A 72,089-nucleotide genomic window follows, 5' to 3' on the forward strand; every position below is an offset into this window, starting at 1 on the left:
CAGAGAGATGGATATTGGTAGGTGAGATGCAGAACCCATTTGAATAGGTTTTGTAAATGTAGTAGATTTAATGACTGAGAGGTAAGATGGCAGTGGAAGAATTAGTCACGTCACCATTTTCTATGTATCCCTTTATGTCTTGTGTTTACATGTTTGGTATTTAAATATGGCTATTTTTACATAGTTATATTGGTCCTGCTTGGACCAATGTAACTATGCATATACCATACCTGTGGGATACTTGTGGAAGCTGGACATCACTGTATAAGACAGTACAGTGATCTCCATCAGCTTCCAGGTCCCCTGTTAGTTGGCCCAACTGCTTACTGAACAATAAGCACCATCCAGAGAACTCTCTGAATTTATTTCAAGGAATGCAAATTGTTCTCTGATTAGTCTAGTTGTAGATTTTGAGAAAATGCAAAGTGTTCCCTGAATGGTACCTGTGACCAGCAGACAACCTCCTGGGTTCATAATGCAGCAGGGCAGCCTCTTGGCAGGGAACCTGGAGGCAAGTGGAGATCACTGGAGTAGTGGTTTCCAGCTTCCAGGGGAATCCCACAAGTATAGTAAATGCATAGTAAAATTGGTCCAAGCTGGAATTCATCTCTAAAGTATATGTATAACCATTTTTGTTTAGATAGAGTAGGGAGCTCCTCAACTCTATACTATGCGGGAACAGGTGCTAGGGAACCGAACTCTGCAGCACAATTACATTATAGAAAACACAACTCCACTGATTAGGCCCTTTAGACCAGGCAGAAACATAGAAACATAGGTCCAAGTTCCTGTGTTTCAAGAAACATGGGTCCAAAAAGTGATAAGAACTCAAAATTTTCTTGGGTCTTTGATGATATATGTTGCCAAGGCTACAGCGCAAACGGGATAGCCAGGCTTCAAACATGAGCAAACATTCTCTAAGAAAATAATCTTCTTTGTTACATCTTATCTTCTTTTTTGTCTAAAGAAAACAGTGAAGTGAAATGAACAAGGTCATATTTAGACACACTGCACTTTGTGTAGCTATTCATCTCTCTTATCCTGATCATTTTAACACCAAGCACAGACATTGCACTACGTAAAGGACCATTGAGACACTGAGTTACTAATCATACCTACTGACAAGAAAGTTTTGTATGCTGATACTTTTTTCCGTTTCTGTTCTGTGTGACTTGTGACTTATGTAATAAAATCTTACATAGCAAACTCGTGTTTTGTATATTTATTGTTCTTTTGGGGCAAACAAAACCCTTTTTTGGCCAGTTGTATTTGACAATTTTTTTAACATGTACAAGTACTGTACATAAACTTATTTTTCACATTTTTTTTATTTTTTATTTTATAAATGAATACAAGTCACATATTTGACACTTAAAGGGCTTATTAGGCTCTCTAATAAGGAATGAATGCCTAATGCTTATCTGTCTAACTGAAAATCCAAACCAAGAGAGAGGGAGAGAGTGTTTCTTAACCACCCAGCCCAGACTTGAAGCCCAGCATGCATAGGTGTGCGCAGCCTATTGCATTAGGGTGTGCAACCCAAAGCTCAAACACACATGAGCGCCACCTGCTGTCACAGGGAGGAGGCTCTGATGGTGGGAGACAGTTGATTCGGAGCATATTACCTTACATCCTAAGTATAGGTGTAATGTGTTCCTAGTTGAACCTAGCCTTTAATATAATGGGGGCATTTACACTGGCCACCGGCACCCCAACCACCCACCTGGTGCCACCCCTGGATAATGCTAATGCACATGGGGTGATTAGGGTGTGCCCAGGCACACCCAGCACACCCTGTGCGCACGCCTATGCCAGCATGTTAAACCTGTTGTAATATGTTGGTAGATTTATGTGGGATTTTATATTATTATATATATATATATATATGTACACATACAGTTTAAGATTGACCAGGCCAGGAAGGGGTGAGTGAAACAGGCCACGTTATGTATAACCACAGTATCTGTTAATTTAATTGCACATATCAAAGGAGACTTGTTGATATTAATATGCAAATTAGGGCAGTTTATGACAGCAGCTGTTCACGGCTAGGGGTCATTGTCTGTCTGAAAGGCAGAAGCATATCAAAGGCCTAAATGGAAACGGCCAGTCAAATTGCTCAGCCATTCAGTGTCTAGTGAATATAACATGGCGTTCAGTCTATAGTTTTGTCTTTGGTCTGTCTGTGACTATGAAGGCGCAGATCTAGGAAAAATTTACTCTGTTGGATTTTTGTAATCTGTGGACTTTGGACTTTGTGCTGTGTTGGAAGTCAATAAATGCATCTCTCTGGAAGAATTGGATTGCTGCAGGAAGAGTACTTACATCATCATTATAATAACTATAAATTATTTATCTACCCACTACATGTCATATCACTACATTACGATAATAATATATCAGTACAAAACCCCCTTCCTATCCTGGCCATTTTTAAGTTTTCAGCATTGTGATACTTTGACTGACAATTATTCAGTCATGCACAAGTGTACCCAAATGAATTTCATATGTAGTTTAGACAGACAGAGCTTTTTTTAGCAGTATTTATTAACCACTTGCCGCCCGCCCATCGTCAAATGACGGAGGGGTAGTGCGGCTCTCGTTCTGGGTGGACGTCATATGATGGCGCACCCGAACAGCCACTCCCACGCTCCCGCAGGGGCATGCATCGCCCTCAATGCTAGGACATGGCGCGACCCCGATCTCTGTAAAGAGACATGGCCGCGGCTCTTTAACCATGTGATTGGCTGTGTCCAATCACAGCCGATCACATGTAAACACGGAAATGCCAGTAATCGGCTCTCCTTGCCTCACACTGACAGAGTGGGTGTGGCAAGGAGAGCCGACCAGCGGCATTTCCTCGCAGGGGACATCCAGACATGTAATAAGGGCACTGATCATCAGTGCCCTGATTACAATACAGTGCCGCCAATGCCAGCAATCAGTGCCCACCAGTGCCAGCAATCAGTGCCCACAAGTGCCACCAATCAGTGCCCATTAGTCAGTGCTGGCTATCAGTGCCGCCTATCAGTGCTGGCCATCAATGCCTATCATTGCTGCCCATTAATGCCCATCAGTGCCACCCATCAATACCCATCAGTGCCACCCATCAGTGCCCATCAGTAGTGCCCATCAGTGCCACCTATCAGTGCCCATCAGTGCCACCCATCAGTGCCACCTATCTGTGCCGTCTATCAGTGCCCATTAGTGCCGCCTATCCGTGCTCATCAGTGCCACATATCAGTGCCCATAAGTGTGGCATATTAGTGCCTCCTCATCAGTGCCACCTAATCAGTGCCCATAGGTTCTGCCTTATCAGTGCCCATAAGTGCCACCTGATCTGTGCTCATCAGTGCAGCCTATCAGTGCCCATCAGTGCCACCTCATCAGCGCACATCAGTGAAGGAGAAAAATTACCTATTTACAAAATTTACTGACAGAAAAACTTTATTTTTTTCTAAATTTTCTGTCTTTTTTTGTAAAAAAAAAAAAAGTAGTGATTAAATACAACCAAAAGAAAGCTCTATTTGTGTGAAGAAAATGATAAAAACATTCACATGGTTACAGTGTAGCATGACCGCGCAATTGTCATTTAAAGTGTGACAGCGCTGAAATCTGAAAATTGGCCTGGGCAGGAAGGGGGGTCAAAGTGCCCTGTAGGCAAGTGGTTGAGCACTGAGATTTTTCATTTATTATTATATAAAGGAAAACAGAATTTTTTTTTGAAAAGAACAATTCTACTTTATATTACAAAACATTAAAACCTTAAAGCTACTGCTGATGCACGACATGCGCTGCGTTTTCTGAAAGGCCCAGTGGCGGGGATAGAAGAGAGGGTACGAACTTCTGACTTACCTCGTCGCAGTGAGATCCGACGGAAGTGGGGATGGGTACCTGTCAAAAACAGCTACCAGCTCCCTCCTCCCCCCGAAAGGTTCCAAATGTGGCACCGGAGGGGGGGAGGAGACAGACAAGTGGAGCTTCCACTTTTGGGTGGAACTCCACTTTAAATGCAGAGCTTGGTAATGGTGCAGTAGATATACACCATATGCAGGTAAGAGGTTAATATACAAGTCAGATCAGGACAGAATGGAGCTGTCAGTGTTTCTGGTAATGGTTATATTTGTATTATTTTGTACTGTGTGAGGACAGGCAGATGAATGAATGGTCTGCTTCCATCCATTTATAGATTGCGTTTCATCCACGGAAGCTCTAGTACAGCTTGTAAGAATTCAAGAGGGCAGAAAGCGCGGATATAGTTGCCATTCTTGGCAAGTGCATATGACAGGTCCCTTGTCCCATAATAACTCCCTGTGGCACCGGAAGATTACGACTTTGAGGGTGGGGAGGGAGAAATCCCTCCCTTCAGAGAACTGAAGATTTCGACTAAAACCTCAGCCAGCAGCACAGGGGACACTAAGGGGTTGATTTACTAAAACTGGAGAGTGCAGAATCTGGTGCAGTTGTGCATGTCAGCTTCTAACTTCAGCTTGTTCAATTAAGCCTTGACAAATAAAAAAAAACTGGAAGCTGATTGGTTTCTATGCAGAGTTGCACCAGATTTTGCACTCTCCAGTTTTAGTAAATCAACCCCTATAACTAACATCGCACTGACCGGTACTGATTTTTTGTAAAAAACTTAGGATTTAAATTAAACAAAGAGAAGAAACAAATTGTCACTATGGCATTTTATGAGTTTACTACATCTTTGTAATTTAACTACAAAAATACAGAAAATAAATATTGAACATAAATTAAGAATTTTTTTTTTTCCGGATAGTTATATCTACACATATTACACCTGTAATGGCCCAAAAAAGTTTATAGGTATTCTTTTTTTAATGTGCTAGTCTGCCCATCATTCCAGTGTAGATTTGGATTTTTGGCAGTGCAAAGGGGAGACGTAAAAGGTATTGTTTCGGGGTGGGACCCTCTACCATATAGCAACCTCAAAAGCATAAAGTATGAGACATTCCTACAGCAGAACCTAAAGGAGAAGTATGGGGATCATAAAAAACATATCTGCATACTCACCTCCATGCTGCAGCATTGGTGTGATGCTACAGCTGCCCCACGTTAGCTGTAAGACCAAGAACTGATAGATCATATGACCTCTGATCGATCAGTTTTTGGTTTACTCAGAGCAGAGAGCGATGACCAGGGACGTTTTTAAGGCAGGGCAAAAGGGGCAGCTGCCCTGGGCCCTATCATTGTTGTGGGGCCCAAAGCAGCTGCCTCATACTTGGCAACTATCCTGGTTTAAATTCCAATGTTCCTTGAAGTTTTAGTCCTGTGCTGTGTCCCAATATCTCAGTGTGAAGTGCTGCTACTAATGATGTCCAGCTCTGCCCTATTGTGTACGGATGACTCACCTACAGACCCTGTGTTTACATGTAAATTACTGGCATTAATATGTAAATAGTGGCAGCATTCATATGTATATCATGCCCCCCCCCCCAGGTCAAATCCACCATCACTTCTGCTGAATACTGCCCACTGGGGAGGTGAAGGGGCATGCTTGAAAGTCCTGCCTATAACTGTGGTCATTAAGCTTAACACCTGCCTGTTCTGCAAAGGCAAGAAAATTCGTGGGGGGAGGGTAATGTGGGGTGTGCAGAGATAGGCAGAGAAGGAATTACAGTTTGGAGCGCACAGGTGAGCAAGGAGGGGATGTATGGAGGTAAGGAAGGTGGGTCCAAAGATGAGCAGAGGCGGCAGGTAGAGTTAAAGGGGAGGGCGATTGGAGTGGAGAAGATGGGGGAGGTTTGGGATGCAGAGGTTAGCAGGGGTTTTAGGATGCAAAGGTGTACTGACAGGGTGGATAAAGATGTAGGTCACGTGTAGGGCAGCCCAATCATTTCAATGGGATGCTCTATGCGCTACAAATGCGGAAGAAAGTCCCTAACACTTTTTCAAAATCACACGGTGCCAAAGCACATGTCAGCAGATGTGTGAGGGTGTCATTAACAATTAATGGAATTGCTGTGTATCTGCTAAAGGGCAGCGCGTTTCTGTGGTGTCAGAAAAGTGATTTTGCATGCGTTCCTGACACACACAAATGGGAACGCAGGCTAAATGTCTAAGTTACATTGGTGGTCAGTGTAAATCTTCTCATTACATTGGGGCTTGGTGTACAATCCTTTCATTCACACTAGTGGCCAGTGTGAATGTTCCCCTTACATTGGTGGTCAGTCTAAGTCCCTTCTTACATTGGTGGTTACTGTGAATGCTTCTATTACATTAGTGGTCAGTGTAAACCCCTATTACATTGGTGGCCAGTGCTGAAACTCCTCTTTATATTGGTAGTCGGTAAAAAAAATCAGCATTGCCATTGATCACTTCCTCCCCTCCCCCCAGCACTGCCACTGATCCCAGGAGTTCTAGGATCCCTAGGAGTTTTCTGTCTATTGATGGGTCCGCTTACCTCCCCAGTTCATGGTGTGCAGGCAGTGAGGAGATGATGTGCTGCAACCTCTAGCAACCAATCAGTGAGCAGTATTACTGTACAGTAATATCTAACAACCAATCAACAAGCAGAAATCATGTGCTGCAACCTCTAGCAACTAATCAGTGAGCCGTAATGTGTGCTGTAACCTCTAGCAACCAGTCAGTAAGTGGTAACGATATGCTGTAACCTCTGGCAACCAACCGCAATCGCTGCCTGATCTGATACAGCAAACTGATTTTGAGTCTAACTGTTATTTATTGTATGTCTCAGAGCAGGTGGAGAGTGAAATTGCATGGGGGCAGGGGGGTTGGTGGGGGCGCCAAGAACATTTTTGCCCAGGGCCCAATCGATATTAAAGATGGCCCTGGCGATGACTGAGAGTCACCGCTTTCCACCACTCTGATCCTCCAGCGCTCACTGGAGTGCTGGGCCAGGGAGGGGGTGGGTGTAGCTGGCTCCAGTTCTCAGCCACAGGCTAAAAGGTGAAGACAGTTGTCAATCAGGCAGCTGGGTGGACCCTGGCAATATTGAATATTGTCAGGATCCTTCCAGAGCCTGGAGAGTCTCTGCCACATCAGCTGGCATTGGGCTATAGCTCACTGTCAGTTGACTCTGGATCACAGAAGTGTAAAAATAAGTGCACTCCTGTAGCTCACAGGAGAAGTATGGCCCAAAAAACTTTGGCCATACTCCTCATTTAAAGCCTGGTACACACAGACCGAATATTGGCCGGTATCAGCCAGTTCAACAGAAACCAGACAACATTAGGCCCGTGTGTACACCAGCCTGTTCCGAAAGAAGCTGCTTGAATGGCCGGCTTCTGTCGAACGGACATGCTGGAAAACCAGCATCCAATCGACATCCGGTCAGCGCTGGCAGCCAATGGCAGGGGAGGTTTATTTTTCCCCTTTTACTGTATTTTCACATTTATAAAACAGGGAAAACAGCGGCCTTGGCTGGGAAACCAGGAAATCGCTGTACTAACATCGGATAGTTAGTACAGAGAGCTTCTCAGTTTTTTTCCATCTTGAATGGATGGGGTGGAGCTATTAACCACTTCAGCCCTGGAAGATTTTCTCCCTTAATGACCAGGCCACGTTTTTCGATATGGCACTGCGGCGCTTTAACTGACAATTGCGCGGTCATACGACACTATACCCAAACAAAATTGACGTCCTTTTTTCCCGACAAATATCTTTCTTTTGGTGGTATTTTATTATCACCTCTGCGGTTTTTATTTTTTGAGCTATTAATAAGAAAAAAAGGACAATTTTGAAAAAAAATATTCTTTTTTACTTTTTGCTATAATAATTATCCCAAATTAAAAGAAAAATGTCTTCGTCAGTTTGGGCCAATATGTATTCTTCTACATATTTTTGGTAAAAAATCACAATAAGCGTATTGATTGGTTTTGCGCAAAAGTTATAGCATCTACAAAATAGGTGATAGATTTATGGCCTTTTTATTTTTTTTTCTTTTACTAGTAATGGCAGCGATCAGTGATTTTTAGCAGGATTGTGGCAGACAGATTGGACACTTTTGACACTTTTTTGGGACCATTGACATTTATACAGCGATCAGAGCTAAAAATAGCCACTAATTACTGTATAAATGTCACTGTCAGGGAAGGGGTTAACACTAGGGGGCCATCAAGGGGTTAAATGGGTTCCATCATGAGTGTTTCTAACTGTGGGGGGATGGGACTGACTGGAGTAGGAGACATATCAGTGTTCCTAATTACTAGGAACAGCAGAACGGGGATTGGTGCGTTTACATACAAAAATTGCTGTTCTGGCTCTCGTGCTCGCGATCGTGGGTGGTTGGCGGACATCGCAGCCGCTGGCCATGCTCATCAGGTCCCCCGCCGTGCTATGGCTCTTAAAGGAGCCGAAACTGAATTATGTCTTCAATAAACATTGTAGTTTGGTGAACAGGGTGGGCAAAGTCAGACTCTCTTGATAAAAGCCTGTGACAGCCCCTTTGTTGTATTAATTTGCACTGGATGAATAGAGGTGAGGACAAGTATTGAGTATTAGTGCAAGGAAGCTAGCTGTTAGATAATTTGGACAGGGTATAATCCCTAATCCTCATTAAATTAGTAGGAACGATGCCCGGTGGGTGTGGAGATGCGACTCGATGTACATCTTGCTGCATGTATGTGTTCCTTCATCATCCAATCGAGGACGAATACTGCTGTGCAAAATGTAAGCACATTGTTTCCCTGGAAGCCCAGGTTATGAATCTGGGGAAGCAACTGTCAGCACTGAGAAGTCCCTCCATGCTAAAGGAGAGCCAGGAATGTACAAGCAGGTGCCGACAGGGGCCAGCACAAAGGCGGGTGGACACAAAGAGGTGCAGGCACTAGGAAAGAGTAGATGGGTGACAGTCAGGAAGGGTAGAGGGGGAAGTGCCCAGGGAGGCCGATCCAGGGCTGCAGCATCCCAATAAGTATGCTCCATTGAGTGACATTGGTAAAACCAGTCAGGGACCACCACTGCTGGAGCTGAGGGACTCTCCTAGCTGCAGGGGGAAGAACTCCTCCAGTGAGAGTGGGGGGGGGAAGCAAAGGGAAAGGAAAGACAGATTCTGGTGGTAGGGAACTCAATTCTTAGAAGGACAGAGAGGGCAATCTGTAACAAAGACCTGAAGCACCAAACTGTATGTTGTCTACCGGGTGCTCGGGTTCAGCACATCATGGATCTGGTGGACAGATTACTGGGAGGGGCTGGGGAAGACCCGGCTGTCATGGTGCATGTTGGCACCAATGACAAAGTCAGAGGCAGATGAAGTGTCCTAAAGAACGATTTTAGGGACTTAGGAGCTAAATTGAGGAAAAGGACCTCCAAGGTAGTATACTCAGGAATACTACTGGTACATCGAGCCACACCAGAAAGGCAGAGGGAGATTAGGGAAGTGGCTGAGGAGCTGGTGTAGTAAGGAGGGGTTTGGGTTCCTGGAGGACTGGGCCGACTTCTCAGTTGATCACTAGTACTATAGAAGGGACGGACTGCACCTAAATGAGGAGGGTGCAGATCAGCTGGGAGTAAAGATGGCCAAAAAGTTAGAGGGGTTTTTACACTAGGCGATGGGGTGGAGGGCCCAGAGGTAGATATAGTCAGCGTGGAACATATTCCAGAGGGTAGTATTGGGGGCATTAGTGGTAGGTTGATTAAAGCACATAAACCCAAGGTAAGTATAGTAACAAGTTCTAGTTGCAATCTCGGAACACCCAATAAGAGGATAGTATGCGACCGGTCTAAACTACATAGCTTGCTCACCAATGCCAGGAGCCTGGCAGACAAGATGGGTAAACTAGAGATACTGTTATACAAGGAGGATTTGGATTTTGTGGGAATTTCAGACACCTGGTTCAACAGCTCTCATGATTGGCTGGCAATCATTCAAGGGTATACCCTTTATCGCAGGGATAGAGAGGGTAAAAAAGGGGGAGGGGTATGCCTATATATCAAGAATAATGTACAAGTGAATGTGAGAGATGACATCACTAAGGGAGTTAGGGAGGAGGTGGAATCCTTATACCTCCAAAGTGATGACGCTAAAGGGAAAATATTACTGGGAGTATGCTATAGGCCCCCTAACCCGAGGGAGGAGTGGGAGATGGATCTCCTATCACAAGTTGGATTAGCAGCAAGGATGGGAAGTGTTATCATAATGGGGAATTTTATTTATCCAGACATAGACTGGGCAGGGGGAACCATGCATTTGTCTCAGGCTCGCCAGTTTCTAAATGTCTTGCAGGACAATTTCATGGTTCAAATGGTAGACACACCAATACCAACACAACAATACAGACCTGATCATGGATGTGGAATTACGGGGCAAATTAGGAAACTGTGATCCCAGGTCAATTGGCTTCAGTATAAATCACACAATTAGGAAACATAAGGGGAATACAAAGACACTGAATTTCAAAAGAGCCAACTTCCCTAAACTACGAATCTTGTTAGAAGGCATGAATTGGGATAAAATCTTAGGTACAAAGAACATGGAGGAGAGATGTGTTTGCTTTAAGAGCATATTAAATAAGGGCATTAGCCAATGCATCCCATTGGGTAATAAAAGAGTGAACAAAAGTCCCAGATGGCTTATCTCCAATGTAAAAATGAATATAAAAGCAAAGGAGAAGGCCTTCAAAAAATACAAGGTTGAGGGATCATCATCAGCATTCAGACTTTATAAAGAATGCAACAAGAAATGTAAGGGTGCAATTAGGGCGGCTAAGATAGAACACGAATGACACATAACAGAGGAGAGCAAAACAAATCCCAAGAAATTCTTTAAGTATGTAAACAGTAAAAAAGGGAGGACAGACCATATTGGCCCCATAAAGAATGAGGAAGGACATCTGGTTACAAAGGATGGGGAGATGGCAAAGGTATTGATTTTATTCTTCTCCTCAGTCTTCACGAGGGAATCGGGTGGGCTTCAGTAACCAAAACTGCAGTGTTTATCCTTATGACAAATCACAGGAAGCACCTCCGTGGTTAACAGAGGACAGAATTAATCTTAGACTTGGGAAACTTAACATTAATAAATCACCGGGACCAGATGGCTTGCATCCGAGGGTACTTAGGGAACTCATAAGTAATCGCCAGACAATTGTTTCTTATTTTTACTGACAGTCTACCGACTGGAATGGTACCAGGTGATTGGAGAAAAGCCAATGTAGCACCAATATTTAACCACTTGACCACTGGGCACTTAAACCCCCTTAATAACCAGACCAATTTTCAGCTTTCGGTGCTCTCACATTTTGAATGACAATTACTCAGTCATGCAACACTGTACCTATATGAAATTTTTGTCCTTTTTTCACACAAATAGACCTTTCTTTTGGTGGTATTTAATCACTGCTGGGTTTTTTATTTTTTGCGCTTGTTTCGGTTATAAAATGTAACAAATTAGTAATTTTTCTTCATAAATTTTGGCCAAAATTTATACTGCTACATATCTTTGGTAAAAATAAGTACAAATTGGTGTATATTATTTGGTCTTTGTGAAAGTTATAGAGTCCAAAAGCTATGGTGCCAATATCTGAAAATTACCTGAATTACTGACGGCCTATCTAATTTCTTGAGACCCTAACATGCCAGAAAAGTACAAATACCCCCCAAATGACCCCTTTTTGGAAAGAAGACATTTCAAGGTATTTAGAAAGATGCATGATGAGTTTTTTGAAGTTGTCATTTTTTCCCGCAATTCTTTGCAAAATCAAGATTTTTTTTTTCTTTTTTTTTTTTTCACAAAATTGTCATATTAGCAAGTTATTTCTCACACACCGCATATGAATACCACAAATTACACCCCAAAACACATTCTGCTATTACTCCTGAGTATGGCGATACCACATGTGTGAGACTTTTACACAGCGTGGCCACATACAGAGACCCAACATGCAGGGAGCAGCTTCAGGCGTATTGTGGGGTATTGCAGGGCATTGCAGAGTATTGCAGGGTATTGGGGGTATTGCAGGGTATTGCAGAGTATTTCAGGGTATTGCAGGGTATTGCTGGGTATTGCTGGTTATTGCAGAGTATTGCAGGGTATTGCAGGGTATTGCACAGTATTGTACAGGGTATTGCAGAGTATTGCACATGGTATTGCACAGGGTATTGCAGAGTATTGCACAGAGTATTGCAGGCTATTGAAGAGTATTGCATAGAGTATTGCAGGCTATTGCAGAGTATTGCAGGGTATTGCAGGGTATTGCAGAGTATTGCACAGGGTATTGCAGAGTATTGCACAGGGAATTGCAGAGTATTGCACAGGGTATTGCAGAGTATTGCACAGGGAATTGCAGAGTATTGCACAGGGTATTGCAGAGTTTTGCACAGGGTATTTCTGATACATGGATGGATGGATGGCTGGATGTGACTGCACATGTCACAGAGCAGCGCTGTGGGCACTACACATCCGGCCCACAGCGCTGCTGCCATCCGATCCCACCCCCTCTGTACACAGAGGGGAGGGAGGAACCGGCGTCATGACATGACGCCGGTTTGTTTACATGTGATCGCTCCGTCATTTGACGGAGCGATCGCATGGTAAACGCCCCAAGATCAGCGGCTGTTTACCGTGATCTGTGATGCGTTGGGTCCTTTGTACCCGGCGGTCACAGATGTTCTCGGGTGCGCGCCCCAGGGGGCTCACGAGAGCGGAATTCTGGGAGGACGTCACTGTACGCCCTCCCAGGGTTAAGAAACCGCCCTGTAGCCATCATTCGGCTATGGACCGGTTTTTAAATGGTTAAAAAGGGCCCAAAATACATTCCTGAGAATTACAGACCAGTTAGCCTAACATCAATAGTATGCAGGCCCCTCGAGGGGATGTTAAGGGACTATATACAATATATTTTAGTAATGAGAACAGTATCATTAGCAGTAATCAGCATGGATTCATGAAGAATCGTTCCAAACCAATCTATTAACTTTTTATGAGGAGGTGAGTTGCCTAGATAAAGGAAAGCCCGTAGACGTGGTGTATCTGGATTTTGAAAAAGCATTTGACACAGTTCCCCATAAACATTTACTGTATAAAATAGGGTCTGTTGGCATGGACCATAGGGTGCGTACATGGATTGAAAACTGGCTACAAGGGTGAGTTCAGAGGGTGGTGACAAACGGGAGTACTCGGAATAGTCAGAAGTGGGTAGTGAGGTCCCCCCGGTTTCTGTTTATTTTATTCATAAACGACCTGGAGGATGGGGTAAAGTTCGATCTCTGTATTTGCGGATGATACTAAGCTAAGCAGGGCAATAACTTCTCCGCAGGATGTGGAAACCCTGCAAAAAGAACTGAACAAATGAATGGAGTGGGCAACTACATGGCAAATGAGGTTCAATGTAGAAAAATGTAAAATAATGCATTTGGGTGGCAAAAATATGAATGCAATTTATACACCGGAGGGAGAGCATCTGGGGAAATCTAGGATGGAAAAGGACCTGATGGTCCTAGTAGATGACAGGCTCAGCAATGGCATGCAATGTCAAGCTGCTGCTAACAAAGCAAACAGAATATTTGCATGCATTAAAAAGAGGATCAACTCCAGAGATAAAACAATAATTCTCCCACTCTACAAGACTCTGGTCTGGCCGCACCTAGAGTATGCTGTCCAGTTCTGGGCACCAGTCCTCAGGAAGGATGTACTGGAAATGGAGCGAGTACAAAGAAGGGCAACTAAGCTAATAAAGGGTTTTGGAGGATATTAGTTATGAGGAAAGGTTGCAAGCACTGAACTTATTCTCTCTGCAGAAGGGGCGCTTGAGAGGCGATATGATTTCAATTTATAAATACCGTACTGATGACCCCACAATAGGGATAAAACTTTTTTGCGGAAGGGAGTTTAAGAAGACACGTGGCCACTCATTAAAATTAGAAGAAAAGAGGTTTAACCTTAAACTACGCAGAGGGTTCTTTACTGTAAGAGCGGCAAGGATGTGGAATTCCCTTCCACAGGCGGTGGTCTCAGCAGGGAGCATCGATAGTTTAAAAAAAATATTAGATAAGCATCTGAACGACCGCAAAATACAGGGATTTACAATGTAATACTGACATATAATTACACACACATAGGTTGGACTTGATGGACTTGTGTCTTTTTTCAACCTCGCCTACTATATAACTATGACAAAGGAAAAAGAGACATATACTACTGACTGTACACTATATCCCTTGTGCTGATTTTCTGTTTTTGCTTTTGGCTACACCTTTACGGATTATGGATGTCTACACAAGGGAGGTGTTCTGTGCTGCTGCTTGTAGGTAGCCTGTCCAAATAAATGACAGCTGTCCACCTTCATGAACCTGCACAGATCTCCAAGCACATCCCAGACTGAACATGTGTGTGGATCCAATGCACAGATCTGAGCACAGACAGATTCCATGTGGCTCTTCTGAAGACCTAATTAAACTCATGTTAGTTCCTGACTAACAGGGTCCCCCTCTAATTGAAAACAAACAGGCAGCTCTTGTACTTTTATAGTGTTGTGTAAGCAGTTGGTATTTGCATCCGGTAGCAGGCTCCCACAGCAGAGGGAGTGAGACAGAGAGCATCACTCAGCATCACTCAGCTCACACATATAAAAGTCTGTGCACAGCTGAGGCTAACAATGTGGTCTGGTTACCAGTAGGGATGAGCTTCATGTTCGGGTCGAACATGAGTTCGACTCGAACATTGGCTGTTCGATCATTCGTCGAAATATGAAAATTATGGGGTGTTCACACCAAATTCGAGCGGCACGTCATGCCCCATAATGCACTGCGACATTGCAGTGCAATGCTGTCTGATGATTGGCCAAGCATGCACTATGACCCACATACTTTGGCCAATGACAGCGTCATCAGCAAAGAGAGCCATAATTGGCCAAAGGCATTGTGCCTTTGGCCAATTATGGCTCAGGGGGTTAAGTCCACGCCCCACACTATATAAGGCCGCCTGCACGTTCGCCCTGTGTAGTGTGTTGCTGGTGTTGACCGAGAGAGAGTGTCATTTCATTTAGATTGAGCAGGCAGGAGATTCAGTTAGCTGCAGTGTATTTAGTATACATATACATCCAGGCTTGTATATATATATATATATATATATATATATATATATATATATATATATATATATGTATACACAGTATCCAGTTTAGCTAGATCTGACACTGCAGGCCGTTCCTGGTGTACTGTTTCTAATATACTTCTGGCAGGCAGGTGATTCAGTTACATGCAGTGTATTTAATATATATATGATCTGCACTGCATTAAATATATATACAGTCTCCTACATATATTTATATCCACTGCATTCTAGTCTAGCCAAGCCTATATCTGACTGCAGGCCATTCCTGGTGCACGTTTTCAAATACACTTTCAGGCAGGCAGGCAGGTGATTCAGTGATCTGCAGTGCATAAAATATATATACAGTCTCCTACATATATATCCACTGCAGTCTAGTCTAGCCAAGCCTATATCTGACTTCAGGCCATTCCTGGTGTACGTTTTCAAATATACTTAAATTTTGTACCTGGGGGGTGTCTATAGTATGCCTGTAAAGTAGCGCATGTTTCCCATGTTTATAACAGTTCGAGAGCAAAATGACATTTTTAAAAGAAAAAAGTCATTTAAAAGTGCTAGCGCTAGTGCCGGCTATTAATGAATTGTCGGTCCCAACAATACACATAAAAGTCATTGAAAGTCATTGAAAATTAAAAAAAAATGCGTGGGGGTCCCCCAAAATTCCATTACCAGGCCCTTTAGGTCTGGTATGGATATTAAGGGGAACTCTGCACCAAAAATGTTTTTTAAAAAAGTGTGGGGTTCCCCCCAAAAATCCATACCAGACCCTTCAGGTCTGGTATGGTTTTTAAGGGGAACTTCGCTCCAAAATAAAAAAATGGTGTGGGGTTCCCCCAAAAATCCACACCATACCCTTATCCGAGCACGCAACCTGGCAGGCCGAAGGAAAAGAGGGGGGATGAGAGAGCGCCCCCTCCTGAACCGTACCAAGCCACATGCCCTCAACATGGGGAGGATGTCCCTATGTTGATGGAGACAAGGGCCTTATCCCCACAACCCTTGCCCGGTGGTTGTGGGGGTCTGCGGGTAGGGGGCAATGGGGGGGGCGGGACACCCAGATCCCGCCCCCCATGTGAATTGGTAAGGGGTACATTGTACCCCTATCATTTCACAAAAAGAAAGTGTCAAAATGTTAAAAAAACCACAGGAGATAGCTTGGGACAAGTCCTTTATTAAAAATAAAAAAATAAAAAAGAGATTCCAGCGCTGTAATCCAATAAACCCATGCTCCTACTCCATCGATGTAATCCAATTCTCGATCTCCAGCGATGGATGATCTCCAGCGAGGAACACGCACAGGATCCTGCCTCCACCGGAGGCACCCAGCCAATGACGTGGCGCTAGCTTGACAGCTCTTATGTAGCTGAGGGTGGGGCCACCCATCACCTGACCCCGCCCCCTCTGACAAGGGGAACCGCCGGGGTTTCCCAGTGACGTGTATGGGTGACCCCACCCCCTCTGATGCAACACAGGATTCCCGTAATATTCCTTTACATTTCCCAGTTACGAAATGTAAAGGAATATTTATTTTTTTTGCTAGAAAATCACTTAGCACCCCCAAACATTTTTTTTCTAACACCCTAGAGAATAAAATGGCAGTCAATGCACTACTTTTTTTTTGCACCGTATTTGCGCAGCGGTCTTATAAGCGCACTTTTTTTGAAAAAAAAATCACTTTTTTGAATAAAAAAATAAGACAACAGTAAAGTTAGCCCAATTTTTTTTAATATTGTGAAATATAATGTTACGCCAAGTAAATTGATACCCAACATGTCACGCTTCAAAATTGCGCCCGCTCGTGGAATGGCGTCAAACATTTACCCTCAAAAATCTCCATAGGCGATGTTTAAAAAATTCTACAGATTGCATGTTTTGCGTTACAGAGGAGGTCTAGGACTAGAATTATTGCACTCGCTCTACCGGTCGCGGCGATACCTCACATGTGTGGTTTGACCACCGTTTTCATATGCGGACGCTACTCACGTATGCGTTCGCTTCTGTGCGCGAGTTCATCGGAACGGGGGTTTTTTAAAAAAAGTTTTTTTAAATTTTTATTATTTACTTTACATGATTTTATTTATTTTTACACTGTTTTGAAAAAAAAAATGCGTCACTTTTATTCCTATTACAAGGAATGTAAACATCCCTTGTAATAGAAAAAAGCATGACAGGACCTCTTAAATATGAGATCTGGGATCAAAAAGACCTCAGATCTCATATTTACACTAAAATGCAATAAAAAAAAAGTCATTTAAAAAAATGACATTGAAAAAAATGTGCCTTTAAGAGGCTTGGGCGGAAGTGACGTTTTTGACGTCGCTTCCGCCCAGCAGTGTCATGGAGATGAGTGGGCGCCATCTTAGCCTCACTCATCTCCAGGCACAGAAGGGAGAAGGACACGATCGCCTCCGCCACTACCGACGGCTCTGGTAAGCGGCGGAGGGCACCGGATCGCGGCGGGAGGGTGGCCCTCTCCCGCCACCAATAAAAGTGATCTCATGGCGAATCCGCCGCAGGGACCACTTTTATCCTAAAGCTGACCGCCGCACGGAAACGGGGATACCGGGGTTATAGCAGCTAGCTGCTGCCATAGCAACGATATCCGCCGCCAAGTTTGGACGTACATCGGCGTGCGGCGGTCGGCAAGTGGTTAACCTTTAAAATTAGCACTTTAGATTTCTTCCATAGAATTTTAAAGGGTGTTCCGCAGCTTCTCGAATTTGCCAAGAACACCCCAAATTGTTTGCTGTTCGGCGAACGGGCGAACAGCCAATGTTCGAGTCGAACTCATGTTCGGCTCAAACAGATAGCCCATCCATAATATCCACTGCATTCTAGTCTAGCCAAGCCTATATCGGACTGCAGGCCATTCCTGGTATACGTTTTCAAATACACTTTCAGGCAGGCAGGCAGGTGATTCAGTGATCTGCAGTGCATAAGATATATATACAGTTTCCTTCATATATATCCACTACATTCTAGTACGAATGAGCCTGATGTTCGAGTGGAATGTAAGTTCCACTCGAACATCGGGTGTTCGCTTGTTCGCCAAATAGCGAACAATTTGAGGTGTTCGGGGGAAATTCGAAAGCCACGGAACACCCTTTAAAAGTCTATGGGAGAAATCAAAAGTGCTAATTTTAAAGGCTTATATGCATGATATTGTCATAAAAAGTGTTTGGAGACCTGGGTCCTGCCCCAGGGGACATGTATCAATGCAAAAAAAGTTTTAAAAACGGACGTTTTTTCGGGAGCAGTGATTTTAATAATGCTTAAAGTGAAACAATAAAAGTGAAATATTCCTTTAAATTTCATACCTGGGGGTGTCTATAGTATGCCTGTAAAGTGGCGCATGTTTCCCGTGTTTACAACAGTCCCTGCACAAAATGAAATTTCTAAAGGAAAAAAACTATCATATTTATTGGCGTATAACACGCACCCCAAGTTTAGAAGGGAATTTTAAGGAAAAAAATTTTAGGAGGGAAGTTTAAGGAAAAAAAACTTACATTTAAATGCCCATCAATGCAGCCTTATCAGTGTCCATCTGCAGCCTTGCCCAGCGTCTTTGCAGCCTTGTGTCATTGCAGCCTTTGCAGCCTTGTGTCATTGCAGCCTTTGCAGCCCTGTGTCATTGCAGTCTTTGGAGCCTTGTGTCATTGCAGCCTTTGCAGCCCTGTGTCATTGCAGTCTTTGGAGCCTTGTGTCATTGCAGCCTTTGCAGCTTTGTGTCATTGCAGCCTTTGCATCCCTGTGTCATTGCAGCCTTTGAAGCCTTGTGTCATTGCAGCCTTTGCAGCCCGGTGTCATTGCAGCCTTTGCAGCCTTGTGTCATTGCAGCCTTTGCAGCCTTGTGTCATTGCAGCCTTTGCAGCCCTGTGTCATTGCAGACTTTGCAGCCTTGTGTCATTGCAGCCTTTGCAGCCCTGTGTCATTGCAGCCTTTGCAGCCTTGTGTCATTGCAGCCTTTGCAGCTACAGGTATTTAAAATTGGCACCGATCATTGGCTGTGTCCGCCCTGTAGTGCTCAGGCACTGAGGAGACTCCGAAAATCTCCGAACATCAACAGCTGATCGTGAGTCGGCACGGACATATACAAAGCCGAGTGTACTCAGCTAGTCTCGGCTAGTCTCGGCTCCTCTCACAGTGCCGCCCAGTCCCGCCCCTATGATGGACATAACACAGGTCCAATGGTGGGACTGGGCGTGACTGTGAGCGGAGCCGAGACTAGCCGAGTACACTCTGCTTTGTGTATGTCGGCGGCGCTCGCTCCGCTCACAATCAGCGGAGATCGGCGGGGATCGGCGTATAACACGCACCCACGATTTTCCCCTGATTTTAAGGGGAAAAAAGTGCGTGTTATACGCCGATAAATACGGTAATTTAAAAGTACTCGCAGCTATAATGAATTGTCGGTCCCGGCAATACACATAAAAGTGATTGAAAAAAACGGCATGGGATTCCCCCACAGTCCATTACCAGGCCCTTTGGGTCTTGTATGAATATTAAGGGGAACCCCGAACCAAAATAAAAAAAAATTGCGTGGGGGTCCCCCCAAATTCCATACCAGGCCCTTCAGGTCTGGTATTGCTTTTAAGAGGAACCCCGCGCCAAAATTAAAAAAAAATGGCTTGGGGGTCCCCCCAAAAATACATACCAGACTCTTATCTGAGCACGCAACCTGGCAAGCCGCAGGAAAAGAGGGGGGTCAAGAAAGTGCCCCCTGCTCCTGAACCGTACCAGGCCACATGCCCTACACATGGGGAGGGTGCTTTGGGGTAGCCCCCCAAAGCACCTTGTCCCCATTTTGATGGGGACAAGGGCCTCATCCCCACAACCCTTGCCCAGTGGTTGTGGGGGTCTGCGGGCAGGGGGCTTATCAAAATCTGGAAGCCCCCTTTAACAAGGGGACCCCTCCCTCCTCTGACGCTACGGGGAAGCCATAGGGATGTCCCCATGTGTTAGAGGGGGGTGGGGTCTCCCGAGGACGTCACCGTGTGGCCCTGCCCTCACTTATAAAAAAACTGTTACCTCAGAGGATGGTCATGACGGCGGGTGCCTCCCATGGAGGCGGATCAGTGGCAGCATGCTGGTTTTTTTTTCTTTTTTGGTCCATCGGTGGAGCAAGAGAAGAAGAAGAAGACTTCGTGGGACCTTGTTAAAGGGGGCTTCCAGATTCCGATAAGCCCCTCACCTGCAGACCCCCACAACCACTGGGCAAGGGTTGTGGGGATGAGGCCTTTGTCCCCATCAACATGAGGACAAGGTGCTTTGGGGGCTACCCAAAGCACCGTCTTCATGTTGAGGGCATGTTGCCTGGTATGGTTTAGAAGGGTTGTGTGCTCGGATAAGGGTCTGGTATGGATTTTTGGGGGGACCCCCACGCCATTTTAAAAAAAAAAATTGGCATGGGGTTCCCCTTAAAAGCCATAAAAGACCTGATGGATTTTTGTGGGGAACCCCATGACATTTTTTTTTTAATTTTGGCACGGAGTTCCCCTTGGCGCAGAGACCCAACAATTCATTATAGCCACAAGTACTTTTTAATTACCTTTTTTCCTTTAGAAATGTCATTTTGTGCAGAGACTATTGTAAACACGGGAAACATGCGCCACTTTACAGGCATACTATAGACACCCCCCAGGTACGAAATTTAAAGGAATATTTCACTTTTACTGTTTCACTTTAAGCATTATTAAAATCACTGCTCCCGAAAAAACGTCCATTTTTAAACCTTTTTTTGCATTGATACATGTCCCCTGGGGCAGGACCCAGGTCCCCAAACACTTTTTATGACAATAACTTACATATAAGCCTTTAAAATTAGCACTTTTGATTATTCATGTTCGTGTCCCATAGAATTTAATGGTGTTCGCGTGTTCAAACAAATTTTTTGCCTATTTGCATGTTCTGCTGCGAACCGAACTGGAGGGTGTTTGGCTCATCCCTACATTCTAGTCTAGCCAAGCCTATATCTGACTGCAGGCCATCCCTGGTGTACGTTTTCAAATACACTTTCAGGCAGGTGATCCAGTGCATTAAATATATATACAGTCTCCTACATATATATATCCACTGCATTCCAGTCTAGCCAAGCCTATATCTGACTGCAGGCCATTCCTGGTGTATGTTTTCAAATATACTTTCAGACAGGCAGGTGATTCAGTGATCTGCATTGCATAAAATATATATATACAGTCTCCTACATATATATATCCACTGCGTTCTAGTCTAGCCAAGCCTATATTTGACTGCAGGCCATTCCTGGTGTACATTTTAAAATATACTTTCAGGCAGGCAGGCAGGTGATTCAGTGATCTGCAGTGCATTAAATATATATACAGTCTCCTACATATATATATATCCACTGCATTCTAGTCTAGCCAAGCCTATATCTGCCTGCAGGCCATTTCTGGTGTACTTTTTCTAGTAAACTTCAGGCGGTGTTTTGCTAATAAAATTTTACAGCATGTCTGGAAGGCCACCAAGGAGAGGCAGACACTCACAGGCCACTAAAAGAGGGCAAGCAGGCTCTGTATCTACAGCCAACAGTGCTGGTCATGGACACGGTGCATCCTCAGCACGTGGCCATGGGGCACGCTTGTCCTTTTTTTCGGCAGCTGGCCATGTTGATCCACAACATGCAGAAGAGTTGGTAGAGTGGATAACTAAGCCTCATCCTCCTCATCCTCTTGTCACCCAGACTCAGAGTAGTTTGCCTGCCAATGCAGCTGCCAAAGCGGCCTATTCCATCGGCTCAATGTCATCAGTCATTCCTTCCCTAGCCCCACCATCATGCATGGAGGAGTCCCTCAAACTGCCAGGTTTGCTCCAAGGACGAGGAGGGAGGGGATGATGAGGTCACTGGCTCTACATGGGTGCCTGATAGAAGAGAAGGGGTAGGAGGCACATCTCCAAAGAGGCAGGATGCCCTCCAGGGGCCGGCTTAAGGACAGCCACCCGACTGCATCACACCACAGAGCCCCGCATGTGCAGGGCGCTGCTGACTCCCCACGTATTTTGAAAAGTTCTTTGGTGTGGGCCTTTTTTGATACGTGTGCAGCAGATCGCACCGTTGCTGTTTGCAACATATGTCTGAAGCGTATCAAGCGTGGCCAAAACAGCAGCCGCTTGGGCACCACATGCTTGACCAGACATATGTCGACCTCCCATGCAGTCCCTTGGCAACAGTACTTAAAAGACCCACACCAAAGAACAAGGCGGACCTCTCCTTGCTCCTCATCAGCTGGGATCTCCAACCCCACTATACCTTCAGTCCTCTCAGAAACCTGCACTGAGAGGAATGAAGGTGTAGAATTAGGTGTGCCAAGTACTTGCGGGCAATCTGCTATCGCTACACCAACATCCGATTGTAGCAGGCAAATTTCCCTACCCCAGTTGCTAAACCATCTAAAAAAATTCAGTCCCAGTCCTCCACATGCACAGCAGCTGAATGCTAGCTTGGCTAAATTGTTAGCACTCCAACTACTGCCTTTTCAGCTGGTAGACTCTGCCCCCTTTCGTGAATTTGTGGAATGTGCAGTACCTCAGTGGCAGGTTCCAAAATGCCATTTCTTTTCATGGAAGGCCATTCCAGCTCTCTACCGGCATGTGGAAGGCAATGTCTTGGCCTCATTGGACAGGGCAGTCAGCGGTAAGGTGCATATTACCGCTGACTCATGGTCCAGCAGGCATGGACAGGGACGTTACCTTTCTTTCATGGCGCACTGGGTAACTCTGCTGGCAGCTGGAAAGGATGCAGGACAGGGATGCAGTATTGTTGGAGCTTGTTCCGCCACCACACCTCCAAAATGCTAGTAGTAGTGATTCTGCCACACCTCTCTCCACCACACCCTCCTCTTCTTCTTCCTCCATGGCCTCTTCCTCTGCAGATTTGTCCCCAGAACCAGCGGTGCTCCATAGGCCCTCAAGGGTTTACGCAAGCACTCATGCAAAAAGATGCCATGCAGTGCTTGAGTTGGTCTGCTTAGGGGACAGGAGCCACACTGGGGCAGAGATTCTGTCAGCTCTGCAGGGGCAGACTCAGAGGTGGTTGACGCCACGCCAGCTTCAGCCAGGAATGGTGGTTTGCAACAATGGCACCAACCTCCTCTCCGCACTCCGACAGGGACACTTGACTCATGTTCCCTGTTTGGCTCACATCCTTAATTTGGTGGTGCAGCAGTTCTTGTGCAGGTACCCAGGCTTACAGGATCTCCTGAGGCAGACCAGGAAAGTCTGTGGGCATTTCTGCAGGTCATATAATGCCACTGCTCGGCTGGCTGACCTTCAAAAGGAATGCAACCTGCCCAAGAACCGCCCCATTTGTGACATGCCCACCAGGTGGAACTCAACGTTGGCAATGCTGCAGCAGCTGCACATGCAGCAGAAGGCCATCAATGAGTACCTGTGTGAGTATGGCATCAGGACAGGTTCAGGGGAGCTTGGCTTTTTTTTGCCACGCCAGTGGCTGCTGATCAAGGATGCATGCACTGTCCTGTCACCATTTGAGGAGGCCACGAGGATGGTGAGCAGTGACAGTGCATGCATCAGTGATACTGTCCCTCTTGTCTTCATGTTGGAGCACACGCTGTGTGGAATAATGGACAGGGCACTTGAGGCATAACAGAGGGACGAAGAGGAGGACTTCCTTACCTCTCAAAGCCCCCTTATCCAGACAGTATTCCTGCGGGCCCGCCGATCACACAGGAAGAGGAGGAGGAAGAGGATGAGGATTGTGTCAGCATGGAGGTGGAGCCTAGCACTCAGCATCAGCAGCAGTCTTCAAGGGATCCTTTTCAGTCCCCAGAAACCCATGGACTTGTACATGGCTGAGAGGAGGTGGCTGTGGATCATGTCATCCTTAGTGACCCAGAGGACTCCAGATCGAATGCCTCAGCAAACCTTCGCTGCATGGCCTCCCTGATCCTGCAAAGTTTGCGAAAGGACCCTCGAATTCGTGGTTTCAAGGATAGGGATCATTACTGGCTGGCAACCCTTTTTGATCCACGTTACAAGGGTAAGGTTGCAGAACTTATCCAGCCTTCGCAGAGGATGAAACATCTTCGGGAGGCCTTGCAGAAAGGGAGAGCCTGGGAGGTTACAATTTCCTGGTCCTCCTGGACAAAGTGTTGCTGAGGCTTCGGTCAGTCACAGAAGGAGCGGTGGAGAAGGTGGCCGTCTGACCAATGCGTTCAGACAATTCTTTAGTCCGCAGCCCCAAGGTCTGATCAGTTCCAGCAACCATTGCCAGCGTCTGATTTACATGGTGCAGGAATACCTAGGGGCAAGATCAGACTTGGAGACTTTTCCAACCGAAAAGAGCTTGCACAGTATGCAATTGAACTACTGGCCTGTCCTGCATCCAGCGTTCTTTCTGAACGCACATTCAGTGTTGCTGGAGGCTTTGTAACCGATCACAGAGTGCGCCTGTCCACAGACTCAGTTGCTGACCTTCATAAAAATGAATCAGTCTTGGATCACCAGCTACAAAGCACCTGATGTAACTGTAATTTTTGTATGAATGTGAGATCCCTTGAAGACTGCCTATGCTGAGTGACTATCCTGTTATGCTGAGTGAGTATCCTATTCCTCCTCAATGTTCATGTTGATAGCTTCTAAGAACATTTTTGGTTCTGGGCAGCACCACCAGTGCCTAAGGCCCAATTTTTCTGCCCCTGTTTAACAGGGGCACGTAATTATAATTTTTGCTGTAATGTTATGAAGCAGGGCTCATTCTTGCACTCAACTAGAGTATCTGTGAGGGGTTGCAGTGTTGTGACACCACCACCAGTGCCTAAGGCCCAATTTTTCTGCCCCTGTTTAACAGGGGCGTGTAATTACAATTTTTGATCAAATATTTAACAGCAGGGCTCGTTCCTGCGCTCAACTAGAGTATCTGTGAGGGGTTGCAGCGTTGTGGCACCACCACCAGTGCCTAAGGCCCAAATTGTCTGCCCCTGTTTAACAGGGTCATGTCATTACAATTATTGATATAATATTTCACAGCAGGGCCCGTTCCAGTACCCACCAAGAGTAACTGTGAGGGCTTACAGTGTTCTGGTACCACCAACACCTAAGGCCCAGTTTTCTGCTGAGTATATAGGGCAGGCCGTATAGTATATACAGGCGGTCCTCTACTTTCAAACATCCAACTTACAAACGACTCCTACTTACAAACGGAGGGAGACAACAGGAAGTGAATGGAAATCTACCCCTAGGAAGGGAAATTCTCTCCTGTAAGAGTCAATATGGGAAAAGGGTGTCTCCACTGATGCTTTATCACCAATCCTTGTTTCCCTAATAACCCCATGTTTTCAAAATCCAATTGTCATTGGGACAGAAAGTGAGGTGAAATCTTCTGGACAGGGGCACAGACAGCAATGTTATATGTTATCCAAAAAGCTTAAAAATTGATTTTTTTGTCTGGAGCTACACTTACAAAATGTACCTGTTCCAAATTACAAACATATTTAACTTAAGAACAAACCTACAGTCCCTGTCTTGTTTGGACCACCTGTATACTGCTGCTCAGAGTATATAGGGCCTGGGTGCCCCACACCTTTTCTTTTTTTAATTTGGGAGTGGGGTTCCCCTTAATATCCATACAAGACCCAAAGGGCCTGGTTATGGGCTGGGCAGGACCCGGGTCCCCAAACACTTTTTAGGACAATAACTTGCATATTAGCCTTTAAAATTCACACTTTTGATTTTTCACGTTCGGTCCCATAGGCTTTAACGGTGTTTGAATGTTCGCGCGAACTTTCGGTCCGTTCGCATGTTCTGCCGCGAACCAAACGGGGGATGTTCAGCTTATCCCTAGTTACCAGATAAGAGGTGGACTTAGGAATGGAGGACTATTCCCACCCAAAGCTCTATAAAGATTCTGCAAAAGCAAAACGTTTGTTTTTACTATATCATTCATAAACCCTGTAGCCCATGGGTGCTTAACCTGTGGTCCTCCAGCTGCCATGTGTAGGTAAGAAATGTTGGTAATACATACACATTGTCTGCAACCCTGTCAGCCAGTGGCTCAAAACCCATAAATATAATTTTACAGTTTTACTAATGCTAGCAAAAAATGAAATACACAACAGAGGTCAAACAAATTGTTGCTAAAAAAATGGCCATAGCACGGGGTGCTGTGGTCTTCTCCAAATGGTCCAATGTGCCACAATCAAAGATTTCTCTCCAATACACTGTACAGTATCACCCAGTGCAAACAGGAGCCCTTTAAACTTCCAGGCTGGAAAGGTTGCTTTTAGAAGGCAGTCATTGAGCTATGTTTTAAAAATACAATTGATAGGGTGTGGTAACTATGTCCCTTTGATACTTCAAATATGCTTTAATTCTTCAATCAGGTGACATACTAATCCCATTAATGAATCTTTGTTGGTGATGCTTTCTTTGACTCAGATGGCTGAGTAACATAAACAGAATATGAAGCGCATAAAATGCCTATAAACTACCCTAATGTCACTCAAGTGTGTATAAAAGAGGTTGCAGAGGTAACAGAGGCAATCACTTCTTTGTCTGAACTACCATCAACTTCCATTTTCTCTCTGCCACCATTTCTGACTGTCAGGAACCATGAGCCACAGCAACATTCACTCATCTTCTAGATCTCTCATTGATCTTTGCCATTCTGGTGGTCGTAAGGCTTCTAGCTACATTTCTTCACTCCATCATGGAGGTGTGCACACAGTACACCGCAACAGCTCCTCCTTTTCCCACCATGGTGGTCATTACAAATCACCTAGTGTTCATGGAAAAAACACCAGGGTCTCCTTTTCCAGCCACTCTTCCTCTGGCCATAAACATGGATTAGGAAGTGGGCATGGTGGCCATGACCATGGTCATGGAAGCAACATATCAGTCTCTGGAGGACACCATCAGTGGAAGAATGTTGGTCTCCTAAGCATCAATGAGAAGGAGACCATGCAACATCTTAATCAGCGATTGTCAACCTATTTGGAGAAGGTTCATTCTCTAGAACAAGAAAATGCCCAGCTTGAGAGAAAGATAACTGAGTGGTATGCCAACAATGCCCCCAGTTCATTGCCCGACTCCAGTCATTACTTCAGGACTATACAAGAACTGCAGAATCAGGTAAAAATGTACAGATACAGTTGAGAAACAATGTAGAACATTAACTAGAATGTAGTCTAATTAGTATTTATTTATTTTATGTTTAGGTTTTTACAGCCAATGTGGACAATGCCCGAATTATCTTGCAAATAGACAATGCCCAGCTAGCTGCAGATGACTTAAAAAGCAAGTAAGTGTCAATTTTCATATCATGGATAGGGTAGAGAGTGATTTGTTTTCAAATTTTTCAATTTTTCATGTTTTACAGTCAATGTGGACAATTCCCAGATTATCTTGCAAATATAAAATGCATAGCTAAAGGCAAATGATTTAAAAAGCAAGTGAAGTGACCAAATTGAAATTTTGGATAGAGTAGGGAGGGATAATAATCCCTGTCAAATTTTTATTGTTGTCTGTGTCTCCATTGGCATGCTTCTCCTAGTTGTCCAGGTGGGGACCACTGTCCCAATAATGGAGAAATTGATGGGAAATCCAAAATGTAACAGTTGTCACCAGAACAAGGGGTGAGGGTAATGATTATAATGCAAACACTGGGACCAGAAGTAAACAGAAATCTCCTCAAAATGACACAGTCCACAAATAATGCATTTACATAGGTTTTATTCTTTTCCCTACTCTATTCAAAAAGAAAACAATTTTGGGCTAAACATGAATGTTATGACAATGGGTCACATGGCCACATGCTATTATTCATAAGTTTTACAAAGTGGTCCTCAGCATTAGGTAGCCCACTTAACAAGGCTCAAAGCCCAAATTAAGTAAAATGCTTTATGTTATTTTAAATGTAGGTTATAATTGTCATCTACAGCAGTGGTTCTCAATCCTGTCCTCAAGTACCCCCAACAGGCCATGTTTTGGGAATTTCTCTTAGATAAATTAGCTGTCCAAAATACCAAGCCATTGACTCTGATTTAAAGCACCTGTGCAAGATAAAGGAAAACCTGCAAACATGGACTGTTGGGGATACTTGAGGACAGGGTTGAGAACCACTGATCTACAGTATGCTCCCATTGGGTACATTTCCTCATTGCCTGGGTAGGGAAGGGTTCCGTACCTCTGACAATGTTTTTTTTTACTAAATGTGTTATTACATGGACATTACATGTGTTATTACATGAACTGTTGGGGGTACTTGAGAACAGGGTTGAGAACCACTGATCTACAGTATACTCCCATTGGATACATTTCCTCATTGCCTGGGTAGAGAAGGGTTCCGAACCTCTGACAATGTTTTTTTTTTGCTAAATGTGTTATTACACTATCTGATATTTTTGACAATTAGCTTTGGGATTCAGTAGCATATCAAACTTATTTTCCTTTAACAAAGTCTTTGTTTCAACATGTACTTCTCTATGTTTTTTATCATGTAGATATGAGATGGAGCTCAGTTTGAGAAACAGTGTTGAAGCAGATGTTGCTGGCCTTCGAAAAGCCCTTGAAGATCTCAACATGCAAAGCCAAGACTTAGAGATACAAGTCCGTTGCCTCCAAGAGGAACTTCTCCAATTAAAGAAAAACCATGAAGAGGTAATGCAAAAGAAAAAATACATTTCTACAAAAAATTTAAAATATTTTACATACGCATTAAAATTTACCTTTTCTACCCCCTTAGGAGGTGAACTCTCTGAGAGCACAACTTGGTGCAAGAGTCAATGTGGAGGTAGAGGCTGCTCCATCTATAGATCTAAACCAAGCCTTATCTGAAGTCAGACAGCAATACGAGAACCTTATGGACAGGAACATGAGAGAAGTTGAGAGCATTTTCCTGGCAAGGGTAAGTCAAGTATTTTACTAGTACTGTAGATTTCTTTGTTACCATTTACCAATAAGTCAAATTAAGTCAAGAGTTAAAAGTTCTCTTTCTGGAAACCATTGCAACAGTATTCACTTTGTAGATAAGATTTTCTACATTTATTTTCTGAAATTGGCTCCATCCCCCACTGAATAAGCAGCGCTTGAGGTCAGATTTCGGATTGTACACTGTGATCAAATGTAGTTTCCTGGTTGCTCTCATACCACAGTCTGCTTTTGTCCTGATACGTGCATTATGTTGTTTTTTCCACCTAAAGAGGGGCATCAATCGTCTGCTAATTAACACATGGTATGGTTATATAGATTTTTTGTATTACATGTTCAGCTGTTGGCTTACTAAAGTTTTGTCATTCTTCATCTTGTAGAGTGCAGAGCTCAACAGTGAGATGTCTTCTGGTTCCGAACAGCTGCAGACAGTTAGTAATGAGCTTACTGACTTAAAACGTACCATACAAACTCTGGAGATTGAGCTGCAGAGTCAACTGAGTATGGTAAGGTACATCCTATATTGTTTTACTGTTGAAGGTGACTTATTTCTAAACTCTGAACATCAAAGTAATTGTGACTGTCTCACTGTAGAAATCAGCCCTGGAGTGCACGTTAGCTGAGACAGAAGCAACATTTGGTTCTAATCTAACCCAGCTACAAACAATGATCGATAATGTGGAGTCCCAGCTTGGCCAGGTCCGATCAGACCTTGAACGCCAGAATCATGAGTACAAGATTCTCATGGACCAGAAGACCCACCTGGAGATGGAGATCGCTACATACAAACATCTGTTAGATGGACATGACATTCAGTATGTAAACACATCTCTTTATTATCGAACCAAAGCATGTATATACAGTATGCTGAAAAGAAGGATATCTCACTTCATGCAATAAAATAAAAGAATTGTATTGCACATAGACAATAGGTTAGAAAAAATGTAATTGTCAAGTATTTCTTTTAAAGTACTGTACAGAAATACTCTGCATATAAGTTGAAACGATATCAGTTTTTCATCGATAAACCTTTTTAAATAGCTCAATAAAGTCTTGATATTGTGACTCCCAATAGCAAGACTGCCACTATGATATTGCTCGCTCAATAAAAGGATCTTCCATCTTGAAGGCTCTCCTATAGAATCTGAATGGCTTTTATAGAAATTGGAGTCCCAAACTTTATATATAATTATCTATTCCAAATGCATTTTCTAAATGCAGTTGCTATCTGCATAATTGCACTGTGTAGTGAGACAGCTCTGGGTCCCCTATGCGTCTGGACCCAAAAACAGTTGCAACATTTGCTTTGGTTATACTTACACCCAAGGACTAATCAAAGGTAACCAGATTTTCTTCTTATTACAGTGTTCCACTTCATCATGGTACAGAACATAAAGAAAGTAAGTATGAAATCTCTACATTAGACCTCGTAATAGGTAATCAGTTTGAACTGGTCATGGCACAAGAGATTTTTAGCATATAATACCAGTTTACACATTTGCATTGCATGCAACCTCATCATTCCACATTAACTAAAAGTTGAACTCCAGTCAGCATAAAAATGTACCTCCTTTTTCATCACTTTGCAGAACAGTTAAAAAATTTGTGTATATAGAGCCACCATTTATTATTTTTAGATTTAAGTGGTGTGGTCAGTGGTTAGAACCCTTGTCAAGGTTTATTGCTGTCTATGTTCCCATTTGGGAGATTCAGTCTCTTGATTTGTCTTAATAGCCATTGTCACTGGAACTGAAAGTGAGGGAGAAACCAAAATCCTCCCAATAAGGTGCAGATGGGAAAAAAATAAAAACTTGACAGGGGTTTCACCATTCCCTACTTTATTAAAAATGAAAAGAAACATTTCGCCTTAACTACTTGCTGACCACCTCCCGTAAGAATATGGCAGCAGAGTGGCTCCCCTATGTCGGATCACATACCTAGTATGTGATTCAGCACTTCTGGGTAGGAGACACACGTAGGTTCCACCAGCACGCCAGCTATGCTGTGATTAGATAAAGTACAAGCTAATCAGCGGTTGCAGGCCAATGGATAACTGCCGACACCCACTGATCGGCGAGGAGGAAGACAAAACAGAGCTCTGTCAGTGTAAACAATACAGAGCTCAGTTCTGTCAGCAGGGATGTGCTGGTATTTGTTTCCCTGCAGAGCAGGGAATAAAAAAACAGCACATCCCTTAGTAAAAGCACTTCACGGTAAACACACAAAGCCAGGAGTAGGAAACCTGGGGCCCTTCAGCTGTTGTGGAATTACATTTCCCATGAGGGATTGCAAGGCTGGCAGTTACAATTACTCCCAGAGGCATGATGGGACTTGTAGTTCTGCAACAGCTGGAGGGCCCCAGGTTGCCTACCCCTGCACTAAGCACTGTTAGGCATACATTTAACCCTTTAATCGCCCCAAAATGTTAAACCCTTCCCAGCCAGTGTCATTAGTACAGTGACAGTGCTTATTTTTAGCACTGACCACTGTATTAGCATCACTGGTTCCCACAAAGTGCCCATCTTACTATCACAGTCCCACTATAAGTCAATAATCGCCACAATTACTAGTATGAAAAAAAATTCCAGTATATATACCATCATCTTTAGACACTATAGCATCTGCATAAACAAATAAATATACTCCATAATGGCCTAAATTTATGAAGAAATTTGATTTTTTATTTTTTTTTTGTTGGCTATGTTTCAGAAAGTAAAAATTATTGGGGTTTTTTTCTAAAATTTTCAGTCTTTTTTTTTCGTTTAGAGCGCAAAAAATAAAAATCCCAGGGATGATCAAATATCACCAAAAAAAACCTCTATTTGTTGTGAAAAATTACATAAATGTAATTTGTGTGCAGCGTTACATGACCGCGCAATTGTCATTTAAAATAACACAGTGCTAAAAAGCAAAAAATGGACTGGTCATGAAGAGGGTAAATCTGCAGGAGGCTAAGTGGTTAAGTTATACTTTAATTTCTAAACTTGTCTATCTACATGCCTCAGGGGAGCTTTTTTCACTGCAGAGGGCTGGTTGCCACTGCTCTCCCTCCTTGGGCAGAGGGCTTATCTTGCTACTACCCCCTTTTGTTAAGGCAAGCCAACTATGACATAATTACGTCAGAGCTGTCTGCAGTGGGTGGATCTTACAAAACTAGCTTAGAACATGAAGGAAATAAAGTGATATCACAGAAAATGAAACATAGCTTTTTTGGGCCACAATATTTTAAAGAGATTGTATTGTACAGAGGGAGAGCTTGACTAGGAGGACCCTAGAGTTCCAAAAAGAGTTTTCCATTTTTAACGTTAAGTCTGTCAACCCATAAGTGACATCATCTACTGAACTGAGGAATATAGGTTTTTACTTGTACTGTAACTCATATTATAAAGCTTTTCATAATTAATAAACTAGTAAACCATAAATTCATGGTTATTGAAATTGTAATTTGAAATTGAATTTTTTTTATTGAGAACAAGATATTAGAACACAATAAACTTGGGTTATAACTTGGGTAAAACAAGTTGCAAAGATCCATTCAGAGCCTGGACCAAATATTCCATTGTTAGAATTAATGTACTTCAGTCTATGGCTATTCCAGTGATCAAGCACTGCAAATAATGAAAAAGCCAATAGAGTGCCATTGAGAAAGATATTTTGTTTTTTGCTGTTATGAATTATTATCTTATTATGTCTTATGTGTAACTTACCTTTTTTCACCAGAATCACACCACAGCAAGTGTTAAAGATTCCCATTGAGAAATGCCAACCTCCACACCAGTGAACCTGGTACTTAACAAAACGTTTTGAATACAGCTGGACAAATGAACATTTCTCTGTTAAATTTCTTTCCCTTTCCCCTGAATCTGCTTTTATCTTAAATCTTGTAGTGTAAAGCAAGTTATTAAAGGGTTAGACCACCCATAATAGATTATCCACTACCGAGTGGACTTCAGAGGGTTTGATGACTCAATGTATGTCAAACCTTTAGGGGCATTCCACCCATGAATATCATATCTCCCCCATTGTGGCCATTAAAGATCATGCTTGGATTTCTAAAAAATAGGTTTAATGCCTAACCTCTGTTGGACAGCTTTAGCGGACACTCTAGTAAGGCATGACTATATTTCTCAGTTTAATACTAAGCATTTCCTTCTCTAAATACTCTGAAGGAGCAAAGTCACCACCTCTAGCGAAGACAGCCCCCTACTGGCATCTCCAAATGTTTTGCCATGGCATTGGTTAATTATCCATGAACAGTACAATTTTGGGTTGTCATACCAATAAATCCAATGGCAAAGGTTCAATACACATTAATATCTTGTAAGAAAGTCTTGGTAGCACCATCCCAGGTGTAGGAGTGTGGCAGTATATGAAGGTCTCAACTCAATTGTCGTCATCTATGTTATCGATGATTCACAGTAATTGAGTGTTAGGGTTATTGCCTTTCTTTCTCTTTCTCTTTTATCTTGCTAGTATGATAGTATACCAAAAAAGGAACGAACAGATGGTTAAAAGATGGAGAGGAAACATCCTGTTTATCTGGGCTCCACCTGTTATTCATTGTATTTCACTAAAAAGCTGGTTAATAGTGGTGGAAATGCCCCTAACATTTTTGCATTAAGTGCAATTGTTGGTTAAGTATTTCACCTTCTTATAACACCTTAAAGCCCACTTTCCAGTGGTTATAAAATCACTAACATCCAGAAAGTCTCTTCTAGCCCTTGGATTTTACCATTCCATTCATCAGTTTTGTGTGTGTTTAAGACCATTGTGTTTTATACTTACCTGTAAAATATATAAGAGCCATAGGTTGAGAATGGATGGTTTGGACTTTGTGACAGATTCAGTTATTTTCTCTCCCATCTCATTAGCATTCTTTTATATGCTTAATAAATTGTTTTTCAAGCAAACTGTGGTCTTTGTTTTTGTTTTTGTTTTTTTTCAATATCTCTTTACTGAAGATTTTTTAATACAAAAACCCACAATTGCCAGGGGCAGGGCCACCATCAGGGGGGTACAGCTGTCACAACTGTAAGGGGCCCGCCGGGGCCAGAAGAAGGCAGGACAGGTGGAGGGGAGCCATGCTGTGCAGTACAGAAACTATTTCACAGCTTCTGCTGTACTCGTGCCACTGAGCTCAGACATCAAGCTTTTTACTGCCACCTCTGGCTACTATGTGTATGTGCACCCCTCGTGTGATTTGTACTGAGCTTCTCAGCAACATGTCAGCTTTGTGAAAACATGCTGGGACTAGGTAGGAAGACCTTCTTTACAAGTAAGGGCTGTGAGGGAAAGGGAGGGGGGCTGTTTGTGTACAGGGGGGGGGGGGCAGAGCCTTGTGTGTTTACAGGTTTGTGTATGTGAGGGGCTGCCATATATACAGGTTTGTGTATGTGAGGGGCTGCCATATATACAGGTGTGTGGGGGGCTGACATATATACAGGTGTGTGTGGGGGGGCGCTGATATATGTACAGGTGTGTGGGAGGGCACTGACATATACACAGGTGTGTAGGGGGGCTCTGACATATACAGGTGAGTGGGGGGGCGCTGACATATATACAGGTGTGTGGGGGGCGCTGACATATATACAGATGTGTGGGGGCTGAGATATATACAGGTGTGTGGGGGGATTGACATATATACAGGTGTGTGGGGGTGGGGCGCTGACATATATACAGGTGTGAGGGGGGCTGACATATATACAGGATTGCCCAGGCCTAAAGCTGTGTAAGGGGCCCAAAAATTTCTGATGACTGCCCTAGCCAGGGGTAGAATAGAGTAAACATAAGGAGAAAAGGTTACATATACAGGGGTGCAAACAAAAAGAGATCTAAAAAACTAAAAAAGGAAGGGGGGTCTCCTCATTAGGTTACATATGAGTACATCAAGGATTGAGATACAGTATGCTAGCAAGCTTCACAACATGAGACACAATATATAAAATGGACACAATGTATAAAAGTCTAGGTCAGTACATCATGGATGGTAGTTCAAAAGGTTGATTGCATCAGATTTTTTGTTATGCAAGCTGAGCTATGGTTGCCAAACCTTGTCAAATAATAACAATGAGTTTGATCTAAAAGCCAGAAATCTTTCATAAGAGTAGAGGGTCTATGACTTTGGATAGGTTGGGTGCAAACTCCTTCTTCCAGTGTCTTGTGTTTGTGAGCTTAGCGGATAGCAATATAGAAGAAATAATTTTTCTAAGAGCTGCCGGCAAGGTATCTATCCCAAAGTTTAGGATTGTCAGGCTGGTCTTTGTTTTTTGACCTCAATGCACAGATATGTATATTGCAGTCTATTGTCATTAGTTAATTTTCTAGTGTCTCTAGGTAATTAAAATATATACTTATTAAAGGTTTCATACCACATGTGTAAATGTTATAAAAGGATGTCTCTGCTAGCCTAAAATAGATCCTTTCACCTACTTAGAAAACCGAAGAATAAAAGTACACAAAAATCAAATATAGTAAATGCTTTTGTCTTTCCATAACATTTTTTTATTGATTTGCAATGTGTCTTTTAACTTGCTGGCAATGTGACTATTCCAGGAGAATCAATTCCTTAGCACAGCCCCTACTTGCATGTAGAAGCCCTCTCCTCTTTTGGGACCACCTTACTACTGTCTGTTCTGGCCCAAATTCTTCACCCCTCCTCTCAGTTCCCTATGTACTTTTTGTATAACTGATGGGGAAGTGTGAATGAGAATATAGATTGTCACTTGAGTGACAGTTTCAAGTCTGTTTAGGCTGCTGACATCACATCCAAGATGGTGTTGGACAGAAGCAGTCTCAGGACTTTTAGATGTCTACAGAAGCTTTTTTAATTCAATAACATGGCCAAAGTGCAGGAAATGCATTTTTAATTCCATGGGAAGTTTGGACTGGCAACAAGGTCAATTTAAGCCACTGCAAACTGTATATATTTAACCGGTTCAATACAGGGCATTTTCACCCCCTTCCTTCCCTGGCCAATTTTTAGTTTTCAGCGCTGTCGCACTTTAAATGACAATTGCGCGGTCGTGCAACGTTGTACCCAAAAAAAATTGACATCCTTTTTTCCCCACAAATAGAGCTTTCTTTTGGTGGTATTTGATCGCCTCTGCGGTTTTTATTTTTTGCGCTATAAACAAAAGAAGAGCGACAATTTTGAAAAAAACACAATATTTTTTACTTTTTGCTATAATAAATATCCCAATTTTTTTTTTTAAAAAACAAATTTTTTCCTCAGTTTCAGCCGATACGTATTCTTCTACATATTTTTGGTAAAAAAAAATTGCAATAAGCGTATATTGATTGGTTTGCGCAAAAGTTATAGCGTCTACAAAATACGGGATAGATTTATGGCATTTAAAAAAAATATATATTTATTTATTTTTTTAGCGGCGATCGCGATTTTTTTTCGTGACTGCGACATTATGGCGGACACATCGGACACTTTTGACACATTTTTGGGACCATTCACATTTATACAGCGATCAATGCTATAAAATTGCATTGATTACTGTGTAAATGTGACAAGCAGTGAAGGGGTTAACCGCTAGGGGGCGGGGAGGGGTTAATATGTTTTCTAGGGAATGCTTCTAACTCTAGGGGGAGGGGACGTACAAGGGGAGGAGACCGATCAGTGTTCCTCTGTTCTGGGAACACAGATCGCTCTCCTCTCACCTGACAGGCTGTGGATCTGTGTGTTTACGGGCAATCGCATGTGCCCGGCGGACATCGCGGCCGCCGGGGACATGCACCGGGTCCCGAGCAATGCGGCGAGCGTGCGTGCGCCCCCTAGACGGCTGGGAATCCCAGGACGTCATATGACTATATGTGGGTAGGGAAGTGGTTAAATCTAATAAGGTCTTGTGTACAAAGCCATATTAGTCAAAACTGCTTTTCTCCCCAGACAAGTCAATGGAAATGCAGAGAAATTCAAAAGTTGAATGCTCCTGAAACAGGGGAGCAAGAGGGAGGTTGCCCCCTAAGTCAGTTATGATATTATGTGTTGGCCTGGTGGCCCTGAATGGAAATACTTCACCTTACAGACACTGAACAGAGAAGGGCTCTTGACATTGAACAGAGCTTGGAACATATGCCGGGCATTATAAAGCAACTTGTTTCCAGCATCAGCTTCTTTTGGGTCTCTGTGATGTCATGTGACCAAATGCCAAAAGTCACAAAGAAAGCTGATGCTGCAAGATGTGAAAAGGTGTATCACAATAAATCATGTCTTTTAGAAATACTTGAATTGTGGCAACATGCCATTCTTTGCATGGCTTTCTTTAGCATTGAGAAATCTGTCCCTAAAATGGAAGGGCAAGGCTTCTCCCCAAGCCAAGGATTCCAAGTTCTCCCCTCTCCTAAAAGATGATTGCATTTACCCATCTCGTAAGAGACTGTGCAGTCAGATTGAAACTTGTATGGGAAACTTTAGCAATTATTCTTTAATCTTCTAAACACACACACATGTGTGTGTACACAGTCTTGTCCATCAGTATAGGGAAAACGTAACTTAATGAAGCATATACTGCAAAGATTTTTATTTTAATTCAAACTGTAGTCTTTATGTTTATATTGTCATTATAAGGGTTGCAAAAATGAAAAAACAGAAACAAAACAGTGGACAGAGAGTGCTCAAAAGCATAGAAGGTACAAATCAATAGTTAGAAACAATTCAAGATACAACGAGTAAAAATCATATTGAATTATATTTATATATCCCAATAGAGAAACAACGTTCATGAACAGAAAAAAAAATTGTATCTGTCTGGGATTACAAGAGACAGACACAACCGAGACAGCCTAAATACAAAGAATTGTGATTAAAGAGGAGCTTCACTCTCTCCTGTTATTATTTTCCTGGTTTTCTGGTTTTACATACAGTAATCCCTAATTTTACATTTAGCGAATCCAACATTGTCCTGCTGAGATCAGCTGCTCAGGAGATCTGCTGTTTAGGAGATCTGCTGCTCAGGTGCCAACCAGTGTTAATTTTGGCAGTAACTGTCGATTTAGTTTTAGTCATAGTCTTTTGACAAAAATTGCATTTTAGTCATCTGAAATAGTTTTTGTTTTACTCGTATTTAGTTGACTAAAGTCTCTAGTACATTTTAGTCGACTAAAAGCTCCAGTGCATTTTTGTTGACTAAAATCATTTTAGTCGACTAAAACTCATTTTAGTCATTTAAAATCGAATGGGTTTAGTTGAATTGTAATGCTTTATTTAAGCATTTCTCTACAATTTCCAAACTCATATACTCCTGGAGTGAAAAAGGTTGAATATGTTATAATTTATGCTATTAAGGTTTGAACATGCACTATAGACACAGATTTAGTCATTATATAACATCTTTAAGTAAAACTAATGCCACGTACACACGAGCGGACTTTACGGCAGACTTGGTCGGGCGTACTGGATTTCGTCGGACAATTCGATGGTGTGTGGGCTCCAGCGGACTTTGTTTGCTCAAAATTTGGACGGACTTAGATTTGAAACAAGTTTTAAATCTATCCAACGGACACTTCTTTCTAGCGGACAAACCGGTCGTCTGTGTGCTAGTCCGACGAACTCAAACTCACGCATGCTCTGAAACAATTACAAGATGGAAGCGCTCGGTCTGGTAAAACTAGCCTTCGTATTGAAGCTAGCACATTCCTCTTCTGTGATCTTTTAATACAACGCTTTTTTTTATTTATAATGCGAGAGGAATGAAGTTGTTTTTCTGCTTTATATTCACACAGAGTTCTCACAAACTATTTTCTTCATGATTTATCCTCATGCCATGACTAATATGATATTTGTAAAAAGCCAGATCTCCATAAATAAAAACTTTTAAATTAGATTTTGGACTCATCTTTATTTTTTTTATTGATTACAACACTTATCTATTTTACAATGTGTGCTAAATTATACCCACATTTTTGTTTTTTTGTTTTTTGGATTTTCAAGTTACCACAATAACCTTCAAATATTTTGTGTTGTTTTAATGAACCTTAATGAGGTTGTTGTCCCTGGTTCATTAGACATAGGGGGGTGTATTTGACAAAGGCAAATTCATTTTTCACTACAAGTGCAAATTCTACTTGGAATTGCACACAAAGAGCATTTTGAAGTGCCTTTGCTGTGGATCCGAGGGGCACATGCAAGGAACCCCCCCCCAAAAATAAAATTTTTTTATTGCACATGATTGTATGTTAAAATCAGCAGAGCTTCATTTCATTTCAGCTCTTCCCCTCAGATTTACAGCGACTGCACTTCCAACAAGTGCACTTGCTGTGCAATTTCTAAAGTGAACTTTTCAATAGTACTTTTGACTTGATATTATAAATGATTTAGCCTTTTGTCAAAAACACACATAGGAGTTGATTTACTAAAGGGAAAAAGACTGTGCACTTTGCAAATTGCAGTTGCCCTTTGCAAGAGCATTTGCTCCAGAGCTTAGTAAATGAGCAGAAGCTCTGCTGACTTCCATCATCCAATCATGTGCAAGCAAAAATGCTGTTTTGCGATTTTTCCTTGCACAGGATTGGGTACTCTTTGCAAAGTCAAGCCTTACCTCATTTCTGAAGCTCTGGAGCAATTGCACTTGCAGAGGGCAACTGCCCTCTGCAAAGTGCACAGTCTATTTGGTTTTCTTAAATCAACCCCATAGTCTTTTTGACCTGTACCTGCCTACTCCCAAACAAAATTTTTGAATAAAAACACATAGTCAATAATGTAAGGTAACAAAAAAATCCATTTATTGTGTTAAAAAAAAATTAGGAAGGCAACACTGGAGACACTTTTAGAATCTGTGAAGCCTTTCGTCCCCCAAGACACACATCAAGTTTGAGGACAAGAAAATTGGTATCTTGCGACTAGGGAGCACAGGGAGCACAGTCAGACTAGACAGAAACCAAGCAATCACTTTCAAGTCTTCCGTGGAGCCTTCCCTGCACGCTTCTCTGGAGCCTTCCCTCCACGCTTCTCTGCAGCCTTCCTCGGAGGTTGTGCCTCTGGTGGTGTACTTGGGGCAGGAGGAGGAGGAGGAGGAGTGGCTTCATCTGCCGGATATGTGGTAGCAGTAAGCTCCCCTCTCAAGCCCTTCTGAAATGCCTTAAAAATCAGACCCTCACAGAGGAAGCGTTGGCCCTTTTCCAACTCCAGCAATCTGCTGGCTATATAGGTGCCATACGCCTCCTCTGCATTGGATGGTTTGCTCAGGATCTGGCTTGCTTCCCGTATGAGGGCTAGGGATTCCTGCTCAGTTTGTGTCATTCTCCTGGGCCTTTGGTGGAGAATGCGGAGGGGAGGCACCTGACACTCCGTGCGGCTTCGACTTGGCCCAGCCACAGCCTCCTCCTCTCTCCCACTGGTGAAGGCCTCCTCCTCTCTCCCACTGGGCAAGGCCTCCTCCTCTCTCCCACTGGGCAAGGCCTCCTCCTGGCTGAGGTCATCCTGTGTCAAAAAAAGGGACATAGTTGTAATTTTGTTTTACGCAATCACACACAATTTTCAGCTCATGACTTGCAAATATAATTAGCAAGAAATAGTAAAGGCTATCTATTTGACACCACCATTATTTCAGGTGATCAACAATATCTGAAGTACATAGGCGTGCGCACAGGGTGTGCCAGGTGTGCCTGGGCACACCCTATTTGCCTTGTGTGCTGCATATTCCCCCCTGTTTAGACCACTGATATTTCATTCCCCCCAAAAAAATTTTACACAAGGCCAAAAATTTGGGGAAAATAAAATTAACCAAATTACACTGTCCACTGCCCTACTGACACCATCAGTACATATACACATGCATATGTATTTGAGCTTTGGGGTGCACACCCTAATGCAAGAGGCTGCGCACACCTATGCAGAAGTATATTTTTGGCCACTACTGTCTAGTGATGTGTCTACATATTAATATTTGTGCTGAAGTCATTTTTTAGGAAGCACTTAAAAAATTAACACGTTAACATCATTAATAACATTTACACAATCACAAATTCCACAAAAAAGGATACCTGGCTGAAGCTAGGCGCATCCACTTCATCAATGCTGAAAAGGCCCAGTTCTTCCTGGGACTCCTCAGCTGGGGTGGAGATGGATGGAGGGCTGGAGGGAAGAGTGGAGGGAAGGCTGGAGGGAAGGGTGGGGGGAAGGGTCAAAAGTGATTGCCTGGCTTCGGTCTGGTCATCCAGGAATCGCAGTTTGTGGTAGTACCACAACTTGGGTACATATACTTGGTCAGCTGCTGCATCGGATCTGAGAGACTCCTGGATTTTATTGTGTTCCCGCTTATACATGTTTCGCAAGATACCAATTTTCTTGTTCACAAACTTGAGGTCTGCCTGGGGGACTCGAGTCTTCACAAATTCTAAAAGTGTGCCCAGTGTTGCCTTCCTTACATCCCTATTATAATATAGTGGGTGTTTGACCTCCCACAGGTTTTTCTTTTCCTGATAGAGCTCAATAAATTGGCACAAAAATTCTTCCTCTTTAAAGGGATTCATTGTTTCTGAAAGACAAGACACCAGATCAAAACTAATGTCAGTCACAAATCACAGGATTATTTTTGTTTGTAATCTAGGGGACACATACATACACACACACACACACACACACACACCAAACACACACACCCCCACTTTAATCTTACCTTCGTTTCTGATGCTCGCTACTTCCACACGGACATACATAGGCTATCGTAATAGCTTTATATACACTGCGCATGTGTCATGCTCCGCCTGCGTCGCCCGCCCCTGACGTTCTTTACTACGATTTGTCCCCGCCCCTTCACTCTTCGTTGCGCAGTGGGAGTAGATAGCTAAAGATGGCGGAGAGAATCAGTGGAAGTAGCGCGGAGGAAAGCCCGGAGCCACAACCATCCACATCCCGGAGGAGATATAAGGCCACCAACATGGCTTTTGAATAGATGGTGGAGATGGTGTCCATATTGAGAAGGGAGGACTACGATGGGAAAAAAGGACCGTACACACGACTGAATATGCGTAAGACAAAATAATGTCCTCAATTGTCACCGCTCTAGAAGCAAAATTTGGCACTAAACATTCGAAAGAGCAATTGAGGAAGCGGTGGTCTGACATCAAAAGTCGGGAGCCAGAACAATATTGGCGAATAAAGAAGCTGCTTAAAAAAAGTAAGTACTTGTTGTGTTTTCCTATTGAGATACTTAACTTGCATGCTGATCCATATTTTTTTACTTTATACAGCATCGTTCGTAAAGACCGTTCTTTGTAAAATACATATGATACTTTAGAAAATGACGTTATTTTTTCGCCAAATACGATGGGACAGGGTTGAACATACATTTATGTCTTGATAATTTGTCCAATTCCCACAATTTGTTGATGTGCTGTAGATGTGTTTGAAAATATAATGCTTCTTCAAAAATGATTTAGTGTAATGTAAGGACAGGACACAGCAGCTGTTTACACATCTGGACTCACGAGCACTATAGTGTACTATGTGACCATAAATAAATTTTAGAGGAGTAATACACATAGGAGATCATTGAGGTGTCTGCATCTGTGAAACTTGCCAGAAAATGTGCATAGTTTATAATTGTTGTTCAGAGGGAATGTTCATCCTGTCTTCTAAATTTTTGATGACCAAAAAAGGCAATTGGCCACAACTCCTAACCAACGTTTCAGAGTATTTTATAAAATCTGAAATATCACTGTGTTTTAAAAGACTCAGACAACAGTCCAAGGATCCCAGGACCCCCCCCAAGTCACCCGACGACCTGGAGGAAGGAGAGGTGGAGGAAGTGTGCGAGGTTTCAAGCCCACCAAGTGAGTGACTGACACCCCAGCTTAAGTTAATGTATTTTGGCAGGCATATTGTAACCCTTGTTTTTATGCACTCATTTTAGGTGAGTTTCTGGTTGTGGAAGGCCAAGTGGCAGAGCCATTCACCACAGACAGTGCCCAAAGACTGATTGGCCAGATAATGCTGTGGAATGGCCAAATAGATAAAATGCGTGACCAAATTGACAGCATGCAACTTCGCCTGGACTGCATGCAACAGGAAATGAAGAACATGATTGATGTCTTGGGCAGAATATAACAACGTTTTTCATAAAAACATCAATCATGTTCTTCATTTCCTTGTGAAGTTTGTTTTCTCTGGAAATTGTTTTAGAGTTTTTTTGGTGCTACCCAAATTTATATTATGATGCACACGGTGTGTCATCATGTGCTATCTTCCATCATGGGTTATCAATGTACTTGTTTTGTATTTGCAACCCCTTCATCCTCCAAATTATTTTGTGGTGATAGGAACAAAAAGGGATTGCACACACAAAACACGTACATTGCTCACCCATGATGGGAGATAGCACATGTTGACTTGACCCTTTTGTAATGCTCAATTTTGAGCAGATTCAAAATGAACGATTTCCAAGGGTGACATCACATGCACCATTCTTTAAATGTTGAACTTTGTAAGTTCTTTAATGTTTTTTATGTTTTTTAAAACACTGTTTTGCAAGTAAATATTTTTATCTTGGTCTATTTTTGCAAAAATATGCCTTTAATAACGTAAAAAAATAAAAAAAAATTTACACCAAAAAAATATGAAAAAAAAAATTAAAAATGCACCTTTCAATGTGCACACAGTAAAAAGTTTGTACTAATACAATGTGTGTGGCTGATTATTTCATAAAGAAAAATGTATATTTTTTTGGGTGGTTACAGTGACAAAGGGCCTGATTAACTAAAGGTAAATGCACTTGCCACTACTACAAGTGCACTAGGAGACAGACAAAACTAAATGCAAACAAGAATAAAAACAAGATTTTTAAAAAAAAAATTTTATTGTATTTTTTGGTAAAATTAAAGCTGTTGCTGAATAGCAATGGCCCCCCGACCATTAAAATAATTAACATAACGCTCATGCACTTGACGTGCGGTTCGGGGGGCCAAGCCAATACGGCCAATTTGTAGGCCTGTCATTGTTGTATCTTGTTCCAGTCCGGCCTCAGGCTCAACAGAAGTAATATATGTAGCTGAATGTCTCCTTAAAAAGTTATGTAGGATGCAGCAAGCAATTATGACGTAATTTAGTTTATAGTCCGCCAGATTAATTGCTGAAAGGAACAAATGGAACCGGCTGGCTAGAATCCCAAAGGCATTCTCCACAAATCTTCTTGCTCTGGCCAGCCGGTAATTAAATACCCTCCTCTCAGGGGTGAGTGTCCTTTGGGGGAACGGCCTCATCAAGTGCTCACCGAGAGCAAACGCTTCATCAGCGATAAAAACTGAGGGGAGTCCATCAACTTTCTGGTCATCAGGTGGCAATCCCAGGCCACCAGTCTGGAGACGCTGACACAGCTCGGTCTGTGCAAAGACTCCTCCATCAGACATCCGGCCGTTCTTCCCCACATCCACAAACAGAAAGTCCAAATGTGCCAAGACCACCGCCATCAAAACTACACCATGGAACCCCTTTTTGTTATAGAAATAAGACCCCGAATGCGGTGGTGGCACAATCCGGACATGCTTCCCGTTAATCGCCCCGACACAGTTGGGAAAGTCCCAATAGTCAGCGAACTGGGAGGCCACAGTCTGCCATTCCTGTGTACTGGAAGGAAACTGTGGAGTGAAAAAATAAAAAAACATTAAGATAAGGACTTTTAAACCTAACTTGTATATCAGATTACACAAAAACATTAGTGAACAACAGCAGTCAAACATTATTAATATGTGTGTTTGTAATTTAAATTGTAAAAAACATAAGGCCCACTTATAAGATTAATCACCCCCTCTGATGGCCCATTGATCCATTTGAATGTGGGGGGAGGGGTTCTAATTAGGGTCAAAAACACACCTGACTGTTTACAACATTTGTGGGGTGGGGGAGGGGTTCTAATTAGGTGAACAAACAGTGGGGGAGGGGTTCTAATTAGGTGAACAAACACACCTGACTGTTTTAAACATTTGTGGGGTGGGGGAGGGGTTCTAATTAGGTGAACAAACACACCTGACTGTTTTAAACATTTGTAGGGTGGGGGAGGGGTTCTAATTAGGTAAACAAACACACCTGACTGTTTTAAACATTTGAGGGGTGGAGGAGGGATTCTAATTAGATGAACAAACACACCTGACTGTTTACAACATTTGTGGGGTGGGGGAGGGGTTCTAATTAGGTTAACAAAAACACCTGACTGTTTTAAACATTTGTGGGTTGGGGGAGGGTCAAACAAGACAATGGAGCAGACAATATACATTGTTCAAGGGACTATAGGCTAGAGATATAAATGGACCCAGGATTGCATGGTGGGGAGGTTATTGAAGGTAAATATGCATGTAGGGCAATAAATGATTAATGTCCAAAAACAGGCATGCATGAAGATAAAGGGGACATTCACAGCATATCGAAAGCATGGCAATTAGGTAAGGAGGACATTTATACAATACATTAAAAAACATTTCATACATATCATGGAATGTTAAAGGATAAAACTTACCTTCATATAGTACTTCTGCAGGACCTGAATGATGGCAGAACAGGTCTCTGGGATTATTATCCACAGAGCCTGGGGGGAGATGCCTGTCAAGAACTTCAAGTCCTGAGGACTTCTCCCTGTCACCAAGTAACGTAACGTGGCAACTAGCCTCTGCTCCGCACTGATGGCTTGCCTCATGCAGGTATCCTGTCTGCTGATATAGGGGGTCAGCATAGCCAGCAGACGCTCAAAGACGGGGTCCGTCATCCGGAGATAATTCCTGAAATCCTCAGGATTATTCTCACGGAGCTCACGGAGCAAAGGCATTTTAGAGAATTGGTCACGCTGGCGCAACCAATTCTTCATCCATGAACTCCTCCTCACCCTGTTCATGGACTGGACTCGGGTCAAAGTATTAACCCCAACACCAAGTCCCCACGCAGCACGAACTCGAGAACGAGTACGTCCACACGACATGGCTTCAAAACGGTCGGCTGGTCAAACAAACAAACTTATAACAAACGCACTGAAGAACAGCAAGGCCTATGAAGAACGACCTGAAAATCAGGAACGAGCGGACCAGAACGGCCTGCAAGGCAGGTTACGAACTGACCAACACGCACTGAAAAGCAGATACAAACCTCACAAGCACAAACTGAACCGCAGAAAACGATCGAAATAAGCTGAAGTGTGAAAAGCGCGAATCATCTCTAACCAAACTTCTACTAACATGAGATAAACACGAGATTAGCAGAAGGAGCCCAAAGGGTGCCGTAGTGGGGCTTGAACTTCCTTTTTATAGTCCCGTCGTACGTGCTATACGTCACCGCGTTCAAAACCAGCGGACTTTTGCAATGATCGTGTGTGGCCAAGTCCGTCCCTTTTTAAGTCCGGCGCAAGGAGCCGACAAAGTCCGGCGAAAAGTCCGCCGAGCAAAGTCTGCCGTAAAGTCCACTCGTGTGTACGCGGCATAAGTTTTGTTTTGTTTGCACTGTTGAAATGTGTTCTGTAACCTTCACCTAACACAGTGATTGCGTCCTGTGAATCTGTTGCAGTTCTAATTTTTGTTTTAGAGTCCCAATCAGAAATAATTCCATAACAGTTTTGGATGAGCCAGCCAGGAGTTTGGCAGAATCTTCAGAAGGAACCGTGCTTTGATTTGGATCATCAGGAACGCAGACCTCTAAATGCCAGCTAGGTAAGCTGTCCTTAAGCTTGCTATATTTCTGCCTTTATGTATCCTATCTGTCGGTTCTCAAGGAAACCAGACCACTCTCGGACCTTTCTGGTTGGGTAACGTGTGTGTGATGTGTTTGTGTCCCCCTTCACGGGTTGGACTGTGTGTGGATAGGGAGAATCCTCTGCAGTTCCCTGCGTTGACTCCTTGGGGGCGACCTGGGTCAGAGGCGCATGGTAGGGTCAGATAAAACCCACAGAGAAGAGAAGAGACGAGGAGGGTCTCTTAAAGAGTGTTTTGTCTATTGTCATAAACCCCTTCTATCCACGTAGATAAGTGGAGACTATTTCTTGTAAATCTGCAGATTTGCTGTACTATTTGTTTGAGAGGCAAGAAGGTATAGGCACAAGGAAAGAAGACTGGCCAGTCATTATGGGCATTACATTAAATAAGGGAATGAAGGGTGAGAGGCCTTCATAAAATGCCCAGCGCAAGATGAGCGCTAGAAAATATATGAACCGAAGGTATGGTTCCGCCTATACCGAGCCCCTAGATAAATGAGTAAAATGGACAAAGGGAACAGCTAAACCTGAAGGTACTTTTGATTTACAAGTGTGGCAAACTTTTCTGCATGATTTTGGCCCACTACTGTGCAGTGATGATAGCTTGCACATGGTAGATAGAAGCTAAAGTAGCAAATCAAACTGGCTTGATGGAGATGTTTAATAAAAGTACTGCCGAAATTTACTACGTTTTGCCAGAAGACTCTGTAGAGGAGGACACCCTGCCTTATGTGGCTGACAGTTTAGCTTTAAGGGGTCCACCCACAAAAGCACAAGTGTTAGATTATATGGAACACACAAAAGATGAACTGGGCAATATAGTAGAGAGCAGAGGTTTAACAGCCCCATATCAACCTACAAAGAGGGATTTGGCTTGTATCCTAGAAACAGATTATTGGCATAAATCAAAAGGCACATATGCAAAACTAGATCTCTCTGAACTAAAGACTTTGGCCAGAGAAAGAGAGATAGTCTGAACTTCCGAAACAAACCATAATTTCCCAATTGTGGCAGCAAGATGAAGAGAGAAGGAAGGGAGACGCCACCCCTTCTGCCCCTGTCACAGAACAATCTGTTGCAGTTTATCCTGTCAGAACCCAATTAGTTTTTGAAGGTAATGCTGTTGACAGTAAGTCTCAAATATTAGAGGGATTGGGAGATCCTAGAAAGAATCCAATTGGGTTTTCAAACAAACGTAGTGCTGCACAGGAAGCATATGAGGCTTCTGCTACTGACATTCATCAGCTTCTTATTAAAGCAGTGGGAAGCAACATATCTGGCTATATACTTAAAGAATATGGTGAAGACGTCAAAAATCTAGATAAGATGGTTAGTGGACGGGAGGTTTGTGAGAAATTGAAGGAAAAATTGCCCCAAATATATGGACAAACCAGACATTCTGAATTTATGAAAGCTAAGCAAGGGAAAGAGGAAGCAGCAGGGGCTTGTTGGAGGCAGTTAAGCGTTATGGCTGTGAAAGCAGGCCTTAATATGGAGGAAGAGAAGGCGGGAGAAGCTACAAGTCCATCTACACAACTGGTGAAACAGGTTTCTTGATGGTTTAATACCCCAGCTGAAAGAAAAGTTGTTTACAGCAAGGCCTGAGGCAGGCAATATATCTATTCAAGACCTCCTGCCTATCCTGTTATCCAGGATTAACCAAAAAGACAGCAAACCCAAAGTTATGTACATGGGGAAATAGAAAAGGAAGAGGAAGAGGCAAAGGCAATTTCAGAAATCATGGCAATCGGGGACCAATTATATGCTACAATTGTAATGGGGAAGGACAAATAGCCGAATTCGGCCATCTTCCTCACCATAGACTGGAAAGGAGCTTAGAGGCACCTCATGCTGATCCCAGTTCTCTGCCAAAAGCAGTGGATCATGCATAGGAAAATGGCATGCCTGTATCAATCTTGTTAAATAGGGGAGACAATGGTCCTGAAGCCAGAGTAAAAGTGTTTTTACAAGAACTCCCCTATCCTGGAGGAGAAACCTGTTTAACCTGTTTAATAGATACTGGTGCAAGTCGAAGTGTTTTTAATATAGAGGACTTACCTCCAGGATTATTATCCACAAATGTTATCTCTGGTGTTGGCCTAACTGGGACCTCTACTGATTTAGTTGAATCCAAGCCACTTAAACTCAGGCTAGGACAGCAAACAGAAATTGTCACTTAAGTGTTAGTTTCAGACACAGTTCCTGCCAATCTTTTGGGAGCTGACATTTTGAACCAAATTTTAACAAACATAGACTACACTCCTACAGGAGGCCAAGTGGTCAGTAGTCTGTCAGGAGAGGTTTTAAATTCTGCCTTTGGAGTTTTCTTAATCCAAGACTCCACTCTGCCATTTCCACCTGAATTGAAAGTGATTTCCGCTGATTTATGGGCCACCAGCAAATATGATGTAGGTCTGCTGGATTGCACCCCAGTCATGATAAAAATTAAACCAGCCCATCTCCCACAGATTAAGCAGTACCCACTGAGTATTGCACAGACTAAGGGGATAAAGGATCAAAGCACTCAACTGAAAGCAGCTTGGGTTGTTGTACCAATTAAGTTCCAAGCCAATACACCCCTGTTCCCAATTGCAAAGAAGCCAGACAAGAAGGGTGGGCAGGTGACATACCGCATGTTGCATGATTTGAGAGCCATTAACTATATAAATGAGGCAGATACCCCAATTGTGCCCAAACCCCATTTGTTCTGATACAAAGGACCTTTGTAGCAGAGAAACAGTAAGCTTTCTCATGTTTCTCCATAACAGTAACAACAAAGTTAGCAAAGATAAGCTACAATACTGCCAAGAGAAAGTGATCTTTCTGGGTCACTGCATTTCACATGGAATCTGTCACCTATCCCTAGATCGAGTTAAAACTCTACAAAAATTTGAAAAGCCAAAGAAACTACCTGCCTGGGATATTGTAGGGACTGGATTCCAAATGCATCAGAACTTTTGGCTCCTCTACATATATGAGGCTACCACTAAAAATCCTTTCAAATTCACATGGGACAATGAATTGCAGATGAAGGAGCTTATTAAAATTTTGTCTGAAGCTCCCACCATTGGACTTCCTGACTATACTAAGACGTTCTCATTGTTCTGTCATGAAGTCAATTGATTTGCTGCAGGTGTACTCACCCAGCTACATGGAGACAAACAGAGGCCTGTGATGTATGTATCAGCCTCATTAGACCCTGTCATCAAAGGCTTCTTGTCAGTTGTATGCAAGCCATAGCAGCCTGCATTTTGCTGCTAGACAATTGTAACTGAGCTTGTACAAGATTCTGCTCTGATCCTGTATGTGCCACATGCAGTACAGGAAATCACAATTCAAGTAAATACCAGACATGTGTCTGCCAGTAGATTTGACAAGTACCAGTCTGCTCTTTTTGCTCCAACGAATTTAACAATCAAACAATGTGTTTCTTTTTAATCTGGCTACTCTTCTTCCTATAATTGATGAGGAAGATGCAACAAATGGAACTGATGTAGAACCTGAGAGTTTTTCTCATGATTGTATTGCTCTGATGGAGGTAGAATGGGCCTCTGTCACACCAGCAAAAGATGAGCCTTTATCAGATTGTGACACACACTTATTCGTAGATGGTTCCAGATTTTACACTGATGATGGTCAGCCACACACAGGTTTTGCTGTAACCACTACAGACACCATTTTACATCAGGAAGCATTGATACCCCAGATGTCAGCACAGGAAGTGGGGTTGTGTGCTGTAGTCAAAGCATTTCATCTCCTGGAGAATCAACGGGGAAATGTTTACACTGACAGCAGATATGCATTTGGAATAGCTCACGATTTTGGGCATATTTGGAAAGCATGGAACTTCCTGACTAGTGCAGGGAACCCAGTGAGACATGCAAAACTCATAGAGTGGCTATTTAAGGCCTTTCAGAAACCAGCAGAAGTTTCCATCTTGAAGGTAAAAGGGCATGCAAGGGGAAATGACATGTCAGCCAGAGGAAATGCCTTAGCGGACCAAGCAGCAGCGGCAAAGGATGCTGCCCTTATGGCATTTGGAGTCAGACACACTATAGGGGTCGCCCTTATACTGGGGACAGATTCCCCTCATCAAGAGCAGTGGGATGTAGAAACTTTAATTCAGTTGCAGAACCAGGCCCATGATGAAGAGAAGGATAAGTGGATCAAATGTAATGCTACCCAAAATTAGCAGGGCCTGTGGAGCGCTGACAACAGGTGGTGTCTACCCAGGAGTTTGTACCCAGTTTTAGCACAACTGGCACATGGCGTCAGTCATCTTGCTAAGGGTGCGATGGCGGCACTTACTGACTGCTATTGGATAGCACCTGGATTTAGTGCATTTGCAGTCAGGTTTTGTGCTTCATGTCTCACTTGTGCTCTGTACAATGCAGGGAGGCCTGTCCATGTTCCCCAAAAGCATTCTCCTAAGCCAGATTTCACTTTCCAAAGAATTCAAATAGACTACATTCAGATGCCCAGAATAGGCACCTATGAGTACGCTCTAGTGTGTGTTGACATGTTTTCAGGTTGGCCTGAGTGCTGGCCGGTAGCTAAAGCAAATGCAAAAACAACAGCAAAGAAAATTTTGAATGAAATAGTTTGTAGATATGGAGTTCCCAAAACTATTGAGAGTGACAGAGGAACCCATTTTACTAGGGAAGTAATGAAAGAGGTAATGGAAGTCCTTCACATACAGCAAGCTTTCCATACACCTTATCATCCACAATGTAGTGGTAAAGTTGAGAGACTTAATGGAATTTTGAAACCAGATTCTGTTTCAGGTATTCACAGAATCCAACCAGGTGACTGGGTAGTGGTCAAGCAACACGTCAGAAAGCCACTAGAACCAAAATTTGACAGACCACATTTGGTGCTTTTGACAACTGGTTCCGCTGTCAAGTTGGAAGGAAAGCCCACCTGGATTCATGCCAGTCACTGCAAGAAAATCCTGAAGTGATGATATCCTTTGAAAAAATTATGATGTTTCTTCGACATGGAAAAATAATCCTTTTATCCAAATGTTAAAATTGTATGCAATCCATAGCAAAGCTAGTAACTACTGGGTGTGTTGTCACTTACATCCCCAAACAGGAACAATACCCATGATAGCAATGCCTCTGAACTTCACTGATCTAAACAGGACCAGAATAAATGGCTCATACATAGTCTCCACAGCTAATGAGCACAGATTAGTAACTTTGATGGTTTCAGATAGAAACCTCCACAGATTTGTTTAAACATTACATGTCTGTTTAACACTAAATGTACATGGTTAGGCAATTCAGATCGCACTGGAGTAAAGATTACAGTTTATGGAGGAAACTATGGTCAATATTATTATATCCCAGATCCAGAACTAAATAGAACCCTTTCTAGTACAAATTGCCCACAGTTCCCAATATGTGAAAATATCAGTTACCTGAGATTCCATGTTATTGTTTCCAGTTTTTTAGGAGCAGGTCTAACATCCATACGTAGAGGGTTTTATAATATATATGTGGAAATAAAGCTTACGCCTGGCTTCCTACTAAAGTTACAGGTACATGTTATATTGGGAAGTTAGCACCTGCTTTGGCTGTTCGCAAAAATACAGTGCAACCAGATCACAGTCAAGAATACACTTTTTAGTGTTCAAAAGAAAGCTGTTCACTGAAGGTGACATGGCATGGTCATGTTTACCTTCCTGGACAGGATGGGGAATTGAAGCAATGAAAAAAATAATTACACTAGAATTGTAGATGAGATTATTAACCTTACTATCACTGATATAGGTTTATTAAGTGAAGAAATGGCTCAGTTTAAAAAAGTAGTATTAGAGCACAGATTAACGCTAAATTATCTCACTGCAGCTCAAGGTGGGATGTGCAAGATATTTCACACTGACTGTTGTATATACATTTCTGATAATGAGGACATTATTAAAGGGCATCTTGCTAAGATAAGAGAACTACAGAATAAGGCCAGAGATATTGCTAAAGATGGATGGAACCCCTTTAAGGGTTTAGGAGGTTTTTTATATGGCATAGCAACATGGTTACCGAAACTAGGCGCTTAAATTGTGATGTTCCTATTTCTCATATTTGTTATTTACTTCCTCATCAGGCTATGCCTCTGTGTGACTAACCGCTGTACCAACAAATGGTCCACATGCCCTGATGAACCCATTATTGTGAGAAAACTAGGAAAGAGCTGAACAGGACGCCGTCTCTCTGCGCCAATGTAACAGGACTTACCAGCAATCGGCTGAATGTAACGCGGAGAAGAATGGTGTCAAATAAACAAAAGGAGGGAAATTACATGGACATTCACTGTATTGTTCATTTAAGCACAAGAGACTCCAGTTTATTCGCACTGTTGAAATGTGTTCTGTAACCTTCACCTAACACAGTGTTTGCGTCCTGTGAATCTGTTCCTGCAGCTGCAGTTCTAATTTTTGTTTTAGAGTCCCAATCAGAAATAATTCCATAACAAGGGTAATGCTTATTTCTACAATAAGAATCAGTTTACTGTTAGTTTATTATTTCAACAGTTCTAATTCTTAGATACATTCAAAGAAAAAGTGCACAGTCTACAATAATGTCATTAGTGTGTGGATTATTAAAATCTCTACTTTTTATCAACTCCTCTCTCTCTCTCAGCATTCACAATGACAATAGAGGTAAATATCACACTAAAAAGAATACCCCAGGGGCAGGGCCCCCAACATAAGGCTCCCCTATTTGACAGTTACTGATCTATTTTTCTTTTTCATTAGTGTGATATTTACCTATGTAGTCAAATTTGCCAATGCTAACAGAAAGAGGAGTTGATAAAAAAGTGGTGATTGTTATAGTTCCACATACTTATGGCATTTGTAGCCTGTGCATTTTTTCCTAAAATTGAATTGACAATTAAAACTGTTGTTGAATTATTGATTTTTCCAATTGCAATAAGCACAACCAACAAGTATTAGGTATGCTTCTTATGTTAGAAATAGAAATACATGGAGAATAAAACACTTCTATTTGTTTCGATTCATTTTAAGGAAAGCACTTTGTGCCAACATGACCCTTGCTCTATTCCGCCAGCCTCTAGAGAGGTCACCTGTGATACTGAATACGCTCTCTGCAAATGTTTGAGAAGATGACATAGCCAGCAGGTCTAATGCAAAAGGTTTTAGCTGATGATAAAAAGGTCACTCTTTGATAGCCAAAAATCTGTTCCAGTGTCCACTCCTCGGTGATGGAGGTAACTTGGTGCCAAAGCTATAGCTATATCACGGCTATACTTTCTGATCTGTGCTGCTCTGTGCTGTTTGGGGAGATCCTCTTCCTGGGTCTTCTGCAGCATTTAGAAAGAAATCAAAAGACTGGCTGCTTAGATGTGGATGGTGCTTCCTCCACTTCCTGTGATTTTTCAATATCCTCCTGTACCACATCATCTTCAGATTTCTTATCTTGTGTGTGGGGTAATGTGGATTTTCTTATGGCATACTCCTCTTCCTTTTTAAGCAGTTCCTGAATATTCTCTAAGAATGAAGCAAAAGCTCACATTCCCTTTCATTGTCTGTGCAATTGTGGCAAGGTCTTGGTAGCTAGTGTTCTGCTTAAAGTCCTCAAGGTGGCTGAGTAGATCAAAAAGGCAGGGACTGCCAGGGACAGCCAGGGACATGGACATGGTGTCACTCTGGATGGTTTTACTATGTTCCGCAAAAGGCAGCAGTAGGTCATGCATTGATGTGAGCTTTTGCCATTCACTGTAATGCTGCACTTTGTGTGTCTGGAGTCTAGACAGTAGTCTGAGGAGGCCTGTGATGCTGCACACAGTGCACAGTGCTCTGGACAGTGGTCTGAGGAGGCCTGTAGTGCTGCACAGTATGCTAGACAAGTGGACACTGGACAGTGGTCTGAGGAGGCCTGTAATGCTGCACAGTGCTCTGGAGGGTGGCTGTAATATTACACAGTGTTCTGGACGGTGGTTTGAGGAGGCCTGTAATGCGCAGTGCTCTGGAAAGTGGTCTGAGAGGCCTGTAATTCTGCACAGTGCTCTGGATGGGGATGTAATGCTACACAGTGCTCTGGACAGTGGTCTAAGTGGAGGCCTGTAATGCTGCACAGTGCTCCGGACGGTGGTCTGAGAAGGCCTGTATTGCTGCACAGTGCTCTGGACAGTGGTCTGAGGAGGCCTGTAATGTTGCACAGTGCTCTGGACAAGTGGACAATGGACAGTGGTCTGAGGAGGCCTGTAATGCTGCACAGTGCTCTGGACAGTGGCTGTAATGCTACACAGTGCTCTGGACAGTGGTCTGAGGAGGCCTGTAATGCTACTCAGTGCTCTAGACAGTGGTCTGAGGGGCCTGTAATGCACAGTGTTCTGGACAGTGGTCTGAGAGACCTGTAATGCTGCACAGTGCATTATACACAGTGCATTATCCCATAGCGCTTGTAGGTCTATGCCCGAAGGCCATCAGGTCCTGGAGATTTCTGACCTGCCATCTCCTTTGTAACCTGTTGTAGTTCCTCTAATGTTATAGGTGAGTCCAGTTCCTCCCTGTCGATTTCAGAGAGAGCCGGGATCGGCAAACCTCTGAAAAAAACATCTGCTTCCTCTCCCATTTCTTCCTGCCAAGAACTATACAGATCCTCATAATATTCTTTAAACTTATCTACAATTTCCGCAGTATGTGAAGAAACCCTACCCTCCCCTATGCTGATAGTAGGGACCACATATGGGGATGAGTTTGTCCTAACCAACTGGGCCAGCATTCGCCCCACACTTTCCCTCTCCCCAAAGATGTTCCGCTTCTGAAAGAGTTGTTTATTCTCTGCTTTCCTAATCATCGTTGTCCTATAAATCTGTTGTTCCTCTGACCAAGCCCTGAGTCTATCGGGGGTCGGGTCATTCACATATTGTTCTTTCATTGTTGCCACCCTCTCCCCAGCTGCCTTTTTCCAATACTTGGTCCAATTTTTGACACTTGTGGACTTCTGGACAGTGGTCTGAGAGACCTGTAATGCTGCACAGTGCTCTGGACAGTGGTCCGAGGAGGCCTGTAATGCTGCACAGTGCTCTGGACAGTGGCTGTAATGCTACACAGTGTTCTGGACAGTGGTCTGAGGAGGCCTATAATGCTGCACAGTGCTCTGGACGGTGATCTGAGGAGGCCTGTAATGCTGCACAGTGCTCTGGACGGTGTCTGTAATGCTGCACTGTGCTTTGGACAGTGGTCTGAGGAGACCTGTAATGCTGCAAAGTGCTCTGGATGGTGGTCTGAGGAGGCCTGTCATGCTGCACAGTACTCTGGACGGTGGCTATAATGTTACACAGTGCTCTGGACAATGGTCTGAGAAGGCCTGTAAAGCTGCCCAGTGCTCTGAACGGTGGTCTGAGGGGGCCTGTAATGCACAGTGTTCTGGACAGTGGTCTGAGAGACCTGTAATGCAGTACACTGCTCTGGAAGTGGTCTGAGGAGGCCTGTAATGCTGCGCAGTGCTCTGGCTGATGGCTGTAATGCTAAACAGTGCTCCGGACAGTGGTCTGAGGAGGCCTGTAATGCTGCAAAGTGCTCTGGACGGTGGTCTGAGGAGGCCTGTAATGCTGCACAGTGCTCTGGACGGTGGCTGTAATGTTTTTTTTTAACTTTATAATCTTTATTGAAGCATTTTTCATGAATCATCTTAACATACAAACAGCCATTACCCTCTCTCCCTCCCCCTTCCTCCTCCATTTTACATATAAAAATACTGGAATAAAACAAAAAACATGTTTGCGGTAAGCTTCTCAGGTACTTGTTCTGTAATGGGCTGATCTTCCTCCCTTTCATCCTCCATTCGATTCCACCATGCCCATCCCCGCGACATCCCCACTCCAACCATTTGACCCGCCTCCATTCCATCTCCTTCTTCACAATCCTAGTGACCGACCACTCTCAGCCACTCCCACCACCTGGCTTCACACCTTTCACTCTCAGTCACACTTCCCTCCCATTTCAATATGTCACATCCTGTCTTTATTCTCTACCTTTTAGATATTGGTAACCCTACCCCTGTCATCTCCTGTTTCCTCATTATCCTTCTTTCTTTATACAGATGATTCCTAACTCATTTTCCTCTTACACCCTATTCTAAGGAGGGTATGACTTCACATCTCGCCAGGGTTTCCAAATCTCTTCATATTTCTTTAAACACCCCTGTCTAACATATACCAATTTTCTCTTCCATATTGTCTTATTCATGCCACGTTCCCACTTTCTACTGGATGGGGGTAGAACCGATTGCCATCTTTGTGCTATCAATTTCCTTGCCTGGAAAAAAACATCTAAGGATTGCGACTTGGGTACATCCAGGGTTACCCTCCCCTTTACAAAGCCCAATACACATATCCTTACGTCCAGATTTGGGGGCCCCCCGAATACCTGACCTATGGTTCCAGAAACCGGAATAGCTTTGGGCACCTCCAAAACATGTGGATTAAGTCCCCTTCTATTTCCCCACACCTGGGGCAACTGGCATCTGATCTACGGCCAAACAAAAAAAGCTTTTGAGGGGTGTAATAAGCTCTATATAACAAGAACATATGTGACATCCTTTGGGAGGGGGAGAGTGAGACCAACGGGCCTCTTTCCAGGATTCTACTCCACTGCACTTCAGTTATGATTCCTACATCTTGTTCCTATCTCCTCCTACTCGGTGGGGCTTCTGTCCCTTCCAGGCTCCCCTTATATATATGTGGGTATAGACTCGAAATTAGGCCTTTTAAATGTTTTTGCATTAATTACTTTCTGGAGCAGTGGAATTTTGCTCCATTCCAGTGTCCTCTTTCTAAACTGTTCTACTAGGGCATGCCTAATATTTGGTTCTCTCAATTCTTGAAAAGATTTCAGGGTACCATCTTTATATAGCTGATTAATGAAGTTCTTCACTGTATCCCATACTCTTATCATCAAACTCAAAGTGGGAAACCTAGAAGGAAAGAAACCTGCCTCCACGACTTCCACCATTTATCTATGCGGAGTATAGTAGCAACATTTCCCTCCCTACATATCCCCCTTCCAACCTATTACACCCTCCCATATACTGTAGTTGTGCCGCCAAGTAATAACTTGAGTGTGGGAGTGCAACCCTCCTTCCTGTCTTTGTAATTGTAGGGTACGCAAACAGATTCTTGCCGGACCTCCTTTCCAGATTAATTCTGGGGAATTATGCAATGGATAGATAAGCTGCGGCCTCCATAGCATTTTGATTAAATTACATCGTCCTGCTACAGATAATGGGAGTCGGTTCCATATTTAAATTTTTCCCCTAAATTAAGCTAGAAGCGGGACAATGTTATTTATGATATATTGTTTAGGGTCTCTTGTGATATTTATTCCCAGATATTTCATTTTGTCCACTATTTGAATCTGGCCGACCTCGTAAGGCAAGGGGCTTTCTAGGGGATCTACAGGTAATAGTGCAGATTTTTCCCAGTTTATGGTGAGCCCGTAAAATTGGCCAAAGTTTATGATTATTTCCATTCCTCTCAACAGTGAAGTCTGCGTGTCTCCTAGTAATAGTAAAAGATCGTCCGCATATAATGCAACTTTTTCTTCCACTGCTCCCCTTCCAAATCTTCCTACCTCAGGGGAAGACCTAAGGGCTATTGCTAGGGGTTCGATTGCGAGGACGAAGAGCAGGGGAGACAAAGGGCACCCCTGCCTCGCCCCCCTCAGAAATCTAAATTTGTCAGAGTATTCACTATTCACTGTCACTTTTGCTTTTGGCGGTTTATATAGCATTTTTATCCAGTTGATGAAGATCCGACCAAATTGGAACCCCGCCAAGATCCTCCACAGATATTGCCATTCAAGGCTATCGAAGGCCTTGGTGGTGTCCAAAGACAAAATAGCCCTTGATCCCTCCCCATCTGTCGGGACCTGTAGATTCAGATATACACATATATTTGTACTGGTAGATCTTCCAGGTATAAATCCCGACGGGGTGGACAAGTTTCTGAATAATTTTATTTAACCTGGTCACCATGACCTTCGCCCAAATTTTTATATCTGTGCTCAATAAAGAAATGGGTCTATATGAGGATGTATTAAGTGGGTCTTTGCCTTCCTTATGTATCACTACTATGGTAGATTCCATCATAGTTGAGGGGAGCTCTCCCTCCACCGCCGAACAGTCTAAGAACCCAACAGCTCCAGGAGTAACACCTTCCCATAGCGCTAGTAGGTCTACACCGGAAGGCCGTCAGGTCTCTGTGCTGCCATCTCCTTTGTAACATGTTGTAGTTCCTCTAATGTTATAGGTGAGTCCAGTTCCTCCCTGTCGACTTCAGAGAGAGCCGGGATCGGCAAACCTCTGAAAAAACATCCGCTTCCTCCCCCATTTCTTCCTGCCGAGAACTATACAGATCCTCATAATATTCTTTAAACTTATCTACAATTTCTGGAGTATGTGAAGAAACCCTCCCCTCTGCTGATAGTAGGGACCACAGAAGGGGATGAGTTTGTCCTAACCAACTGGGCCAGCATTCGCCCCACACTTTCCCACTCCCCAAAGGTGTTCTGCTTCTGAAAGAGTTGTTTATTCTCTGCTTTCCTAATCATCGTTGTCCTATAAATCTGTTGTTCCTCTGACCAAGCGCTGAGTCTATCGGGGGTCGGGTCATTTACCAATTGTTCTTCCGTTGTTGCCAACCTCTCCCCAGCCGCCTTTTTCCAATACTTGGTCCAATTTTTGACACTTGTATCATTATACCTCGAAGGAAAGCCTTCAAAGTGTCCCATACCACCCCTGGTGAGGCAGTGCCTTTATTCAGATAAACAAATTTCCTTAAGGCTGTTAATACCTCATCTGGCTCACCCATCATTTCCATCCAAAAGGGGCTTATTTTCCACTCCCCGGGCGATAGCTCTCTCTTAATTCTATGACAATGTCACCGGAGAATGGTCCGAAAGATCTCTTGGAATGTAACCTACATTCTTTATCACATGAAGTACTTCCTCATTCCCCAGTACCAAATCTATTCTGGAAAGTGTGGACTGTGTTCTGAAGAAACACGAGTACAGCCGGGCTTCCGGATTCCGCACTCTCCATATATCCATTAATCCAGCCTTCCCCAAAAATAGGGACAGTCGGTCATCAACTACAGTACTCGTCTGTGTCCCCAAGGGGAACCTATCCGCTTTTCAGTCCATGGCCGTATTAAAGTCTCCCATAACAATAACCGGCACACCCGGCTTGTCCAGAACAAACTCCATTAATTTATACAAGACCAAAGTATTAAAAGGTGGAGGGATATATAAATTAGCCAGCACATAGGTTCTATTCTCTATCATGTAATATAGAAAAATATAGCACCTCAGTTCATCAATCTTAATCTGCCTGCAAGTAAACATCACCCCGGATCTGATCAAAATGCTCACCCCCTCTAGAATAGAATCTCCCCAACCCAGTTGGGGTATAGAGACATTGGTAAGGTGCGTCTTCTGCAAGCAGAGTAATCCCACCCCATACATTTTTGCTACAGAGAGAACTGCGTTTTTTTCGCTGGATCTCCCAAACCATGAACATTCCAGGAACATATAATTAACTTTTTTACCTGCATACAATTAGCCATTTGACCATTTGGTATACCAAAAATGCATATAATTCAATCTGCCCAAAGCTAATTGTGTAATTTCTATAAACTTTGCATGGTCTTTCTTTTTTTGACCAATACCTATTCTTCTTATTGTACTTCTTCTGTGATATTTTTGTGACAAAATATTTCATATATAAAGTGCGTTTGTTCTTCATACACCCCCTAAAAAACCTTTCACACCAATCATACCATCCATATCTCTCCCCTACCTCATTCACCTTCTCTCTGGGTTTAGACCCCCCCCCCCTGCCCCCAACACCTTTATATTCTAAATTTGTGATCTGCTGTGCCCTTAAATACATTATACTTCATATTATGCTCCTGATTTCTATATTCAAAGCAATGCTTTCCGGTTCATCTATAATTTTCCCTTATGGGATGCCAGCCACCTAGCCACCCCCTCCGGGGTGTCAAGGAACCAAGTCTCCCCTAGGGTGGTTACCCGCCGTATTTTTGGATATAACACGGCATAAGTTACTTTCAATTGTTGCAGTTTACGTTTAATTTCCACGGACTTAGCCATCGGTTTTTGCAAGTGATAATTTTAAAGGCTTATATGCAAGTTATTGTCATAAAAAGTGTTTGGGAACCCGGGTCCTGCCCCAGGGGACATGAATCAATGCAAAAAAAAGTTTTAAAAACTAACCTTTTTTTCGGGAGCAGTGATTTTAATAATGCTTAAAGTGACTGGGGGGTGTCTATAGTATGGCAATATAGATAAAACTCATGAAAAAACTCAGAAAAAAATGGCAACAGTCCCCCCAAAATCCATACCAGGCCCTTCAGGTCTGGTATGGACATTAAACGGAACCCTGCGCCAATCTGAAAAAAAAATGGCGTAGGGGCTCCCCCAAAATCCATACCAGACCCTTATCCGAGCAGGCAACCTGGCAGGCCGCAGAAAAAGAGGGGGGACGAGAGACCCCCCTCCTGAACCTTACCAGGCCACAAGCCCTCAACATGGGGGGGATGTTTTGGAGTCACCCCCAAAGCACCTTGTCCCCATGTAGATGGGGACAAGGGCCTCATCCCCACAACCCTTGCCCGGTGGTTGTGGGGGTCTGCGGGAGGAGGGCTTATCAGAATCTGGAAGCCCCCTTTAACAAGGGGACCCCCAGATCCCAGCCTCCTCCCCTATGTGAATTGGTAATGGGTACATTGTACCTACCTACCTACCCTACCATTTCACAAAAAATGTGTCAAAAATAGTAAAAAATACAGGAGACACTTTGGGACAAGTCCTTTATTAAAAAATAAAAATGTCCCACGATGTAGATCCGTCTCACGCCGCCCGACAGACTGAAAATAGAAAAAAAGCCGCAACAACTCCACCTCCATGGGAGGCTCTCGCCAAGTGATGCTTCTTCTCAGTGACAGCTGTTTTATAGCTGAGGGCGAGGCCCCCCGGTGATGTAAATGGGTTACCCCCACGTGACATCAGAAGAAGGAGGGGTCACCCGTTACATCACTGAGTGGCCCTCAGCTATATAACAGCTGTCACTGAGAAGAAGCGTCACTCAGCGGGAGCCCCAAAGTATGTTTTTGGCTGTAATGTTACACAGTGCTCTGGACAGTGGTCTGAGGAGACTTGTAATGCTGCATAGTGCCGTGGACGATAACTGTAATGCTACACAGTACTCTGGAAAGTGGTCTGAGGAGGCCTGTAATGCTACTCAGTGCTCTGGACAGTGGTCTGAGGGGCCTGTAATGCACAGTGTTCTGGACAGTGGTCTGAGAGACCTGTAATGCTGCACAGTGCATTATACACAGTGCATTATCCCATAGCGCTTGTAGGTCTATGCCCGAAGGCCGTCAGGTCCTGGAGATTTCTAACCTGCCATCTCCTTTGTAACCTGTTGTAGTTCCTCTAATGTTATAGGTGAGTCCAGTTCCTCCCTGTCGATTTCAGAGAGAGCCGGGGGAGGTCGTAATGCTGCACAGTGCTCTGGACAGTGGCCTGAGAGGCCTTTAATGCTGCACAGTGCTGCATGGTGGTCTGAGGGGAGGCTTGCAATGTACAGTGCTCTGGCACAGTGGTCTGAGAGGCCTGCAATGCTGCACAGTGCTGGATGGTGGTCTCAGGTCTGAGAGGAGGCCTGTAATGCACAGTGCTCTGGATGCCAGTGGTCACTGGTCATAGGAGGCCTGTAATGCACACAGTGCTCTGAGCAGACGGTGGTCTTAGGGGAGACCTGAGATTGTAATGTACACACTCACAGTACTCTGGATGGTCATCGGGAGTGGGACACTCGTCTGGAAGGCTGTAATACACAGTGCTGTTCTGGACTGAGTCTGAGGACTCAGAGGCCTCTAATGCTGGCTGCACATTGCTGCTAACTGCTGCTAAGCGAAGCACGCTACGGACTCTAGTCGCTTGCTTGCTGGGAGCAGAAGCACTCACGGGCTCTACACAGGCGGAGCTCCATGGAAACCGGAAGTTCAAAAGGGTAAACATCCCTCCCTCACATTTTCATTTTTTTTTTTGTTTGTTAACGAAAATGGAATTGATTTTCGTTTTGTTTTCATCACTGTAAAAAGGCCGGTGGCAAAAATTTTTAAGAAAATGTTTTCGTCGTCAAAATTAACATTGGTGCCAACATCTTAGTACTCCTCAATGATCCAGAGTTGGCTACTTCTTTGGGGGTTCAGTCAGCAAATGAGGACATGCATCATCTCTGTCTGCAGCCTGCTATGTGTCCTACTGCTACAAACTTCTGGATATGTGATGAGACTGCGGAAGCAGAGACATGAAATTCATGCTTAGGAAAGAATGGCCGCAGGGTGCAGTGCCAGACAAAAATTAGAAATAAAATGCAAGCAAAGCAAAAAAAAAAATAATTTGTGATTTAGAGGGGTGAGAGTGCAGGGAGGTTATTCAGGGGAGTAAAGGTCCACTCTAAAGCAAAAATAAACCTTGTAAAAAAAAAAAAGATAATTGGCCCCTGGAGCTTTATGCTATAGTGTGTTTGTATGCAATGTCTTACCTGCCATATGATCCCCTTCAGTGCTGTGGTGTTAACGCTCTCAGCTGTCATGGGCAATTCCATCTCGCAGTCTTCTCTCCAGGTTCAGACATAATGCAGTACATCTTTACTTTGCTCCCTGCTTAGGCTCTACAAGTTTAGATTCGCGAGTGTCATGTTTCTCACTTTCCCAGAGTTTCTTCGAGTTATTTAAAATGTGTACCCTTTTTCTTGAGTAAACAGGTACAAAGTACTCCTTTGTGTGAATCTCCTTTTCTCCTATACACCACGGGGTGAGTCTCATTATTTCAAAAACCCTCTAGTGTAAGCCCTACTATCTCAAGGACCCTTGACATTTAGTATCATTGATTCTGTAGCACCTCCTTACCCTTGATAAACAGTTAAGACCCCCAGAGGACTAAGTGGGCTAGCATCTTAAACCTCAGGGCAAATTTCTTGACTATTTGTTGGGTGGAAGAAGTTGGGCCGCAAACCACTTGAGGAAGTTTAAGCACAATAAACTCAATTGATGAGAAGGACACAGGGTACCAGAAAACAACCAAAATTGCAGACTCCGAATCTCTACTCACAGTAAATACAAACTGGCCAAACTGACACTGTGTAGTCTACTCTTCAGACTGTAAACTAGTTCTAAGACAGTACACTAGGTATACATGTAGTTCAGCAGGAACTGAATGAAGTCCGATCTGTGTTTATCCAGCGCACTGTTCAACACAAGCTGATCATCAGACTAACTTCTGTCAAACCTGCCAATCTGAATCACCCAATAGCTAATGGGTATACCCACAGTAAATATGCACAGTGTATATTCAGCTTGGATGGATAAACCACCTTGGATAAACCACCAAAGTTTTCCTGCAATGTCTACCACTTACAGTATACCCAGCTCTCCAGGACACTCTTCAGCAAACAAACTTTCACTGTTAGTGACTCTAATCCCAGCAGTCACCTTTCTGCACCTTCTTCTGGATATATCCTCCAGTAGGACAACGGGAAGCTTCACAATGCAGGCTTAAGCCATTCTTTAGCACAACACCCTCACTAAGCAGTAGGCATGGGAATCAGAGAACTTTTTATGGTCACCAAATAGTTATATCTTTTCCTAGCACTCACCACTGCTAAAAAAAAAACTCTCTTATGTTGGCCAGGGAGACATAACTATTCATAACTTCCATTTAATGTATATTCTTACCCTATTACCAGGAAAATAAGCAGGCAGAAGTAAACAATAATAAAGCATAAGGGAGACCAAATGAAAGCCACAACAATTAATGCTCAGGCTGGATACAATCTATCTAGCAGAACTTCATTTAGACTAGAGACTTTACTGCTTAGGGCAGGATCCCTACATTTCCTACTTCTGTATAAATGTTTTTCGACAACCACTGTTTGCAAATAATTTAAAAAAACTTGGTGAAACTTTTAAATCTGTATTATTATTTGTGTTTAATTCCCTACTAATGTGGTGCATCTACTTTTACAAGAAGAAGTCTCTATGCAGATGCTAGTGCCCTATAATTACATAATTATGCAGTGAGCTCTGATGATAAAGGTCCACCCTTGAAACCATGCTAGAGACAGCTGCTGCATTCTCTCAAACAGGATCTACTACAGGAATTTCTTCTGTGCAGTAAGGGTTGAGCAGGTCTCTTCCTGCATGCCATTTTATGTAATATATAGAGTCGGGAAGTCAGGTATGGGCACCTTGTCCCTCATTCCCACAACCCTGGCTGGTGGGGACTTATTGAAATCTGGAATAAAAAGAAGGCCTCCAGTGATTAAGTAACCTAGAAATAAAGACCCCCAAACATTTGACAGATCCTTTTTTAAAAAGGTAAAAATGCCCCAAAAAGTTAATCTTTGTAAATCCATCATCAATCTCGATGGCTGCCACTAGTTGTCTCCCAGAGAAAAAAAAAACAGAGGAACCAGGGCAAACGACTGATCCTGATGGTACTCAAAGCCAAATGACAGCTCCCTGAACTGCCATCAGTTATGTAAGAGTAGGGGTGGTGATGGTGGTGACAACTCTGAAAGACTGAAAGTAAGGCTGGATTTCCGTTTTAAATTAAAGCAGTAGTAACCTGCTGCAGAATTAAAAATAGAAAAAAATGACAGTGCCTATCAGTGCAGGTATATTGAAGAAGAAAATGTACTTATTTACAAAAAATTTTAACAGAAACAAAGAAAAACTTGTTTTTTTTTCAAAATTTTCGGCATTTTTTTATTTGTAGCGCAAAAAATAAAAATTGCAGAGGTGATCAAATACCACCAAAAGAAAGATTTATTTGTAGGAACAAAATGATAAAAAAATTTGTTTGGGTACAGTGTTGCATGACCGCGCAATTGTCATTCAAATTGCAACAGCGCTGAAAGCTGAAAATTGGCTTGGGCAGGAAGGTGTCTAAGTGCCTGGTATTCAGGTGGTTAAAGGAATATTTCATTTTTATTGTTTAACTTTAAGCATTATTAAAATCACTGTTCCCAAAAAAACGTTAGTTTTAAAAAAAATTTGCATTGATACATGTCCCCTGGGGCAGGACCCAGGTCCCCAAACACTTTTTTATGACAATAACTTACATATAAGCCTTTAAAATTAGCACTTTTGATTTTTCATGTTCGTGTCCCATAGACTTTACACTTTTACATAGACTTTACTTTTACTTCTACACCAAATTTTTTGCCTGTTAGCATGTTCTGGTGCAAACCGAACCAGGGGGGGGGGGGTGTTCGGCTCATCCTCAATTATAGGCTTACCAGTAGGCTTACCATTATAGGCTTACCATCACAAAGTAGGCTTTACTACTGCTTTAAAGGAGAAGTACAGCCAAAGCTTGTTGGCTGTACTCCTATAGATTACAGGAGTGCAGTTCGTTCTGCACTCTTGTGACACGTTTTCAGCAGACAGCGGGCTGAAGTCAGTTTTCTGCTGACATCACACAGCCTGTCCAGGCTTTGGCAAAATCACGACAATGGAGATCGAGATCCACCCACATGCCTGGACCGGCACCCAGCTCAGCCTCTCAGTGAGCCACTGAAAGCCTGAGCTGGCTGCTCCCGCCCCCTCCACAGCCCAGCTCTTTGCTCTTGGAGCCCTGAGAACTGAGCGATCGATGGTGTTAGATTGCTCGGTTCTTAGTGTTAGAGCCGGAGGGGGACAGATGCAGCATCACCTATGTCAGTATGATTGTGGGAAAAAAAAATCCCATACATCAAACTCTGGGCAGATGGAAAAAAAGCATGCAGTTATGTGTTCATTAAAATGATTACTTGCACTGAAGACTGAAAACTGACCTGAACAAGATAGGGTTGTAACATGCTAGTCCTGAAGTGGTTACATTTTGTAATGGGGCCCTGTCAATTCCAGGTATTTCCCTGAGCAGGGTTATTGGTAATATCAATAGAAATTATGTTTATACTATACCATATAGCAGGGGTCTCCAAACTTTCTAAACGAGGGGCCAGTTTACGGTCCTTCAAACTTTAGGGGGGCCGGACAATGGCCAGTGAGTGTAGAAAATGACCTAGTGTCAATGGGAGTAAACAGTTCCCTATTTTTGGTATTAGGGGAAGGAATAGTGCCCCACTGTTGGTGTCAGTGGGAGGAATAGTACACCATCATTGGTGTCAGTGAGAGGAATAGTCTCATTATTGGCGTCAGTTGCAGGAATAGTGTGCCATCATTGGTGTCAGTGGCAGAAATAGTGCCCCATCATTGGTGTCAGTGGAAGGAATAGTATCTCATTATTGGGGTTAGTGAGAGGAATAGTGCCCCATCATTTGTATCAGTGGAAGGAATAGTGTCTCATTATTGGCATCAATGAAGTGAATAGTACCCCAACATTTGTGCCAGTGGGAGGAATATTGCCCCATCATTGGTGTTAGTGGGAGGAATAGTGCCCCATCATTGGTATCAGTGGGAGAAATTGTGCCCCATTATTGGTGTCAGTGGGAGGAACAGTGCCCGATCATTGGTGTCAGTGGGAGGAATAGTTCTCCATCATTGGTATTTGTCGGAGGAATTGTGCCCCATCATTGGTGTCAGTGGAAGGCATAGTGGCTCATCATTGGTGTCAGTGGGAGGCATAGTGCCCCATCATTGGTATTAGTGGAAGGAATAGTGTCCCACCATTGGTGTCAGTGGGAGGGATAGAGTGGCAGGAACTATGGCTCACTGTTGCTGACAGTGGGGTGACTAATGCCTCAAGGGCCGGATAAAAGCAATTAAAGGACCACATCTGGTCCTCGGGCCACAGTTTGGAGTCCACTGCCATATAGGCATATAGGTGAGAGAGAGATAATCTTGCTCTTATACAAAGCCTTACCGCGCACAGACCGCAGGTTTTCAGCACCACATTCTAGCGTGAACAAGTCCTAAGGTCACTGACAAGATCTGTAAATATCAATCTGGAGTTTAGTTTCATTCCTGAAGAAAGAGATTTGACCTATTCATAAAGAAATACCTCCTTACAGCAAGAGCTGTAAAAATGTGGAATAAATTTCCCTAGGAACTAGTTCAACTTTATAGATTTAAAAAAAAAACGCTAGAGGTATTTATAATTGCACAAAATATATCTGGCTACTTGTATTTATAAAAAAATAGCACTGTAGATTGTTGATCCAGGAAATAGTCGACTGACTTAAGTGATAAGAAGTTTTTTTTTTCCTATTGGAGCTAATTGGACCACAACTTTTTTGCCTTCAAGGTTTTTAGTAGATTTATGTTTGTCTATTGGACAAAATCAATGAACATGCATCTTTTACCAACCCAACTAACTATGTAAATTTATACAGTATGTATATTTATATACAGCCTAGGTTTCACAGCACAGATCTCAGTCAGTCTCTAAAAAAATATAAATTAGATCTCAGTCAGACACTGACAAAATATTTATTAATTAAAAAAGAAATAACGCAACCTCTCCTTTATCTGATTTCAGCATTCAATGATTCTGTATAATGTTTATATTATAGATATGTAAATCAAACTAAGCTCAATCCAATTAGTCAGTAAAGTGTTGCTTTAGTCATTGTTCATAAAAAGAAGTGTAAAATATTAACTGCATCCTTATTTCTTAGATGTTACCACAAGTCAAGGCTTAGCAGTACTTTCATCTATGAGTTTATGCAATTTATATGGGTGGGAAATGTGTGATGTACAGCTTTATAAGAAACATACCATCCCTCCACCTGTCTATAGCACACTTTTACAAACACACCATAACAAACAATCTCTGGTTGTTCAGCCCAATAATTAATTATCAATAAAGCCAATGAAGCGCAAGACAGCAGAAGCACATAAAGGTTGCCCAGATTTCTACAACGCCTCATATTTTTACTATAAATAGAAAGATAAAGCAGAAAGCCTGATACTGAATTCATAGACGGAGATCTAGTAAGTCGTATTTCCATCTAAATCGCTCCCAATCATCATTATGAGACCCAGCATTAAGCAAGGTTATTCCTCTTTTGGAACCATCAAACGTGGTCATACAAGTGGTCATTCTGCCAATGTGTTTGGCCATTTGTCAGCAGGTCATCATGGAGGATCTCATCTCACCTCTCATCACGGTGGAGCACATGTATCCCATCATGGCATGTCCCATCATCATGGAGGTTCTCATCTCTCTCATCATAGAAGTTCCCATCTCGCTCATCATGGCAGTTCCCACCTCTCTCATCATGGAGGCTCCCATCTCTCTCATCCTGGAAGTTGTCATCCCTCTCATCATGGAGGCTCCCATCTCTCTCATCAAGGAGGCTCTTTTCTTTCTCATCATGGAGGATCTTATCCATCCCATCTTTCAGGAGGATCCCACTTCTCCCACCATGGTGGATCAAATCTTACCAGTCATGGAACTTCAAATATGTCCCATCATGGAAGCTCCCACCTGACCCATTATGGAGGAGGTCCTCATTTAAGTTTTCATAGGGGATCACACCTTTCGCATCATAAATCTCATCTTAGCTCTTCTCATATATCTCATCATGGAAGCCCTACCAAAATGCATCATGGAAGCTCTCATGCGTCCTGTCATGGAGGGTCTTTTAACATGAATCATGGAGGAAGTCACATATCCCATCATGGAGGTCATCACAAATCAATGAGTGCCCATGGAGGATCAAGTTCCAAGTCAGTTTCATCCTCCAAGCATTCTTCTATGAATCATCACAAAGGCCATAGTCATGGTTCACACTTTAGTAGCCACAGCAGTTGGAAAAATGATGGTTTGCTCAGCATCAATGAGAAAGAAACCATGCAAATACTAAATGAGCGCTTGTCTACCTATCTGGACAAAGTTAGTGCTCTAGAACAGGAGAATGCCCAGCTGGAAAGGAAGATCTGCGAATGGTATGCAAACAACGCTCCTAGTTCACTCCCTGACTCAAGCCAGAATTTCAGAATAATATCAGACCTCCAGAATCAGGTAAAATCCAAGACTGATTGACTGATTGTCTACTAAAAGTAAAAAGTTATAACATTGTAATTACTGTTGTCTTAGGCAAAGTTAGGTTAATGTAGATATTCCCTGCTCTAGATTGATTCAACATGTCATCTACTATTTTATTAAAAATCTGTTGAATCCCATAACTTACACTCACACACACTTTCAGACAGCTCCCCCTATTTCATTCTGAGACTTTACATACAAGACATCAGTTTGGACAGGTTTTGATGGGTTAAATTGCCAACAAGCTTGTTATTCCCCTTGGAGACTTCACAGTAGTTTTCATCTCCTCATCTCAAAAAACATGATTTTGAAGTCTGTCTCTTATAATTGGAATCCCCAATTATTTGTTTATACTGCATCATGAATGTTGAATGCAAGAGGACCAATTATTACCATAATTTGGTTTTATTACCGTGGACACTGATAGGCAGACTGGGAAATTCTAGTGGAAACAAAAACCTAAGTAGCAATTGCAAGAGATATCTGATTTCATGAAAACTAGATTACAGTGCTAGTGGATGTTTGAATTATTTTTGGAGAAAGAAAATATTGTTTAGTGTTACTTTAACCTCTTTCTGACCATGGAACTCATGTGCCGCATAAAGAATGGTGGGCCTTAATACCCACATACTGCACATATGCGTTCATGTTGGCTGAGGTATTGGGCTGCTTATTGCATGGACCCAACACAGTGACTGAGCTGTCAACACAACTCAAGTTTTAAATACATTTAGATAATTATTTTAAAAAGCATTTTGCTCAATTGTTACCACTGCAGCACTTCTACCATGTTGATTGTTTAACAGTTGTCGCTATATCATTATTCGCAAGTCATAATACACATGTAAGTAATGATATAAGTCAAACTCCAACTCCACGAGCAAGTTACTGATTTCTTCCTCAAAGAAGAATACTGTGTCTGCCACCAAATGCCCACTTTCTGTTATCTCATACCTGTCTACAATATATATCTTTCAGATTTCCGCAGCTACTATGGAGAATGCCAGAATTGTCCTGCAGATTGACAATGCTAGACTTGCTGCTGATGACTTCCGTGATAAGTAATATTTTAATTCTACTATACATATTTGATTTATTCAGGTCATCTAAATTGGTAGGCCAGCAGCTTAGGGTGAAGAGATGTTCACTGATTTAAGGAAACACAAACCAAGATTAAGGTTGGGGGTATATAATCTCTATTCAATTTCAGAATTTAAATAAAGGGACATATACTATTTACTTTGCAAGGGGATTATCCTCAGAACTCAGAAATATTTAAATATCTCAGTACATGCCCCAATATTTTACAATGTGGGAACTATTTTATCACACTTAAGTTTGTATTTCTCCTTTTGTCAAGGTATGAGATGGAACTGAATATCAGCAATAATGCTGAGGCTGATGTGAATGCTCTGCGCAGAGTCCTAGAAGGACTAAACCGTGAAAACTGTGACTTGGAAATGCAAGTTCAGAGCCTTCAGGAGGAACTGCAGGAAATGAAGAGAAATCATGATGAGGTAGTGATCATTACAGGGGACTTTCTAGTAAAATGAAAATCTTTTTATAGCGGTTTCTTCATGTAGAAACATGTAGGGGCCCATAATGTAATTCTTTCCTGCTGAGGTCAGTATTACTTGGGTGGCAAGAAACCACTTTAACTATTAGTTAAAGTGGAATTAACCTTAAAGTAGAATGTAAACATGTTAGCAGGTAGAGTTTTATGGCAGAATAGACTCTGTATGCCCCTTTTTCCTCAATTGTTTCTGGGTTTGGATGTAGGGGGAAAGATTAGAACTCCTGTTTGGTTTTTCTTGCTATTGGGTGCTTCATTAGAAAATGTTACCCCTTATTTACTGTCCTGTCCTGCTGACAATGATTTCATGAGACAGGAACTGAGGAAGACTCTGCAACGGTGATACAGACAGAACTAAAAATCTGACAAGGGTTCTAGCCTTTTTGTATTCTACTAAGGACATCAATCTCTCTGAGACTTGGACAGTAGTAATAAGCTATCAAGGGCTTTAACTCATACCCTCCCCTTCCAAAACTAAGAAAAACGTTTTGGCTGGGCACTGATTAGAAGATTGACTACCATGCAAGTAGAATGCAGTGTACTGATGCTGGGAGTAGGACCCCAGTGTTGGGACAATGTAACTTCCCTGCACATGTATAGGAATTACGTCATTCATGGCCAACCAATAGCAGAAGACAGAGGACTGGAGGCCCAGTAAAAGGAGCCAAGGAAAAACCACATTATTTTACCTTTACAAGTTCTCAAAAAATATTTTTTGAAAGCTATCTTAATTCACTGGCTAACTTTTCTAAGATTGAGATAGCCAAGAAGCATTTATTTAAAGCTGAACTCTGGAAAAATGGCTAAATACACCACTGAATTACATGCATACATATAAAAATTGCATTTTAGTCAAGC

At 42.9% G+C, this 72,089-nt stretch overlaps 2 protein-coding genes across 2 annotated transcripts in view; both read left to right on the forward strand.

The window, feature by feature from the left end:
- The first annotated feature begins 26,617 nt into the window (after positions 1-26,617).
- On the forward strand, positions 26,618-32,676 carry LOC141114316 (keratin, type I cytoskeletal 19-like). Its single transcript, XM_073607929.1, has 8 exons — positions 26,618-27,136; positions 27,223-27,305; positions 28,507-28,663; positions 28,749-28,910; positions 29,314-29,439; positions 29,528-29,748; positions 30,299-30,333; positions 32,654-32,676. Exons 1-8 carry the CDS (start codon positions 26,618-26,620, stop codon positions 32,674-32,676), a joined length of 1,326 nt encoding a protein of 441 aa, XP_073464030.1.
- Positions 32,677-68,641: 35,965 nt separating this feature from the next.
- LOC141114315 (keratin, type I cytoskeletal 19-like) overlaps positions 68,642-72,089 on the forward strand; it is an 8,640-nt gene continuing 5,192 nt past the window's right edge. The window contains exons 1-3 of the mRNA XM_073607928.1: positions 68,642-69,634; positions 70,637-70,719; positions 71,019-71,175. Of these exons, the coding sequence (XP_073464029.1) occupies positions 68,642-69,634; positions 70,637-70,719; positions 71,019-71,175 (1,233 nt within the window). The remainder of the gene's footprint in view (positions 69,635-70,636; positions 70,720-71,018; positions 71,176-72,089) is intronic.

Source organism: Aquarana catesbeiana, linkage group LG12 (assembly GCF_042186555.1).
Source record: "Aquarana catesbeiana isolate 2022-GZ linkage group LG12, ASM4218655v1, whole genome shotgun sequence".
Classification (NCBI taxonomy): domain Eukaryota; kingdom Metazoa; phylum Chordata; class Amphibia; order Anura; family Ranidae; genus Aquarana; species Aquarana catesbeiana.

What these genes read in the sequence shown, in the direction of transcription:
- LOC141114316 (XM_073607929.1), top strand. Translation starts at nt 26,618, where the DNA reads ATGAGCCACAGCAACATTCACTCATCTTCTAGATCTCTCATTGATCTT. An exon ending in GCAGATGACTTAAAAAGCAA is followed by an intron (nt 27,306 to 28,506) that starts GTAAGTGTCAAT and finishes TTTATCATGTAG; the next exon opens with ATATGAGATGGAGCTCAGTT. An exon ending in TGCAGAGTCAACTGAGTATG is followed by an intron (nt 29,440 to 29,527) that starts GTAAGGTACATC and finishes GTCTCACTGTAG; the next exon opens with AAATCAGCCCTGGAGTGCAC.